Source organism: Orbicella franksi, chromosome 1, assembly GCF_964199315.1.
Source record: "Orbicella franksi chromosome 1, jaOrbFran1.1, whole genome shotgun sequence".
NCBI lineage: Eukaryota > Metazoa > Cnidaria > Anthozoa > Scleractinia > Merulinidae > Orbicella > Orbicella franksi.
In genome coordinates this window covers 10,073,832-10,134,779 of record NC_138145.1, presented here as the reverse complement: position 1 = coordinate 10,134,779, position 60,948 = coordinate 10,073,832, and the positions used below count along the sequence as shown (strand labels likewise).

Sequence of the window (60,948 nt, the reverse complement as noted above, 5' to 3'; positions counted from 1 at the left end):
TAGTTAATTGATTTCTCTTAATGTTTACCTAGATGCTTACTGTTTATTTATCCCCTGAAAATTTTTCTCGTTTCTATAAGGAACCAAAATTTTAGCGGAAATTGGCCTTACACACCTGTCAAGAATGCCGCCATCTTGGATTTACCCATGATACAATATGAATGACACTGTTGGTTGTTTTTTACTTTTTCGTGTAATCCTGACACAAATGTCTACTTCTTACAACTTCGAGGAGAAATACAAATGTTTTCCTTTTTTCCAATATCTAAAATACTGATAAAATGATCGTGACCATATCTTTAAAGGATCTTCTAAGCCTCTTTTCCATGCTGAAGCTATTTTTTGCGAAATTTTAAATTAAAAAACTCACACAAAGCTACTCATTCAGAAAGGTTATCATACAAATTTGAAAACAACTCATGCCGTAGTATCAGCTGATAACACTTAGGTCTTGTCCTTAGGTTTGGTACCGAAAAGTGGTCTGGCCCATGGACTATCTGTCTCAAATAAGCGCTCTCCCTTGAGGTACCAAAAGTAATAAGCGCCCCGGGCTCTAAATCGACTTGACTTAAACCCTTTCACCCCGTGGGGGTATAGGTCCTTCAGGAAGTCTCTCCATCTCTCTCTGTCGTGTGACTGGCTCTCCAAATGTTGCCTGCAGTTGAAGCCTGCCTCCCTCATCTCCCCATCCATTGACCGTCGCCAGTTGTTCCTTGACCTCTCTCTCTCCCGCTTTCCCCGTGGGTTCCATCTCAAGGCCTGCTTAGTAGTGTTGGTAGTCTCCTCTATCCAGTTTTCAATATTTCAGTGATTTTAAACTCCGAGAAATTAAACGAGGCCAAGAATTTGACGTAACACATTTTTATTATGTAAACCCGAGCGTTTTACTAGAAAATGCATGCACTACTCGTAAAATTCATCTGAAACTACGTCCGGGACCCGGGTGTGTTTGACCGTATATGAAAAATGAGTGCGTTGGGTGTCTCGAATTGAAAGTCATTATAAATGATTTTGATGATTATTTCTGCAATGAACTCCCGTTTAATTTAGATGCAATTTGTTGCTTATATAGGGACTGACCAAACCAGGATTGAAATACGCTGCAAAACGTTGGCAAAATGTTCAAGATCGCGCGTGATGGCTTTATCTTTGTCACCAGTGCTCTTATAATCTCTTTTTTATAATAACTGTCTAATTTCTCGCGCGTTGATTGGCTCATTTTTATCATCAATAAGAGTACAGACCGATAAAATTTTAATTTATGCGAGCTTTCAAGTTCAACTTTCAGCTATCAAACTGCCAACTTTTTAACCAATGAGATTTATGGACTTTTTTAAGTAGCCAATCAAAAAGTGAGAAAAGCTACTGATGTTCGCGTCATTTTGAATAAAATTCACTTATCCTTGTTTACGGCGTCTTTTCCCCTCATTCATTCCCGGCTTTTGCCGTCTTGGGGTCTTGTTATTGTAAAAAACAAATTGACGTCAGTTTTCTACGCGTCTGTCCTCTTATTGATGATAAATTTCGTCATAACATTGTCAGTTTACTACGAAACCACTCGCCTGCGGCTAGTGGTTCCACAGCCACTTTGACCATGTTATGACGCAATTTATCATCAACAAGATGACAGACGCATAAAAAACTGACGTCAATTTGTTTTTTACAATAACAAGACCCCAAGATGGCAAAAGCCGGGAATAAATGAGGGAAAAAGACATTAAAATTGACGAGAAAATTAGTCAAATTAGTATGTGAGAAATTTGACAGTGACAGATAGTAGCGTAGAATAGCGACATCATGATGGACAAGTGCATTGAAACTTTCCCGGCGAGGAAAATAGATTAGTCTTCCTATTAGTCGATTCGGCTCATTGAGGACCAGTTCCCCTTCCTTTAATTATATCCTAAAAAGCGGGGACAGTTTTAGTTGTACACTGTATTGTGGGGCCGGGCGACGTTCGAAGAGCTTTACGTCGTTGTTTCAAAGCTTATCATGCATCAAAGCAAAATCATTCAAAGCCTAGTGAATGATTCACTACGCTCTCAAAATTTAAGGAAATGAAAAACTACAACAAAATCACCCAAGAAAATGATACGCAAATCACGCGTGACAGTATACCACTGCTTGCACACGCTGATAATCCCCAAGATAAATTAACAAAAGGAAAAGAAATTAATTCCATAATTTCATGTACAGTTTGAAGTAACAAGCCTTTACAATCGAGACAAGGAATAAGTGACTACTCACATATTCATTTTATTTTGGACACTTTCATGTCTTGGGGTTCTTTGCATCACTGAACCCCATGGAAATTATTTACTCTCGCTTGAAAATTAGAAAGGCACCTTAAACAGTGACAGAAATAAAGTTACCAAAATGACCCAGACCTTCAAGGGTTAGACAAAGGAAAATAAACTACAACAAAGTACAGTAAGTAATTAAGCTTCTTTAGTACAAACTGACAATAAAGTTCCCGTAATAACAAGTCACACTTTCAAGGTTAGATAATGAAAAAAGAAGAAAAAAAAAAGAAAAAAAAGAGAAAAAGGTAGAGCCTCTTCGTTACGAACAAAAAAAAAAATTGAGTTCCTGGAAAGGGCCAGACTTTCAAGGTTAGATGATGGAAAAAAAAAACGAATAAGGGAAAAAAAGTACAGCCTGTTAGCACAAATTGACAAAAAAATAAGTTTCCGAAATGAGCCAGATTTTCAACGTTAGCTAGAGAGAAAATAAAAGAGAGAAAAAGACAGGAAGGAAAACAGCTGCAGGAAGTGCATTGCAATAGGTCAGATTTGAATAAAACCAGGAAAAGAATAAACCAAGTGATGATTTACAAATTTATAAAGACGTTGAAAATAAAGAAAGATCCCAACTCTGAAGAAAATAGCCAGTAGCATCCAAGATGACAACAGCCACATTAGGAGAACTAACAACTAAAGAAATCGTCCAATGTGGCAGAAAAAGGTGTGCAATTCAGTATCTTCACCAAAAAAAGAAGCCAAATTTACTGTGAGTGTCTGTTACGTGATAAAGCTCGACAGTCATACTGGGAGAACTAACAATAGACCAAGTCGTCCAGCATGACTGCCGAGAGACCACACACAACGAACCATCAAAACAAACTGGCTCCTCTTTAGCAAAGACGCTGTCGGTATGCTGAGGATCAGCCGCCATATTAGGAGAACTAACAACTAAAGAAATCGTCCAATGTGGCAGAAAAAGGTGTGCAATTCAGTCTCTTAGCCAAAAAAAGAAGCCAAATTTATTGTGAGTGTCTGTTACGTGATAAAGCTCGACAGTCATACTGGGAGAACTAACAATAAACCAAGCCGTCCAGCATGACTACTGAGAGACCACACACAACAAACCATCAAAACAAACTGGCTCCTCTTTAGCAAAGACCCTGTCGGTATACTTAGGATCAGCCGCCATATTGGGAGAACTGACAGTGGAGACATCATCCAACATGGCGGCAATTTCGTAAGATCAACACTGGCTTCTTCCTTCAGGACGGGGTTAAAAGAATTAAATAAAAGAAAAACGATGACTGAAGCAGCAATGAAAAGCAAATAAGTAATGGTTAACTATGAGCATAAATCGTGTAGTTGTTTCCCAGAAGACAACGTGGAAATAAGAGCAACGACAAAGAAACAAAACTGAACAAGTTTCGATTTGGAAATACTTTGGAAAGTTTGAATACTGAAAAAAATTGGCCTTCAAGAGATAAGAAACAAAAACTAAATAAAAAATTGATGAAAATCTGGCTCTTATTTAAAATGTCCTGAATGTTAAACTGCTAAAATCAATTTAGTACGTTTTAAACTCAAAATAAAATAGAGATTCCATTTGGAAACAGTTTGGAAGGTTTGAATACTGAGAAACTAGGTTAAAGAGATAACAAGGAAATAAGTAAAATTTTAGTGAAAGTCTGGCTCTTATTTGAAATGTCTTGAAAGTTAAACAGCTAAAATCAATTTAGTATGTTGTTGAGTCAAAATAAAAATAGAGATTCGATTTGGACACAGTTGGAAGGTTTGAGTATTGAAAACCCAGGTTAAAGAAATAACAAGGAAATAAGTAAAATTTTGGTGAAAGTCTGGAAGAATGGAAGAATGTCAAGTCAAATGATATCAGTGTGTTGTAAATTCAGAACAAATTAACCCTTGACAGTTTGCCTTAAAAAGACGAACGATAACTGACCTATACTTACATACACAGGAAAGAGCTGTGATTAAAATATTACGGAATTTATAAATACGGTGTTAAGACCCCCCATTTTTTCTAACTATTACAATTTTAAATTAAGTACCTTTTTTGTTCAAGCAATTTTACCTACGGCAATAGGAATTGGAGATTTTGAAATATTTGTCTGGTTGAAAAATAAATCAATTCACTTTTATGAAATGTGGACTATCTGTCAATTGTCCACTGCACATTCAAAAACAATCTTCACTGACGGATTAAAAATTTGGCATAGAGCCCTGGCAAGAAAATTCACGTGAAAATGAAAATAATGAGAGCGACACTTAAGAAATTTAAAAGATAAGACAGAGATAGGGAGAGAGAGAAGAATAGAAGGAGATAGAGCGATAGAAAAACAACATTTTTTTTTTTAAAAGCATAACATCATTTCAATATTAAATATTTTCAGACAAATATTTCAAAACCTCCAATTATTAATTAAAATATTTTCCTTAGAAGAATAAGTTTATTTCCGGATTCCCGGATAACGTGACTTTCTCGGAGAGGCCTGAGCACTAGGCTGGCTAAAAGCCATCGGATCAAAGAGCATTGGGGGTGGCGCAGCATTCATTTCCTGTGGGGGTGGGTCGGGATCCTGTGGACACGAAGAGAGAGTTGTTAGAACGACACTCGCATAAAAAAATGTGTAGGTTGGTAACTAATGAGGAAAAACAGGGACGATATCATAAAGAAGTGTTGTAGAAATGGGAATTTAACCAATTCAGAAGTACAGTCAAACCTCGCTAATACGAACATTGGAGGGACAGAACAAAGTGTCAGTATAATAGAGGTGGTCAAAGATATGATGTCACTGTAAAACGTCACTGTATGGTATAAAGTGTTCTTCAAGTACAAACTGACCCAAGCCTTATTTCTTTTTATTTCTTCTTGGCAGATGGCTCATGATTGTAGAAAGAATCATGCGTGCAAAGCAAGGGTTTTTTGTGTGTGTTTGACTGGCGTCTACACTTGCCACAAGTCGAACTTGCTCAACTTTCGCTTATTCATCTCCCTCGAGCGAGGCGAGAGGGTAATTTTGGAGCGATGAAGTCGCGAGCGCGAACGGCAAAACCAACAAGCCAGGAAATAGTTATTGGAAAATACTTTTAGACAGTCTAACTGGCGTAATGCAAGGATTTGTTTACGTTAAATCACATAAAGTCAAGCCAACATGATAAATAGCAATTATCAAACTGTTAGGTTATGTTAATTTTTAGAAAAAAGAGATGTAACCGGTTAGCAAGTAATACCACACATTAAAATGTATTATCTCATTCAAATGCAATGACAGACCCATTTACAGTAACTTTATCAGTTTATTTTAGACAACTTTAAGTTCTCAGTTATGACATCGAGCAGAGCTTTGCATACTGTAACGAAGTCTTAACTTCTAGTTTAGACCCTATTTTAAATGTATCATTTAACTTGGCAAAGGCATTGACAAACAAGCTGTTAAAAGTACACTTGCAAGTTCTTTTGAATCGGAAAGCAGTTACATTTCAGGCAGATGAAGAAGTTTACAAAAATATTCAAGCCTCAAGGGAAATTTAAGTAGGGGACCTTGGAATACACATGCTTTGAACACCTAATGTTCTTTGTTTGGGTTTTCTACACCCCTAAACGTACCCTTCATCGACCAAAACAATAAATAAATAAATAAATAAATAAATGAGAGCAATTGGGTAAACATGCAGTGAGGGTCACCCTCCCAAAGCTTCAGCTTTTTTATTTTTCTAGTCAATGTTTTGCTGCCTAATTATTGCCCCACTGACTCTGCCTGAACTAAGCTAACTAGTAGACTGTAAGTGGCAGAATCATGACAGTGAATATACCTGGGGCATCATATAGCTACGCACTTCAGCAGATGCGAGAGAAACAGAGCTTGAACGGGAATGCTGAAATAAAAAATGTGCTAGTTAAGCAAATACAATCAGAAATAGTGCACATGAAACAAAGCAAGTGAAATTTAAAGTGTTTCCCCATTTTTGCTTCGTTATCGATTGACAGCCTTCCGTCAATTCAGTAATCTTCGCATGTTCTCTTCCTTACAGCGACAGAAACAAAGATTAAGTTTAACTTTTTTTTATTTTAAATCAAATTTTTGTATTCTTGAATTGCCTAAGATAAATAACCTCCAAGGTGGCAATACACCATATCATACATGGTGGTCTTACTGTGTGGGTCTCCTTTAAGGATTTTTGTTCAAAGTGAAATGATTACTCTCATCAATGTGGATGGGTTGATGAACTTTTATTTTGTAAATTATCTAACTTTTATGACAAGCTGGTAATTTATATTAATGCAGTAAAGAAAAACACGAAATGCGATTGTGAGCATTTATCTTCTTTCACAGTTTACGTGATATCACTATTACTGAAATATTGATTTCAACTAGTTGAAACATTTACTTAACCTCTTATTAAATCATATCCTTTTTAAAAAAAATAAAGCATCTCTTTGATTTTAATTCGAAACAGCTTACATATTACATACATTTCAAAGAAATTTAATTCCAAAGGTGCTTTAATTTTCTAATTAGTTTAAACTGAAACTTGGTTACACGTAAGTCGTCATCAGATTTGAATGGGTTAAATGGCAAAAATGTGAGCATGTGTCCTTTCATGGAAGAAATCTCTCATGTTTGACAACTACACTGCGACTACTATAACCAAAGCAGCCCAACAAAATTCTGTACAAATGAAAGAATGAAATCCTGAGATGGTAAGTTTCTTCACATCAGATTTACCACAAGCAGCACACTTCAGCCTTGGTTGGAGCAGAACCACTGCCAGGGCTATCAAAATCAATTTTAAATTTTGTTTTTGTCTTAGAAAACACAGAAAGGAAAGTTTACCTGTGACTGTTTATCACCCCCATCCTCATCTTCATTTCTAAAAGAGTCAAAGAAAGGTTGGTTTTAAAACACAGCGACGACGACGACAACAACAACAACAACAACAACAACAGAATTTACGCAGCCAGGCCCTACATTTGAACATGTAGCACCCAACAATTCAATGTAGATGGTACTCACTTCCCAAAATCTCAAAACTCATTACTAGTGAGTGGGTTCTTTGCTATTTTACATCTATTGATAACTTGCCAACATACCTAGATGAGGGACGTGAAGAAGGATTGCCAATAGCTGGCGACTGATCAAGAGTTTGCTCATGTGTTCTTTCATCAGATGTGTCTGAAAACAAACAAAGGAATGTGAGCTATACATGCTAAAAATACTTTGTGCTCTGCCATTGAATACCAAACCTGTATTCAAACGGAAACAGAGAATGGCGAGGTGTGGTTGGTTAAATACAATGTTTATTGGACAATTTCTTTTACAAGTTTATTCGACCTATTCTGTCTGTGATTAAAGTTTTTTACATTCAATAGGAAGACTGTCTGATAAGAAACAAAGTTAGCATTCCATAAGCTTGGTGCTCTGTATATTTCTCCAGTTATGCCACTGTATAAATACCAGGGACACGACTTTGAAACTAATTGCAACTGTTCAGAGCTGCAGGCAACTATGTGCTGCGACTCACATCTACTAAACAAACTGATCTCCCAGCAAGTGACCCCAGGGATAACTTTGCAGTGGAGAAAGGACTACATATGCGGACAAGCAGGCCAGGAAAGCAAGTAGCATTCTATTACCTGTATTCACAGGAGAAGGCACAAAGAAATTGCCTTTGAATTCGGCGCCAGGCATTGGCATCATAGGAAGAAGGCTGCTTGGAAGCATAGCAGAATTAGAGCTTTTTCCACCTGGGTTCAGAACATCCACATATTTCTTAGCTGCAGGGAGAGAGAAAAAAACATGATTAAGTGATTCACAATTTCCTAAGCTCAAATTGATCAGTGATGTTGAAAAGGTTGCCCTTTACACCGGCAAGTATAAGGCTTAGCCTAAACAGAGACAAATGCATGAAATTTCACCAACTGCTCACCATGTCTGCTGCCACCATGTGCCTTTCTGGAAAATTTAGAAGCCACAGGAGGTGTGGCCATACCAGTAGGCATTCCCGGACTTGGCTGCAGGCTTCCTGGAAGAGTTGGCCTCCCAGGTACATTGGGCATGAGCATAGGGCTAAATGGAGGTGAACCAGCCCGTCCACCCACACCTTTAACTGCAGTACCTAGACAAAACAATCAGAGATTAACGCATGCACCTTCTGTTGCACACCAGATTCACAGAGATGGGGACATGCAGAAACAGCACAAAATCAGGAAAAAAAAACTACATCAGCAAATTGTTACCTCCATTGGGGGGTATGCCATGACCAAGAGGCATTGGAGGAGGCATTGGAGGAGGCATTCCACCACCAAGCTGCATGTCACTAGGAGGTGGAGGTGGAGGAGCCGTCTCCTGCAAAAGAAAAGAAGTCATGTTAGTTTACAGTACAATAGAATCGTCTTCCAATGACATTTGATCTAAAGCATCCCTGGTTACTTTGGCCGGTTTTGTATTTATTGAGATTCTCCATATGGGCGCATTTTATTTTTCACAAATTGCTTTATAAATTGTTCATTTGAGCAGACCCTATAGCACATATTCCAAAACAGCCAGTTACCATAACAAAATTGCTTGGGAGAAGTAACAACATAGTATACAGCTGTTGTTAAATACTATCATCTGGAAATTTTTCAAATCTTCATTTGAAAACAAGCTAAATTTGCTGTAATCTTCAGTTAGACAACACACTAGGATAAGTTTTTCTCACAAGGTTTGGCTCAGTTGATTCAAATTGAGATTGGACAATCTAAGGAACTAATAATATCTATGAAAATCATCATACACACACCTCCTCGTCTTCATCTGCGTTGACCCACTTTTTAAGATCCTCATCCCAGTAAATCTAATACAGGATTGTTAAGATAACAATGTTAAAAGTAGATCATGTTTGGACGCAAAGCCAAAAACAACTTTATTCTAGAAAAGGAGATCCTACAGAGATCCTTCACAACCTTAAGTTGGGTCATTAAACAATGATCCTCAGAGGCACGATGGCCTCATGATTAGGGCATTCATCTCTGGATCAAGCAGTCCAGGATTGAGCCCTGGCTGGGTACATTGTGTTGTGCTCTTGGGCAAGACACTTTACTCTCACAGTGACTCTCTCTACTCAGGTGTATAAATGGATGCCGACAAACTTGATGCTGGGGTAACCCTGCTATGGACTCTAACATCCCATCCAGGGGGGGAATAGAAATACTCCTAGTTGCTTCATGCTACAGAAACTGGGATAAGCTCCAGCCTTAAGGGCTGCTTGGCTCGTATGCAGACTTAACCTATACTGGGCAGTAAGACAGTGTGTCACATAAGACCTTACCGATTTTTTTGTGTCATCTGGAAGAATCATTTCATTAGGGCCACGAGGAATAACCTTCTGAATTATCCCCGAGAGGCCAGAGAACCAACCACCCTGAAAAGAATAGAAGACATACTATGAAATGCCAATAATTTAATACCACCTGGGGTTATGTTCCTTCAAAACATCTTTTTGGTTGATTGATTGGCACTCTGACTGTTAAATAGAAGTGATGAGAAAAATGAAAATCTTCAAGTAAGTAACATACCTGCCTAGCAGTCACGAGCAAATAATTTGGGCTGAAAGGACTGAGGTACGTGTGTATGGGGATCAAGTGTATAAAGGAGAATAACATCATTTAACCAACCTGACTGCCATTATTTGCCTTTTTCTTTGCCTTTGCAGATGGTTTAGGCTTTGGTTCTTCTTTTGCAAGTGGCTCAGGTTCTGCAAACAACATGAAATTTGCAATCTTCCAATAAAACATTAAGTCAAACCTCGCTAAAGCAGCCACCCCTTATTAAGCAGCCAGTTATCAAAGTCCTGAAATTGTTGTCACAAATACTGTAAATAAAACTCCTGCCAGTATTTACCGGCCACCTCTTTCAAGTGGCCACAGCCACCTTTTGGTCATCCAGTGAGGGTTGTCTATCTTCTTTAACCCTATTAAGTGGCCACCCAATATTTAAATTTTAATGCATGTAGTTTGGCTTTGTTTGTTCGAGTACAAACTACAAAGTGACTGTGATGATTGTCTTGACGCGATTGCAAGTTTCAAAGTACATTAAACTTTTGCGACAAGTGCATCAGGAAACAGTGATAGGTGTTATTATGTGCAACACTAGTTGCAAGCCTTCAAGCATTTTTGTGTTTATATAAATTGACATTTCTACTAGTTAAGCTTTGTGGCCAACCCCTATTGAGTGAAAACCTCCCATTTCCCCAGTGGCGGTTGCTCAATGGGGGTTTAACTGTAGAAATCTGTTTTTGTTTCACTGCGTACCTTTAGCTGGAGGGGGCTCAACTTTCTTTGACTCTTCATATCCAACCCCTTCTGACCATGAGGACTGTTGACTGTCATTCCATGTTGGCTGCTGACTGTCATTCCATGGCAGGTGTTGACTGTCATTCCATGGCAGGTGTTGACTGTTATTCCATGGTGGCTGCTGATTATAAAAAGGCTGCACCTCCGTTGGTGCTGGTTGCTCACTCTCCATCTGTCCAGGAAGCTCCTGTGAGACAGGTGGACCTGGAACAAAGAAGGTTGGCTGTGCAGGGGGATCAACAGCTGGGGGAGGCTCCTTCCTTGGCGATGATGGCTGTGGACCTGTGCTAGGGGGAAGCTGCTGAGCTGGAGGAAGATCAGGCTGGATTACTCGTGTATCCGTACTACCAGACCATGAATCCTGGTGAAGATCAGCCATGGAGTCTTGGCTTACTGCAGGTGCACTTGATGTGGGTTCAGCCCAAGAATCTTGATGCTGGACTTGCTCAGTTTTCTCAACCTGATGTTTAGGTGTGTTAACTGGGTCATATCCAGAGAAAAATGATGCTGAACTCTCTGCCAGAGGATCTTCCACCTCGCCTTCACTCTCAGTCACAGAGCTACTGATCTGGGATGACTGTAAAGGCAACCAAAAAATAATAACTTTGATGAGTTGAACCACAGTGTGAGTGCGCTGGGAAGAAGCATTGACTTGTTTCTAACACTCAAGAAGACTCTTACCAATGAATGCAAAAGATATTGATGTTTCTAATTAAAAAGCATTTTATGGTTCCAGTGTAAAGATGCATGGACTTACTTCACACCCTACCTAAGGCCTGAGAATGACAGTAAAATACCAAGAGAATTGTTATGCTTACATCTTTAGCTTGTAGAAGCCTGTCCAACATTTCTGTTGTTTCTGCAACAGCAGCATCTTGACCCTCAGGATTCAATCTATCTGTCAGCTGAGATGTAAAGAAAGGTATGGCTACATGAATTATTGCAACTTAACTGAACTACATCACATGACAACTGGTCCAAACGTAAAATTATTCGCTTGATGAATGCAGGATGTGTGGAATGGTCAAAAGCTTTGAACTTGACTAAAACTTTGACTTGGTGTATAGAATGATTTTCTTGAGTTACATTAAAAAGGAGTGTTTAATTCTTTCTCTGCATCAGAGGACCAACGTAAATTCAATAATTGCAGTTATGTGCTAACAAAATCTGAATCTGATCACTGTTAACTCACTTCTTAAAGAGTGGCTTGAAAATTATTACATTTACCATCAACAAACTGAGAAAACATTAAAATCAAAACTGCTGACAGAATGATAACTTGAAAAACCATATTGGGAAAGGAGAATGGAAAAATACTGAAAAATGTTGAATCATCTCAGTAAAGTAATGCTTTTGGTAGCATTTAACATGAAAGATATCCCACTTAATTACAAGCTAACTGAAAGGCACAAGTACTAACTCTTCTTGTTTCATACCACATGTATGACAAGTCTGTTCTTGGTATATCTCACCAAAAGTGATCAAGGAACATGACTTAAATTCATTTCAGAAATCAATGTCATCTTCACACTGCTTCCATTACTGAAGGTTTGCCTAAAGTAAAATAGCAACTCTTACCTCCTTCATGTTCTTAATTAAAGTTGAGTTGAAGTGGTGAGGATGTTTAATTAATATTTTTCCAGTGAGATCTGCATAGTGCAAAGCCTGTCATGGTAAAAGGCAACAATAAATTACTGCTTTGTCATTTCCTGATCCATTGTAAACTTTGGTACGTGTATGTGGTCAAGCATAAAACATAACTTTTAGACTCCTTATACTCCTTGGAAACGTACATGAATTACCAGTATAACTTACAATATATGTACCCTAATTGAGATCAAAATAGACAAAGTTTATTGCTTACTGTCTGAGGGAATGAAAGTAAATCAGCAGTCTACACCAAGGATGTCTTTTTATCTTACCTCATCAATGAAGCCTGCTTCAGCCAACTTATTAGCATGGAGATATTTGTATGTCTAAGGGAGGAAGAACAGTAATGTTAGAAAATTACATGACTGAGATCGTTTGCATTTACAAATTTGCAGTTTTCTGTTCATGTGCATTGTTTCTTTGGCCATGTAATTACAATCTTCCAGAGTCATTTAGCTACATTTATGAACTTGAAAATTAACTACTGTTAGTAGCAAGGTTTCGGGCATTCACTCTTCACAAAGCAAAGTGAGTCATCAACCTACCCTTGGCCTCTAGTCACCAGAGTACAAATACCTAAGGTTTTAACGCTGCATTTATCTATCAGTACAATTTTGAACTGGAAAGAGTTTACTGAGTATAACAAGACAATAACTCTGATTGCTGGGGGATTTCTTTAGCCTTCACAAGCTAGACTGGCCTCACCAGCCACAAAAAGGCCAAGCAAACCATCCTTAACTTGAGAGTCAATTTGAGCACAGACCATCATTTGGCAGAATCAAAGGCCACTGTGAGCGACATAAGTAGGGCTAGTAAGTCTTACTATAAATGTTGCTCTAAGAGCAAGCTATATTTTATTAGGTGACCTAGCTTTGGGTATGAGTATGAAATCCGGTACAAGTACGACTTTTCAATTCTAGTTTCAGGCTTCACATTATCACGTCATAAATCCATCTCATCTCACGAGCTACCCTCTCTATCCAAAACCAACATGAAGAGTAAGGGCTGTGGAAATGTCACTGGTTTCAAATTCGAAAATCATACTCAATCTTGTACTCGCAGTCCAATCTAAAGGTCCCCACTGTAGTTTAGTAGCCCCAGCTACATGTACTCCTTCCACACAACACCTGAGTTACAATTGTTACAAACCTGTAAGACAGGGATATAATGGTCCTCGCTATTTAAACTGACAGCATACTCTAGCACCTGCAAAAAAAAGAAAAATAATAATAATAATAACTTTTAGTAAACATATGTTGCTCCATTAATTCAGTTTCATGTCTTTCTACAAGTGCACAATGTTGTAAACCAAGATATTAAGTCGTTTATAGTCCATACCTCCATCATTTGCAGGTTTTCAAGAGGAATGTGCTGGTCTGTGATTGTTTTCTTTCTGTTAAGACAAAGAAATTTTATTAGGGTGAAAATTTTGCCAATTTCACCACAACCTCCATTATCGCTGATGTTCCATTTCAATATATTAACTTAACCTCATTAACCTGTATGTTACACAAAACTTTCTTCATCATAATTATAATAACACAGTGCCTGTAAAATAATAGCTACTTACTGAGTTTGTTATCTTATAATTTTAATTTATTATACCAGTGTCAAAGTGAACCCTATCATTACCTATGATCAATTCCTATCAGTGCCATCTTGGTCTTTTCATCATATGGAAAGCCAAATCGCTCACCAGCCAAAGTGTAGCACAAATGTGCTGCCCAGACTTGGTCATTAGCCACTGAAATAACAGAATTCAAAATAGTTACCAATAATTACATTATGAGGGTAAAGGTCGACTGAAAGGGAAAAGTAGCCCAGAGAACAACTTACAGCAATTCAAAATGTTTGCATATTAATAATTTGCTAGGAAATAACTGAATACTGTATACAGCACTTACTGAGAGTGTCTCCCAAACAGATCATGTTTCTTTTGTTAGACTGGGGATGCTGACGAGGTGGATTGGCCACCATTGCTGCAAGGTTCCGTTGCCAGTCATCAGGCGTCTAACAGAGGAGTAAGCAGAATCAGAAGTGGCAAAAAAAATGGAAATCTGATCCAGAATACTTCCAATGGATCATCTAGTCACAACTTCAACAGGCCTATATTAATATTAAATCAAGTCTGATCACCAGGGCCCAACTGGATAGGTAAGAGACTGGGTAGAATGAGCAGAGATGAGAAGTGTGCAGATTGCAGCTGGGATAGCCAGCATCCTGGAAGGGGTAGGTTGGATTCTGAAGAGGATTTTTTTGCCATCAACTCCATTCCAGGAAGGTACATGAAAAAAATGATCCTTTGAAATTTGGCAAGTTACAGGTGAGATAGGTTGCATCACAGGTAAAACTACAAACATTTCATCTGGTTACCACTGTATATGGTATGTGGATGAACCAGAAATAACATAATTCAAACAGCCAGACCTACACACGTGGACTACATCAGTGAGAGCAAAACAGTTTTTTGCCAATCAATAAACAGAACAAAACTTTAGCTTACCATTAATGCTACAGGCTGCCGTCCTGAAAGATGATCATAAACTGTGTGGATTGGGTCAAAGTCGGTCATGGTCTTCATGAACCTGACATCACGAGAAATGCACAAGACAAAAGAATTAAGCTAGACGGTACACTACTGTATAAAGTGAACCTGGCCAGCATGGGCGTCTACTGCTAACTGAACAAACTGACAGCTAGACATTCGCAGGGCAATTTCTAAGGCCTATGATGTATTGATCTAAGTAAAATGTAAAAAGTAAGTAAAAAGTCCTCAAGATAACCACTGTATCTGATCACATTTTGTGATCCGTCTGAGCGCTATAAATAAAAGATTAGATAGGCACATATTCTGTTGATTGCACATGCTTAGTTTAACCATTCAACATCATCCTCATTTCATGGCTTAACTGGCCCCAACTAGATGATAACTTAATAATAAATTAAGGATTATCATTTGTCTCACAATGTAGTCACTTCAAGAGATGTAGATAGCAACATTTAGTTTATCTTGAAACACTACAATCTACATCTCAAGTGGTACATATGTACATGTACAATATGCTTTATCATTATTGTATCCTACCACAATGAACAAAAATAACCTTCTACATGACATAGATAATGACTTTTCTTAATTCATTTTCTAATTCATAACCACTAAATTCTGTACCTTGACACACACAGTTTACACATTACACCTTGTAGTTAGTTCATTCACAACATACCTGTTTGTGACTTCATTTTGCACCTTCTTGTCCATTTTTGATGCTAGCACCATTGCATGTCCCCACAGACCATATCTCATTGTGTATTCAAGGGCATCCTGATACAAGAATGAATACAAACAAGCAGTCAAATAACATGAGATAGTCTACCCCAGTAATGGCTTCTTTCTGAACTCTTTGTTATTCCAGTGGGTTAAAAGAGCAGTCATGAAACTAATGAGCTTTAAACTACGAGTAATAGTAGGCATCTCAAGCCTCCAAGCCAGTAAGGCTGAGGGCCGGAAATGACTGAAATTTCAGGCTAGAGTAGGAAGGGGTTGGTTTTTTTCCCCATGAACCAGAGTTTAGTCAAATCCACTATATGAGCCAGGGAAAAAAACAGGGCCAAAAGCTAAATAAGAGTAATCTAACCGGCCCTTAAAGATTGTTTATACAAGAAAAGCCCATTTGTCTTACCTTGGTTGCTCCAGCTAAGAGCATCTCTCTAAAAACACTAAGATGTTTGCTCTTTTCATACTCTGATGATAGTGGCCCAGCCTCAGCAGAGAGGAATTCATTTTGGTCTGAAGAGTTACAGCTCCTCCAGTTCTCCATAATCAACTCAGCCAAATCTGAAGCCACAAATGCCTGCAAAGTACCATTCAAAATTCACCAACAGAAATCAGTGCACTCAACTTAGATCAATGTTCTACAAATGCTTGATCTTGAAATAGATGATAAATTTTACTAGATTAGCATTCTTTCGTAAATTCAAATTAATAGCTTTGTTCATGTGTTTTCAACAAGCACAGCAATTTGTCTTTAAGTCTGCAGCTTGGAAATAAAGATTTTCAAGTCAAAACTATTTAGATTCAGATTCTTGCTTTTTCATCAAGGGTTTACTGGAAATTCAAAGATATCCTATATTTACGGTTTCCATGATTTGAAGATGAGATGAAAAACAAACAAATGGGCACAGGCAGGCAGACTGACAGACACACAGGTAGCCGGCAGGTAGATGGACAGATGGATAGACGGATGTACACACAGACAGACAGACAGACAGACAGATAGGCATGTATGCAAGCTTGGAGGCAGTAATGTTAAGTTGTAACTACATGTACATACCCCATTGTGTTTGACCAAATTTGCTAAAATCTTCCATATGAGAGATTTCACCAAACCATCAGCAGACATGTCAGTTACAGTACTCCTCAGTTCACAGTAAGATATCACCTCTGTCCTACTTGAGTATATGCTATTATTGGGATGAAAAAGGTGACCACTCTTAACTTGCCACTTCATAAATCAGCTCTACACAATTAACCTAATACATGCACATTAAATTTACTCAAGAAAGTTAAACTCAAGAATTTTTTTCATGTGTTTTGGTAGCCTGCGAACAGGCTCCTAGTGAGGGTGGAAAAAAAATTCGGTGAGCGAAAGCGTGATTCCGTGAGCAAAGCGAGTGGGAGTCAGAGCATGAATCCGTGAGCGAAGCGAGTGGGAGGTGGGGGAGCCTGTAGAAATTGTTTTTGATACGCCGTTCCGCCCTTTGGTGATTAGCCTGTTACAAATCAGTCAAGTAGGTAATTAAACCTGTCAAAATTGATGGTTTTTCCCGCGCTGATATATCGGCTTTTTGTAGCATTCTACCGCACGCGGGTTTTGCAGTAAGGGGAAATGTAAGGTGAACGGGAACGTATTTGCCGTTTCTCCAAAAAGTTATTAAATCCGCTTGAAGGGAAAAGAGTGCCGGTGGTGTCAGTTTTTAACAGGGTAAAAAACAAAGAACTGACTGGGGCTTCTGGTCAAGAGAGTGTGGTTTTGGCTGCCAAAGTTGGAAAGCTAGGACATTGTTTACACTGTGGAATGAATTTCCCGGAATTGTCTTGCCTTTCTTGTGCCAGGCAAGTCATTCGCGTGGTTTATTCTTGCACAGTAATAACAAGCCGACATGCATATAACAGCGGAAACCATGCAGACCTATGACCTATAAAAATTTGCCATAGCACGATCTAACGGCTCCACTCCACTTAAAATTCCTCCTTATTACACAACATGAAGTGCCCTTCATGAACACGAGTGAAGCGACAAGAAAGGTCGAGTGACCGAACAGAGAACAGCAAATGTACAAATGTCACGAACCGTAGAAGTTGTGTAGGCTAGTCAACCCCATTTTACACAGAGATGTGATGAAAATGTGGCAAAGAATTGCTCAAAGCTGCCTCGAATTCCATGTCAGTGAACTGTACATTGCACACAGAAGCCATCTTTGTCGGTCGCGGCAAGAATTATGCAAATTTACAAGCAGTTGTCAAGATCTGTCAAATATTTATCTCAAAGCTTCTCAAAGCTGTCAACAGTCATCGATTCAACCAATCAGATCTTGATACCAGGAGCTGGTATCACGGAATGGCGGCATCAATGGAATGTCTACAGGCTCCCCCGTGCACTCCCTCGTCACCAGACCGCTCTCAGCTCGTCCCGCTTGCCCTGTTCTACACTCGGCTAGCTCGCTCTGAAACCAACCGGGAGCCTGTTCGCAGGCTAGTGTTTTGGTATCAAAATGTTTGAATCCAGTTTGCATTCATGCTTCCTTGCCCCACATCTGCTATTTTCCTTTTTTTTGATTTTTAAATACAATTAGCAAGATTAATAACATTTTTGTTTTAATAAATCAATTACTGGTCATTTTTGTTTGTTGGATATGAAATGATCATAACTATCAGTTGGCCCAGGGTGCCTATGGCCTTGATGCCTGGCTATCTACCATCTCACATCCATCACATGCTGGTGGTAACCCTGAAGTAATAGTACATCATTATGCATGACTCAAAGCATTTCAACAGACCTAGAGAGTGGACCAGGAAATGCTTTAATGATCTCCATCTCTGCAACACTAAACACCATCTGTGTAGAAAGGAAAACATGATGATTTATAAAATAAATCATAAAATAAGTCAAGTTTGGAATACATTTTGAAACTTTTCATCTTCCAAATTAGCATTTGAATTCTTGAATGAGAATTTCCATTCACACCGTAGACTATACTGACCTGCACTGATGCAATGACACATTTAGGTTGCTCCTCTTCATCTTCACTACTCATCAGTGAAATCAGCCGGCCACCACCAGTGAACTGTACCAAGGGGTGCTGCACCCTGTACAAGGGAGGGGTTAGTCTTGCAGGCTCAGATTCTTGGACTTCAGCCTCAGCAGCTAGAACCAAGAAGAGAAAAGACAAAATACACATTCACTCAACTCAAGTACCCTGTTCTGCCATTTCTGATGACAATCTTGTAATTCTTGAAGAGGTATGTAAACTTTAACTGATGAATTCTGGCTATTGGTCAGAAGATGTGATTGGTCATTTATGTACGTAGTATAATTTTGCTTTCAATGGAACTATTGTCCTTTTGCTAGCTTTACTCTCTTTTATTCTCTTTGTGGTAATTAGAAGCACATAAGTCCGTTCTGTTAACTTTGCATAGCAATGAATTATTTTTTGAGAAATTCATAGGTAAAATTTTCTTGATATGTTTCTGTCAAGTTAAGATTTAAACTTTTAAACAGTTTTGTGATATGAGGAAGGCTGTGGGAAAACAAGCAGTAGGTGATTGTTTTCACAGTCTTTTTTTTAATGTTCCCAAACTTTCACCCTCTTTGATCTGGTGATCAACAAGTGAACTGCATTGCATACACTGTAGGTTTAAAGAAGCACTTGCTTTTAGGGAGCAGTTTCTTACAGTGTGTTTTCTCACAAGTAACAACAAAGCAAATCCATTCATACCTTGCTCTGGCTGTGAACCTTCATACCCAGGAGGGTATGGTATACCACTGTAGAATTGCGCCAGCTGTTCTGGGGTATAACCCATGTTATAGTAGCCCTGTTGGGCGCAGTACTGTTCATAATGTTGTGGATAATAATAGTACAACATTGTTAAATATTGATACATGTCCATGGATTGAGAATCAGCGTATGATGGATAACCATACTGATGTGAAGCGTATGACGATGATGAATAATCATATGCAGGGGTGTTTCTTTCATAGTCCGATGATGGCGTACTACGTCCACTGTGGTATGAATGAGCATATCCAGGATCAGGCGCTCTATACAAGTCTTCCCTAGAAGAACGTCCTTCATTGTAACCCCTTCTGCCTTGTCTTGGTGACCCATACCCATAATAAGGATCCCTTCGATCATGATAGCTGTCCCTCCTTTCATAATCTCTTCTACCAAAATCCCTTCTATCATATTCCCTAGAATCATAATCTCTCCTGCTGTAATCACTTTCCCTTCTGTCAAATTCTCCTCGGTCTCTTCTGTCATAATCATGCCTGTCATAGTCACGCTTCTCATGTTCTCGCCTGTCATAGTCTCTTCTATCATAGTCCCTACGATCATTTTCCCTCCTGTCCTGGTCATAATAAGGCTCTCTCCTATTATGCTCATAGTAAGGATCATCTCGACTCTGTGAATTTTCACGTGAATAAGAATCGTGATATTCACTCTCATTAGGAGGCAAATACCGGTGATCTGTTCTATCACCTGAGCCAAGAGACTCAATGTTCAATTGTTGTTCAGAATTACGAGATGACTCATCTACAGAATTTAATGGAGGAACTGATGGTGAACCAGACTGAGATGCAAATGGATTTGGCGGCGAGGTTTCCTGAGATGGTACAGTAACATCCTGTGATGATCCTACATCCATTTTAGATGTTTCCGATGTTTTCTTCTTTGGACGACCCTTACCTCCCTGAAGTAAGGATGCCAGTGACATCTGCACAGGGGCCGCTACCGTTGAGGCATCAGGCAATTCTCTTTTTTTCTCTACTGCTGCAGATGTTCGTGTAGCTGGTGAGGGTGTATAGATTTCCTGACCTTGAGTGGGTTGAAATGGTACAGATTGCACTGGCTGAGATAATTCCTGTTGTGTGGCTGACATTGAGGCTGGTGTAGTTGAAGGACCAGGCAATTTTCTCAATATGCTCTCCTGTGTTGCAGATGATGATATGTATGGTGAGGGTGCAAAGATTTCCTGACCTTGTGTGGGTTGAAATGGTGGAGATTGCACTGTCTGAGGCAATTCTTGTCGAGTGGCTCGTATCGAGGCTTGTGCCATTGAAGCACCAGGCAATTCTCTCAATACATTCTCCTCTATTGCAGATGAAGTTGCATATGGTGAGGGTGTAAAGAGATCCTGACCTTTAGTGTGTTGAAATGGTGCAGACTGCACTGACTGAGGTAATTCTTGTCCAGTGACTTGCACTGAGGCTGGTGTAGTTGAAACACCAGGCAGTTCTCTCGATACTTTCTCCTGTGTTGCAGATGAACTTGCATATGGTGTGGGTGGAAACATATCCTGACCTTGAGTGGGTTGAAATGGTTTAGATAGCACTGGCCCAGGCACTTCTGCTTGAACTGGTGTAATTTGCTGGTGTGGTGCATCTGTAACTTGAAGCTGTATGCCCTGCTGGTGAAGAGCACATGCATCAGGGTACAGAGCAACAACCACCTTTAAGAAGTAAACTAAAAATGTAGTTTACATTATTTTGGAGGAGGGAAAATTAACTTTGACAGTACTCAGCTACCTGGAAAGAAGCCTAGTGGCCAACTCAGATATTATGTCAGTGAGACATTTAGATTCCATACCTTAGTCCTAGAAACACAAAAACCTACACACACATTTGCACTCACAAACACTATCACAGACAGGTTCACTTAGGTAGCTTTTTACTTAATTATTAAGCAAAAAGCTATCTAAGATAGTACACCAGTTACTAATATGTAAATGACAACTGAAAGCTAGTAAGTTAGAGTAAAAACATCATGTCTGGCAAGGTGCCATGATTGGGTGCCACAGAAAAAAGGCCTGTTAATTTTGTGCCAAAAACTACATTTACTTGCAAAATATTCTGGACGTCCTTTTTTCAGACTTCTAATTTTCTCACACTTTTTATTATCTTTTTATCCTATCAAGCCATCAAGCAGTGTCTCAACTAGAGTTTGCTCCATAAAGCCCAGCATAAAGGAAACTAAGAGCTTTGGATCTACTTCAAAGTTACTGTACTGTAAATATTTCAGATGCTTAAAATTTTGGATGCTTTATTTCCGGTTCCTTTTTTTGTCTAAAATTAAAATAGTCTAAACATTTTTGCAAGTAATATAAAACATACCTTTCTGTCAGCAGGAGATGTTCGATCATTGCCATGAAATTCAGAGGATTCAACTGCAGCAACAACTGCTGGAGCCAGTACACATGGCGCTGGTAGTGGAACACTATTCATCCACAGAGATGTGCGTGGGGAGGAAGCAGGCGCTTTCCCAGCCAGTTGCTTTTGGAGAAATGCGGCCTGAATGGCATCTCGAGGACTGTCTGGTTCTACAGACAAGATAAGTCAAGCATAATACAGTTGTAATACAGATTACATCACAGGGTTCACAAAAAATTTAATCTATTTAAAAAAAAAAAAGAGCTGAGACATGAGACTACCAGAATGCGACAAAGATCTTTTAAAAGTTTATGTACAGCCAAGTTTCAAAACACTACAAAAATAATCTGTCAAGAGGTTTCTACCCAGTTTGGTAGAAAATTCTTCAGTAGTGGAGGCATGTTGAGAAGTGGAAATACATTACTATGACAACTACATTAGGGTATAATTTACTGTATGCACAGTATATAAATGAAGGGATTTAATTTTGGGACTTGACTTCTATCCACAAAAGTGCCTGGTTCCTAGCTGGTGTCTGCTTGCTAAGGTTTCCACTAACAAACCCATGTCAACCTATGAGTGTGCAAGAGAGGCAGTATTGTGTGTCCATGTATAGTTGAGGTCCATCTGGCCCTTTAAAATGAACATTTGAGAAGTGAAAATATGTACTACATAATTATATAATGATCATCAATTTTTATGCACTTTCTTACCATCTACTACAGACTTCGGCTTCCCACTTGGCTGAAATTGTCCCTCCATCTTAGGAGGCATATGTAGTTGCATCTGCTCAACAGGAGCTGGTTTAAACAACTCAAGTGGAGTTCCCTCTGAAGGCGCTTTGCCCAGAGAGGGAGGTTGCACTGCTTCAACTACTGATGATGGCTTGAATGTCCCAGAGGGACTATCCATTGATGGCTTGTGGTCCAAGGAGTCTACTAAAGGTTTTTCATGAGATGGCAATTTGGTGTAGGCATCATGATCAGGATCAGCCCGTATATTTTCGGCCATGTTCTGCACTGGTTCAGGCTGTTGAACAGAAGCTTGTGGGATAGATGCTGGGACAACTGGTGGTACCATTTTGGGTGGAGGCTCCAAATCATTACGGTGCAACATGATATCACCCTCTGGGAGAGCCATGTCCTGTGGTGGTTCAGGCTGTTGGACAGAAGCTTGTGGAGTAGAAGGCAGATTACCTGGAGGTACCAAACTGGCCTGGACTGGCTCAGGCTTTTGAAAAGAAGCTTGTTGTGTAGCTGTTGGCACACCTGGAGGTACCATACTGAGTGGAGGCTCTAAATCACTACGATGCAACACAAGATCATTATTTGAGAGAGCCATGTCCTGCAGTGGTTCAGGATGTTGAACAGAAGCTTGTTGTATAGATGTTGGAACACCTGGAGTCACAGTTTGCAATGGTTCACCATTTTGAGCAGAAGCTTGTGGGATAGCAGGTGGTACACCCGCAAGCATCATACTGGGTGCAGGGTCCAAATCACTATCATGATGCAACTTAACGTCGCCCTTTGAAAAAGCCACGTTCTGCAGTGTTTCAGGCTGTTCAACAATGTTCTGCAGGATATTAGGCTGGACACCTGGAGGCACTGTACTGCGTGGAACTGCCTCAAATTGTTCTTGTGATGGAGGCTCCAAATCACTAGAATGTGACATGACGTCACCCTCTGCTGGTGAGGCTTGAAAAGCTCCAGGCTGAAGGTTTCCATGATGCTCTGACATGCCTTCCATGGGAGCTTGTGGTTGATGTTCATTCAAATTCAGATTTGACACTGGAGCTTCTTCAAGGAAGCTATCTTTCTGCGCAAGATAAGGGTCTGCTTGCACAGGTTCTTGTAGTGAGGGTTCTAGATCACTATGGTTCAACATAACATCACCCTCTGCTCTTGTGACTGGAAAAGCTCTGGGCTGGAGGTTTCCGTGAAGTTCTGACATGCCTTCCATGGGACCTTGTGGGTGAACATTGTCAAACAATTTGCGATGGGATGCTTGAGCCGCTACAGGATAGCTATCTCTCTGCCAACTCTGCACAGCAAAAGGGTCTGCTTGCACACGTTCTTTTAGTGAAGGCTTGAAATCACTGTTGTGCAACATGGCATCACCCGTTGCTGGAGAGGCCACAAAAGCTGCAGGATGCAGGTTTCCAAGCAGCTCCGACATGTCTTCTATCGGAATTTGTGGGTGAACATTATCAAAGAAATTTAAATGTGATGCTGACTCTTCTTCAGGGAAGATACCTTTCTTGGTACAATCCACAGCAAATGGGTCTGCTTGCACTGGACCAGCATCATCCATTGTCTCTTCTTTAACACAATCACCTTCATATTTATATTTAGAAGAACAATATATTATAGCAGTTAATAAAATGTTCTCTAAAAAGATATATACACCATATAATTAATGCATCTGTCGTTAGAATTTTAATATTTGATTAATGATGTGAGTCCAGGGTTACTAACAAGCCTGGAGGCTACAGGCAAATGACCTGTTGGGTTCACCACATCACCAACAGCCTTTATTTTGAGTATTGGTCATCACTGGCTTTCATACTCCTGATCAAATGGTTCCATTATCTTGTCCAGGTTGTAATTAAATACCAGAGACCCAATTAAGGTTCTGAATTCCACAAAATCTTGGGATATCTGATATAGAAACAACTAAGGAACACCAACTGTTTGCAACAAACAAGCAAACTACCCCTGGTAAAAATCCAGGTGGTGCTGTGCACGTAGTCCTCACAGGGAGCCACAAGCTCTCTATTATTACTAACTATTAATTATTACCTGGCTCAAATGATTCAGGCATATGTTGTTGATCACTGATCTCCTCGTGATTAAACACAGGAGACCAGCTGCCTAATTCAGGTTCTCGACTCCATGTCTCAGCACCCAGCTCATTATCCTGGGGGTTAAACAACTCAGGAGTGCCAACTGCTTGTGATGAGGGAGCCACATGTGACTGTTCTTGATTAAAATACAGGTTCTGTGCATGGTCCTGATAGGGAGCTGCAGGCACACCAGCCTGGCACACACTGGCATATGTGCGCCCATTAGATGTTGAACTCTGTTGACCAAATGCAGCATTGTTTTACTTGACAGAAAATTGGTCACAATTTATCTAATCTTTTAACTCCAAAGGATGCCAACATGTTTGATGCCTTTTGGAAAACAAAAAAATTCTTGACCTAGGTGCAAATACTGTTAGAGTTTCTCTCAGTTTCTGTAGCATTAAGTGGATAGAAGCCTCTGGTGCCCCCTCCTTCATTTAACTGCAACATGTGTATATGTAATCAAATAACTAACCTGTTCTCCCACATCACTTTGTTCTGTATTTGTTTGCCCATTGAAATAATGGTCAAAGAAGTCAGCTCCTGAACTTTGTAAGGTGGCAGTCTGTGGTGTCATGTTCTGACCTGATAATGCCATAGCAGGGGGATACTTGGAGAAAGAATAGGGTGTGGTTTCTTCCTCAACCCACGTATTGTTAAGTTCAGGGTCCATTCCACGAGGAGATGACTCTACTGACGAGGAGTTGCTACTCTCAGAGAGATCCTCTTGATAGTGACCGTGCTCAGGAACAACAAGCTGGGAATCGTTATAGCCAGTATTGTGGTTAGGAGTACTTCCCTGTAAAGATAAGTTTAAGAACATTGGAGAAATTGTTAAGCATGCTGTCTTAATAGAGATGAAAAACAACATTTTAATAAAGAGGAAATGCAGAAGGGAAACAATAGGGTACAAATCCAACTCTGGTAGGCGTGGAGAGGAATGAATTCTTCCGCTGGACTGTACGACTTTCTTCTCATAGATGAAAATTTTCAACTTACACATTTAGTGTTATTTTAAAAGGGTTTCATTAACATTACCAGTAAGAGACTGAACTGTACTATCTGAACTTTTTTATGAGAAAAACTTTCCTCTAGATGGTCAAACCGGGGCAGGGGGAGGAGGAGGAATCATCCTCACAACTGGCCAGTTTATAAGTCAGCTATTTAGTTAGTAAAGATTACAAAAAAAAAATTATTTTACTTTTTTTTTAAACAAACAAGAATCATAGAGCACAACCAATTTTTGTATCCTACCAGATCATATGGTCCTACATGATTCTGATGGAAAGAATCATTGCTATAAAAATCATCTTCTGCTGGCCATTCGTCCCAGCCATCAAACTCATTCTATGGAGAAATTAGTTAGCTTACATAAGTTTAGAATGTATAATCATGTGTATTTATCCACTAGTAATAAAGCCAAGCAATATTACTCACTCATTGCTATTTTAGATACAGAAATAAAAATTTGTACCTGCACACTGGTCATAAAAGGATCAGCAGCAGCTGTAGAATTTCCCTCAAAAGGATGCTGATACTGTGCTGATCCTGATGAATGGTTCACACTAAATCAAACAAGAACAATGCAAGTACTAAATTAGCTAGTTATTATAAGATCTATTCTGACCCCAGCTAAAAAGAGATTTGTGTCTGGCCAAAGTGTCTCCTAACATACCCCTGGGGTTGGTCCTGGTTTCAGTAGAGTAAAGCAGCTAGTAGTATATCTAGTACCCCTTCTTCCCAATAGATGGGAGGCTGTTATCCCCAGAATTAAATATGCCATGTACCCATTTATACACCTTTCTGGACAGAGGCACTACAGGCAACAGTAAAGTGCCTTGCCCAAGAATGCAACACTATGACACAGTCAGGACGTGAGCCTGGACTGTTCAATCTTATCAACCTCTCTGCACCAGCTAAAAATTCCAAACATTTCACAAATGACCTACAGGCATTGTATACTTTGAAGATGACTCAGAGATTTCTAAAATTTGTCAAGAGGAAACAAGGACTTTTGAAGACTGCCACATGTGGCTGAAGGAAGAAAGATGGTAATTGATGCTAAATGTTAAGAGCCACTAAATATTGCGAGGTCAGGAAAGATTTTCCAGTACTCTCCTAAATATCAAAGAAACACTATCACAGCTATTTTACTGCTTTTCGGTTAAAACAGTGCTAAGATTATACCAAAGTAACTTTGCCCATAGAGAAAATGCTTCTAGAACACCAAGAAGATATTATCTGAACTGTTGAATGGAGAACATGAGAACATCAGGGTAAGACAACAGCAACTTACATCCTATTGGTTGATAGACTATCCAAATTAGTGGTTTGGAAGTCTGAACATAAAAAAGAAAAGAATTCTTGGACATGTACCAGGCTTAAGGGTTATTCTCATTGCTCCTTTTCCCCTTGAACAGAATTGTCCAGGAAAAATGGCTATGTCTATGTCTACGAAGGAAATACTTTTATTACCTGTTAGATTGTTGATCCCAAAAAGAATCTTGCTGGCCTTTTTTCGGACTTGAATTACCTGAAATTCAAATGCCATAATATTTAACAGTTAGATTATGAGCTTGAGATTTCTATCGCAAGATTTCATAGTTGACGAGGGCCCAGCCCAAATCAACTACCATATATATATGTAGAAATCAACAGCGAATAATCTAATTGTTTCAGTGTAAATCTACCAGTCATTCATTGTGCTAGGCTACTCACCATCTACAACAGAACAGATAGTGAGTAGCATAGTTCATGGAAAACAGCATTCAGATAGAATGCTAGTGGGTCTATATTTATATTTAATAGCATTACCTACTTACATCTATTGCGAGTTTTAAAACTAGACCATCCTATTTTTCCTGGACAATCATTTTGTTCTATATTTGTTGTAGTTCAATTTAACCCTTTGTACAACTTGATATTTTCCTTCGTCCTGGTGTAATGTAATGTATTACAATTTATATCAAAAAAACAAAGGAAAATACCACCATGTACCAAGGTTAATATTGAACCACATGATATCTCTTGAATAACTGTGTAATAAACAAGGAACAAGTATTATTTAGTTTCACTAGTTTACAAATAAGTTCCACACACACACCAACTACTGTGCAAAGACCCTGCCAGACATTCCATGCCTAAATACTAAGAGAGAAATATTATATATATTTGCCCTTCTTTTTTTCAACAAAAGAATTTGAATCCTTTGTGTTAAAAGGATTAATAACACTATTTATAAATAAAACTTGGGTTGCTTCTGCAAGAATTTAAGAGAAATGAAAATTAAGATATCATGAGTAAAGCTATTCACCATTTATTTCATTAAACAAGCACGTTGAATTTTCTCTGTTCTTCAAGTTTCGAGAAAATAACCAACCGGAAGTAAAATATCTGTAAACGGTACACAAACGACACAGGATAAACTGTAAGCAGTTTTCTCTAAATATAAGATAACCTGCTGATAAAATTCGCCAAGAAAATTCTCAGTTAAAGAGAATCGCCCGACCTTTCAATATCTATTTCAGTCTGTGAACCGTGACTTCAGAAAAGTCGGCTTTTGCTGGTAGAACTTTATAACCGGTGTCTAAAACAGGTTTTCATCGCGACAGTAAGCCCTAAAGATTTTTAGCTTCAAGCAAAAAAACTTACCGAAGAATTGAGCTGCGTTAAAAATGCCTGGAATCTGTGCCATATTGTAGGCTGACCGCAGCAAATCTACCGATGAAGAAACTATACGCACGACAAAGCTGTAGAGCGAATTCACGATGCTTAGACCAGGATGTTTTGCACTTCAGAGGTCCCCCCTTCCATGGCGGAATCCTTTGACTTCCCCGCAACGGGACGAAGCCAAAGTTTACCAAAGAGCCGAGGAAAACATCGGTTAAACGTGCAGCAAAGTAAAACGAAGTTTGGTGAGTCTAACACAGTTTACGAAGAGCTAACTTTTTAACATATTATGCTAATGAACTTTCCGGCATTGAACTCACCATAGCAAATGATACCGCCACGTCACTTCACGCATTGTTTACGAAAGTTTGCCGCTGACGTCAAGAAACGGAAGTCTCGCGCAGTCGAACCGGAAATGTAAAGTAGCATGTGTCGAGTAACGCAATTTTTCTAAAACGCGTATTGAAAACTGTCGAAAATGGTATTGTTCATTTCCTTTTGGAACACGATAGAGTTAAAACTTAATCGCAGATTATTCTGATAGAGGTAAACGTATATAAAATTGGTTTAGTGTCGATCTTGTCTTGTTTGCTTGACAGAAGTCACTTGAATGCATTCTTGTGAATTCTTGGCGGTATCGAAGGAACAGCTTCCATTCTACAATGTAAATGACTTCGATCCATGGTGGAACAAAATATAATAGAGTTAAATACGTTCAGTTATTTTGAAATAAATGTTTTAACGTGGTATTATCGAGTTCAAAAAACTTTAGGATGTTGCATAAAAAATTTCCCCGCGACCGGGTAGTTGAAACGAAAAAAGTGACCTTTTCGATGAGGCATTCGGCTCAGGTTTCTATGATAGAAATCCCACTGAAGCTGCCACATCTAAAAGTCTGATTTCGAGTTTTAAATTTGGGCCGGCAAGCATAATAGTATTGTCATTTGACTTGTATGTTGTTGTACAGTTCTTACCTTTCTGAGGTAAATGATGGTTAGCAAGTCCGGGACGGTAATACTGGCCGCTTTACAGTCCAACACCAGCAAACATGAAAATTTGTTCTCTATTCGTCCCTACTCCGCAGAGACAGACAACACGTGACAATCTTTCAGTTGGGCCCAGGCTATGAGCTTATAAACACCGAAACGACACATGAATGACGATATGTACATTCTTGGATATGAGATCGCCAGCTGTCCCATCGTTGCCGGCAAAATCGTTTCTTTTTTTTTTTTTTCTTTTCAGCATTATATATGTGACTAGGTCGTCTAGGAGTAATCGAGGATCCAACAAAGTTTTGGCGGGCCGTTACCAGTCCTACCATTTTCACTCTCATCCCGCTTCACGTGGGATGCGGCATGAAATAAATTTTAATGGAGGGATGCGAGATAAAAATACTTCGGCTTGAGTGGGATTTGCTCATTTTGACAGGCGGGACGCGGGATAGTTTCAAAATTAACGGCGGGATGTGTGAGGAAAAACAGAAAATCACACGTTATAATTACGTGGAGAACTGAGACTCTAATCAAGCTAGGCGGGATTGGGATAAATCAGGATAAATTGATTCTGAAATTTAGTTATTCATTATTTACTATGTAAGTCCAAACTCATTGCTGAATATCTAGGACTGCGCTAGCTAATAAACTTATCGATCTAATAATATACATGAAAAATTTACTCGATTCTGATTGGCTGAGAGCAGTGCAGTTCAAGTGTAACACCAGTGCAAATTACACGTCGTAATTCTGGATTATGATTGGCTGAGAAACAGTAGGAAATTTTCTCAGCCAATGATATCACGTAAAATGATGACGAAAATTTTGTGCGGAAACTTCGAAAAAAGTTTCAAGAAAGATCTTCCGGCAAATCCTTCTACGCGAATTGTTTCGTGTTTATATTATCAATAAGTAATCATACGGTTTTTCTCGTTCAATTTGGAATCAATTTTCACTAGTGAGTTTTTCAAAAAGCTGAAATTGCACTCGCCGAAGCGGCTCGTACAATTTCAGCTTTTTGAAAAACTCACTCGTGCAAATTAATTCCAAATTGAAGTCGAAACCATATGAATACCTATACTAATAGATCTAATAAATCGCAAACATAAGTAATAAATCGTAAAAATAGCTTCTTTGAAAGACACAAACGATTCTGCCAATACTACATGACTGGGCAATCTGTTTTACTCCTGTAGATAGGAGGCTTAACGATGGGAATACTTTAAAAGCATGTCCAGATGAGCGTGTGGAAGAATAATAATTATTAACTGGGTGAAACTTGGCTTTATCTACATATTGCTGGGTTATTTCTGGTCTTGTAGAGCATAGACAAGGGTGCGAGTGCAATTAATTTTGAGTGGAGCAGGACATGGGCCAAAAGTAAAAGCGGCAGGATGCGGCCGTTCAAAACAAAGCCACTGTTGGAACTGTTGACACTGTTGAGCCTTCGAGCAGGTGTTGAATTCCTTTGTACATCACTGGACTTCGAATTTCTTTTTGACGGATTGGCGCGGCCCAAGAGTAATTTCCAAACTCCACTGAAAATAATTGATACTTAATGTAGTTAACAATACGACTCGGCAGACGGGATCGGGAATAAAAAGAAGGAAAAAGAAAAACATTAGCCGCCGCGACGGTTTACATAATTGAGTAAATGGACACCACAGTTATAGACTCTGCACTCTCTGCTGACAGTGACACTCATATGCGGATGGTCCTAGAGTGAACTGAGAAAGGATCTTAAAACTGCCAAGTTCTCGGCAGAGCAGTAAAAAAAAAAAAAGAAAGAAAAAAAAGAAAAATAGAACAATGATGATAGAAATTGCAATATTGTTGCCCGGAAACGTTTTGGAGCGTGTTTTTTCAGAGGAAAAGGATCGAGGACCGTTTTCCCTTCCTACTGCAAAATACCAAAATTAAACCAAATATAGGTCGTCCCGGAAGTCGTGCATGAATAGTGTTTTATTGACCAGTTGGGAAAAAAAGCCCAGAGAGACTAAACATCGTAGAGATCGGCCCAATTCACATTATTTGGATGAGAAACATAACAAGAAAATGGGACGGGGCAGGTTTTTGACGGAAAACTCGTCAAAATTTACCCGTTTACTTCATCTGCCGTGTCTAAGTCGACGAGTTTTGACATCCACTAGACGAAAACACCGTCGAATATCTGTTAAAAATTGACCCTTAGAGTCCTCATGATCAGACGGTTCTCTGGTCGAGTGTTGGGAGAAAATTCTGTCGAGAAAGAGCAACCTCGTTCCTATCGTCTTTCCAATTGATGGCGGACGAGGGGTCGACCGCCATCTTGAAAGAGGTTTGAGAAGAACTGGTACTAGGCACTGTGGGTTCACAAAATGGCGCCTAAGTGGCCACTAATTAACCCGTCCTACTTACTACCGTAAATTTTTTAAGGTATGTTTAGACGGACGCAGGCCTGTGGACGCGGAGTTTAAAGTAGACGGAATGCTCGTCAGACTGCTGTACCTATAGATTCAGTCCCGACAGCCGAGCATTGGTGGAAACGAGAAGTACAACTGAATCCATAAATTAGGCGAGCTTATCCTAAGAACATTAAAATCAACCACAGCACTGAGAAGTACTCCGCTTATTTAACAAATAAATAAATAGATATGATGCAAAATAGAAATTTTTAACAAAGGAAGATGGAAATGATGTATAAAATTGAGTCCGTCTTCGATAAAATATTTATATAACTGTACACTTAAAACTTGATTATTTCTGGGCCTTGCCTTCGATAGCACACCAGTTTCCTTTATTTCTTGTATTTATTTTTTGCATGTTCGTCAACGAGCCCAGCCTTATATAATAACGCTTCACACTCGCAGTAAAATGGTGAGAATTTTCATTTTCTTTACCTTGTCGACAATGGCCATAGAACCTGCACTTAATGGGGGATTGAATCGAAAACAAATACTGGCATGTACGTAACTTGCGAATTTTCTACGCTTTTTATGAACCATTGGCAAAGGGGAAAATAAAGGGCTCATGTGCGGAACGTGACGAGGGCAAAAAATTAGTGTGCAACGCGTGAAAAGCAACTAAAAAACATAAGTGACACGAGAATTTATGAAATATGAAAACGTCGTTAAAAGCAGCTAATATATAAAAGTATGTAAAACGAGTGAATTTTGCAAAATTTGTGCGTGAAACGAGATCACAATCTCTCCCCAACCCCCCCTAAACCCCCAGTTATTTGCTTCCCTCCCCGGGCTTCCCTCTTCGATGTTTAAAGCAAAATTATGTTGCTGAGAATAAAAACGCACGCAGAAAAATGTTAAACGCAACCTGTTCTCAATAAGTTACTGAACTATGCCAGAAACGTCGGATTTCTTCTCTGTAGTTTAGTTTTGTCTTTGCGGTTTATTTTGGCGCAATTTTGACAATAAAATGAGCCTAATTACCTTGTTGCAATTCCGCCCCTTCCGTCGGTCTAGCATTTTCTGGCAAATGATCACAGGAAAACCCGTGACTTTTTAAACACCCCCGTGGGCGCTGAGTGCGACATTAACATTTGCAGTTCAAGCGTTTTACAGCTCGAAACGAAACTAGACCTTGAACGATTCCGGCGCTCTGACGTTTGAGGACCTCTGAGGAGCAGTTAAAACTTCAAGAGAGCGAAGGAGGTAGCAATTTCATTACAGCACTTCGAGAAAATGGACGCGTCGTACGAAGAGTGTTTCGCCGATGACGAATCCGACATCAGTGAGAGTTCGTTGAGCCGCGACGACATTCACACTGGACAAATTCATCAAGACATTGTAGAAACCACGGCTGAGAACGAATGTGTTTTTGACACGGAGTGGGCTTTGAAGAGAAGGTACAGCTTGTCTTCGCTTCTTTATTCTCGATTGCTGCTACGGTTGGAGGGCAAAATGAAGACTGCTCTTTCGTAAAGTTGTTTGGCTTGATGACGGCCTTAGTCACACTGATCGGTGAATAAAAAACAATGTCGGTGACTGATATTTTCTCAATACGAGAAATTATGACATTGTTGCGCTCATCGAAGGACGCAAGAGTTGTTTGAGAAACATATTAACTCACGAGAATAATACCTGATCTTGGAATGACGAAATACGATGAGAATAGTTTGGCACGAGAAATATTGATCATCGAACTGTCAATTTACTCAACTGAGAGCCAAGATATAATACAGGCATGAAGACAGCGTCCGAATTAGAAACATGAACAATGGACGAAGCTAATATTATCACTTTTGGTTAGAAAGGCGGACGCTTAATTGTGGTTTTGGGAAAGAAGTCTATTTATACCTCTTTTCAAGGGAGTTGACATCTTGATTTTCTGCTCTCTCCGGAAGTGAAACTGTAGTTTTTTACATAAAACAATATATACATAGTTTAGAAAACAATGATCTCAAATGGCTAAGGAAAATGATAAGGAACAATGAGTTGAATCTTTCGTGGTCTATGCTATCAGTTATGAGGGAAGGAAGCGGTTGTACAAGGTTGATACACAGTTAAATTTCTTTGTTCATGGAATTTCCAAATTCATGATCAGTTTATTCGTTGAAGTGCTGTGAAATAAAGTTGACTTGACTTGCCTTGACTTGACTTGACTCTGGTTGGGAGAGACTAAGGGATATCAGTTGCAGAGACTGTGAGAATGAAAAAACAAAAACAAAAAAAAACAACGATCCTTTTTTTCTAAGCATAAAACTTAAAGGCGGCTTGCATTTGCATTTAGTTTACGTGTATGTAAATGACTGCTAGAATATTCGGTTTGAAAAAAGTTACCACAAATTAAAACTTTCTTACCCCCAAATATCCCGAGATGGCAAGTTTCAAACCCAAAAAGGGCTTCATACTAGGGTCTTCTTTTTCTCCTCGAGATACGGCAATGGTTGAATTGGACAATTGGCGAAAGTGCGAAAGTTGCGTGCGAAGTGCGGCTGAACCAAAGATCCCACGTGAAATTAATGCAAACTGAATGTTTTAGGGTATTTTTTATATCGCTGAACTGGTCCGCGATAGTGATGAAAAGGAGTTTCTGATCAGTTCCCTTAGCGGTCTGAATTTTAAAATACTGACAGCCAAGACGAATCCCTCACTAACTTTTTCATTGCATTGCCGACCGGCTCCGTCTGTAAACCATAAAGAAAAAAGAACTCGACCAATATTTCTCCAATACGGACCTAACGCAAGTTCAATAACCTATGATTATATCACTGACTCTTTTTTTTCTGTTTGGGTGTGAAGCTCCGTCCATTATAGTGAGACAGAGAAGGCGTAACATGTTCCAGGCTCTCGGTTAGTGGGGACGATCGAAAAAGCGGGCGGGCGACGAGCGGGATCAGCACCGAGCGGGATTCGGGAGACCCCTCTCGTCGCTTGTCGCCCGCCCGATTTCCGACCGTCCCCACTGACCGAGAGCCTGGAACAAGCTAAAGAAGGTGGGAATCCTCGAAAAATCGTGACTTGTAACTCCAAAATTTCAAGATGTAGAAAGCTCATGGCATGCATTTATCGAACTGAATACTTTCACATTAATTGTTTGAGATTAACAGGCGGTTATTCCGTCAGTGAAGATCTAGAATAAACACATAAAGAAGTGGTAGGTATTGAGTCTGTAAACCAAAGGTTGTTCATGAGCATTTTGTTTTTGCACGCGAAGTCCGCGCGAAGTTAGTACGAACTTTACGCTAATCAACTAAGGCCCCGTCCACGCTAAGCCGGAGGAATTTGAAAACGGAGGTTTCACTCTGAAAACGCCGCATCAAATGTTTTCCGTCCACACTGCGCCGGAGGAATTTAAAAAGCAGCAATCACCGGTCATTTTGGATTTGTGTTTGAGGAAAACTCGGTCAGGGAAATCACATGATATCGTGACACCATAGTTTTCGAAAAACTCCGTTTTCAACACGTTTTCTTTCCACACGAAAACGAAAAGCCGGTGTTTTCAAATTCCTCAGGTTTGAGGAGCGTTTTCGAAAAGCTTCGTTTTGGTGACGGATTAGTGTGGACGGGAGGCCTAACAGTAGAACTAGCTGCGTTTTCAAATTCCTCCGGCTTAGGTGTGGACGGGGCCCTTTGCATGACCGTGTCACTTGACCTTGTCAAACACTGATGAAAATGGTTGTGGTACGAAATAAATACCAGAAGTGGAAAGGGCGCGATGAACCTTTTTCGGTTTCCAATTTTGAGGCCACTGACGCTAAAGTTTGAGATGTTACGGCTATTTAGAGGCTTTAAAAAATTAACAAAACTTGTAAAGAAAAACGCTGCTGGACGCGGGACGACAAGTTTTGCAATCCAGCATCATACTGTCTTAAAATTTCGCACCAAAACGTCAATGGCATCAAAATTAGAAATCCTACTAAACATTTCAACACTCTCTTCGTACGACGACCATTTTCTATGATTGACAAAGTCACGTGACACGGTCATGCAAAGGGCCTAGACTCACTAAATGTAGGGCGTAGTAGAGCAACGCAGGAAATAACAAAAAGTAATCTTCCCTACCTCCTATCTCCTTGCCCTAGAAAACGTTAATTTACCTTGTCTACGGCGAAACAAAATTAGAGATCAGCTGGGCATTGTACCAGCTTCGGGTGAATCGAGTGATTTTATAAATGCATGCAGATGAAAGTTTGCGCCGCCTTTGCGCCGCCCTTTCCTATCTCTTGGCTGAAGCCTATAAATAATTCCTAACAATCAAAATAAATCGAAATGTGGATTTTTTTTTGTTCTTTTCCAGTCTCCCTTATTTTGAGAAATAATTCTTTAAAACCAGCTGGGCGATGTCTAATTCGTTTCTAGGAGTTTTTCGACGTTTTAAACTTCTAGAGAAATCCACATTTATCCTAAGGCTTCGCGGGATCGTGCTTGGAAGAACTTATTTTGGCGGGGAACGGTTTTCCTTTACAATTCTGGGAACGTACCGCTAAATATATAATGAATGTATGCGGTGATAGGTTGCTACAATTTGACGTTCTTTTACCTTCAGCCGTGAAGTGTATTGCCCCATATACCTTAAAATTTGTAAAAGTCCTCTGGTATATTTATATTTTCCCAATAGTTTGGTAAATAGTCCTTTTAGCTTAAAATTTAAATGTTTGGATTATTGTTCAGGCCGTATCAAATTATTTAAACTGTTTACTCTCTGGAGCGTTCTAGCTCTTTGTCAGCTAATAACAGCAAAAAAGAACGCTGTTGTTATGCTAATTCCCGGCTAATTCTAAAGACATCAACAGCGAATCTCGTTTAGATCACATCAGAAGGAAAACCTTTGTTTTTGTTGTTTTGTTTTGCACGAAAGTTTCGCTTTTCGGCGCGTTGTAGCGGCATTTGATTCCAGAACAAAATCATGAAAAACTTGGGTGTTAGCACCCACGTGAGCGACCAAGATTATCTTCCCGACGATGAAAGTTCGAGTGACGATTGCAGTGGGGCAACCGTAGCGAAAGATAACGAACTAAAAACTGGTAAATCGAAATCATCGGGCCGAGATCCGGATAATGAGTTTGTGTTTGACAAAGAGTGGGCGTTCAGGAGAAAGTGCTCCTTACAGTCATTACTCTCCGCAAGGCTTCTGACTTCGTCTTACGAACCGAAGATATGTAAGAAATTGGAGGTAGTTCGTCATCTTACTGGCCATCGGCGCGGTGAGTGGTGCACAAAGGAGACCCCTGCATCCTGTGACGCAGAGAAACCTTGCAACAGACCTGTTTGTTTCAGCCAAAGCATGAAAAAACAAAACGACACATCGGAATGTAAATCACATGCTAACGGATCTTTGAAATCACGACACAGGTCAAATACTGTAGTATAAAATTCCTTAAAATGCCAGCGGTGAAACCTTAAGCAGTTTAGTCTCCGTCTTCACGAAAGTAAGCGAGGGAAACCTTTGGAACAAGAGATAGCAGCAATTTGGTTAAGTTTTCCCCCATGTTGGCTGTCATATGTAAAAACTTCAGTGCTAGCAGAGACGGACACGGAATCAAACAAAAGCATATCCGGATGCTGGTAATGTTCCAGAACGGAGGAGAATAATGGCAGCTAGAGATCTCCGGATACCGAAGAGCACACGAGTATATGACTCTTGCATTTTTGGCGGACAGCAAGCACCCTCAGAGCGCTTATATCAAACGAAGCTCTTTATGGAAATTTCATCTCGATCGAAAGGCGGGGAATAAAGCTGAAGCCGGCTATCAGAACGGATGGTAGTTGAATTATTTATAATAATTGAATTATGACATCAAGAGTCCTCTTGACAAACTCGAGTACCTGGTTAACACGAGTAAACCGAAATATATTCAGTCATAAACTGGATTGTTCGTACACACACAAAAAAGAAACTTCAGGAAATAATCAACGATGAAGCTATCCTTTTCGTTGCTTGTTACTGGGTAACTGGCAGAACGTGATCGCCGCAGGTTACCCCAGAAACGGTACGCTTCTGGTGGAATTTTTTAGGTCTGGCAAAATTTCCGTTTAGTTGCTTCGACTTTCATTTGCGAGTTTCTTAATTAATACGTACGTGACTTTTCATAAAGTAAACAACACAATTTCATGAGTCCCAACGGTCCAAACATAATCCAGCTGTAGCTGTTGATTGTCTCCTTTGCAGGCGTTGTCGGGCAACGCGTCGCCCTCAAGAGGAGCGTTGTGTGATTACCTTCACGCAACGCGGGTTCCGTGACTTAAATCCCCGTTGTGAATACTCTTTGGGAGTCTAGATCAGCTAGCGAAAAAAATTGACCTCAGTGATGTAAAAAGCTGACAGAACAAAGAGATTGAACAGTTACTTGACAACCATCTTAATAAAAAACGTTCTCCCAGTCACAGTTACTTGCCTTTAAGTGTGACGGAAATATTTCATTCCTATTATTTCTTGTTTATTGTTAGTTTTTTGAATTCATTCTGCATGCATCGTACAATTTTTGTGAGATATCCTGTGGCAGTCTGTCCACAGACCCTCTATTGTGTCTTGAGTTCATCGTGATCACACGCAAAATATTAACCACAGGAGGCAAGAACAAGCCAAAAGGCAAGGGGTGTGGCTGTGGAAACACTAACACACAATATTATTTTTTTCCCATTTGGCATTCTCTTTCACTCCTTGTCTGCGAAAAAAAATAGAAAATAAAAAATAAAAAACATCTGTGGACAGACTATCCTGTCATGACAATTTGATATGTTTTGTTGTTTACAAAATAAAAATTATTTATATTTTTTTGTTCAATTCTTTACATGATTTTTTTCCTGGGGTCTACCCAAGCTCAACAAGGTGGAATGTTTCAAGGGCAAACCAATATTTATGAATTTTGAGTATTGGAATCTTAGTTATAAAGCAAAGGAACTAGGTTTACATTACTTTCCCTTTCAGAAATCCCCATTAATCCCTAGTTGTAACAGTCTCAGAGATTCTTTTCACCCTATCTTTTGACCTGCTAACATAGTCTTCAAATTAATTCTACCCAGGTAAATATTTGAATTTTCATGTAATATCCCTGTATTGCATTTTACAAATGAAAAGCTGGTTCAGGAAAAAAATTACCAGGCTCCAAGATAGAGTGGTAAATTAATTAAAATTAAACTTTTATTTTACCCTCGGCAATGCTTATAGCACAAGTGCTAGTGGGCCAAGCAAACAACTGAAACAAAATAATTCAAATTCAACATAACATTGTTAAGAATCCCAACTGGCAAACCAGTTGGCTATTTATAAGCGTGGCCAAAGATTTGAACTCGGGGCTACCGAGAAACAAATCCAAGTAGTAAATGAACCCCTCAAGCACTTTGTTGCGGTGTGATAGGCTCTTGTATAATGAAAAGATGAATGGCTGTCAAAAATAGTTATGAAAAAAAACCCTCACTTAATAATGCTGGGCTTGAGCAACTTACAAGAGTCTAATGAAATTAGTAAGAATATATGGTATTCTTAGACATGTTGCTTAGGTCAGCACCAGGGTTGATTTCAGGGGGAAGCTAGCGATTATTACATTTAACTGTGAAAAGGCCTTAAAAAACTGCAAAACCAATCCCAGCATCTTTCTTCATCCCACACACAGTGGTAAGAAAGGAGTAAGCTTATATATAGCTTTATACAAAGATACTTGGAGTGATTGGGCAGGTTTATTTTCTCACTCTCTCTCTGGCTAAGATAATTTCTGGCATTGGTCAATGTATTAGGCTGAATATCCCTCTGTCCTCTGTACAAATTAGCCAGTTCATTCCAACCTGCAATCAGGTCCCGGAATCGGGTTAACCTCCCTTGTCTCGTTTATAACTGCTTACACTGAGACTGTCTCTATTAGTCTCAGTTTATGATACCTTCGACAATCATTTACTCGCCATATCCATGTCCCAAACATCTCCCATCTCCCATCTCCCAAACATCTCCCAGATCTTCCGCCGGTCCCTTGTAGTTCCGTTCAGTAAAAAATTACCTTTGTACACACAATTTCGGCTACTGCATAAGCCTGGGATCGTCTGGTGAGATCTTTACTATGGTCACATTGGCAAACACAGAACTATAACTGTCGTTGGAATCAATAAGCTGTTTTGCTACTTGCTAAGAATGGAATGTCGTTGTTCCGTCGCTAGGTACAGTCTCAGGCTTGTATCCTATTCGCTCGTGAATTTTCGAAATCCTCTTTGGATCATTCAACGCCAGAAGAGAATCATCAAGCAAGCTCTGAGCTTTAACATCCTCATCGTCTTTCTTTGTATCCTTCGTCCACATCTTTTTTGCTTTCTCGTATTCTTCTACGTCCTCTCCTTTCAGTTCTATCCGAGTGGGCTTTCTTCGTAGCATAATTTTAAGGAAAATGTCAGATTTACGAGGTGCCTGATTAAAGACGAAGACCTGTCAAAATGGCGCCAAATGTCTTCTGAGAGCCCACGGTTTCAAATCTCAGCAGCATTTCCTGTAAGAAAAATTCAAAATGGCCGCCTTCGAGGAGCAAAAAGCGTCTTGTCTTTCGCAGGTGGATCTTAGTAAGAAAGGAAGCATTGATGACCAAATCGTGGACTTAGTACAATACATTAATGCTAAAGATGATTATTTTACCACAAGCTCCTGCTCTGGAAGGATTTCAGTTTTCTCCGAGGTTAGCTATGAGGGGATAGAATATACCAGTATGTATGTATTTTGTTTTGGGTGATGCATCTCAGAGACTCAGATTTAACTGAAAAATTACAATTTATCAGCTTGCAGATCAGAAAAAGAAGCATTGCGAGTGGCTTTATGTTACCCACAGTACAGCAACAGAAGAAGAAGTTGTAAGTATATACATAACCCTGGAACATAACCTGCATACCACGTGTGTCACATATTTGGTGATCAGTTGAAGCGATCAGTATGCAATGGAGCCCCAATCGATGGAAATCGATGATTGGAAAAGCAATCGATCAATCGATATCAATCCATAAAATTAGTTAATTGGCATCCACTGGTATCGGTCAATAGATGATCAATCAATGGTCACGTCACACAAAAGCCGTTCATCAATTAGCAAAATATGTCACACCCAGACTTCTCAACACAAAGCATATGCCATGTTGCACATCCTCATACCACTGTTAGTAACTGTTCTTCTTGAGTGTTCTTGTAAATGTTGACCAAATTAAAAAAATGTTGGTGAGCGATTCACTTAGCATACAAGAAAAAGAGACAGTGTGGAAACTCATTTAAAGTTACTAATAGACCATTTTACAGTTGTCTGCTCAGTGACCTGACCTTTGTATGGCAGCGAGGCTAGAGTTGACCTTGTTTTGATACAGACCTCACTGCTTTTGTAATGTAAATGCACCTAGTTAGCATCAGAACAACTTGTTTTACACAACAAAAGCACTGAGGTCTGTATCAAAACAAGGTCAACTCTAGCCTTGCTGTCATACAGAGGCCAGGTCACCGAGCAGACAACTGTAAAATGGTCTATTGATTGGTATCATTTGGTATCGATAGTCATCAATGGTTTATTTCATCAATTGGACACCCCAAGAGATGAGGTGCAGTCTCCTACCTGTCACCCCTTATGTGTGTTTTGCACTTGTTCGAAGCTTGCTTGCACTTTGTACCCAGCTCATCACACCCACACAACTGTAAAAGCCTGAGGAGGAGTAATATTTACAAATAAAATCCAGAGACACTTTAAATAAGTATTCTGCAGTTCTAAGTTGCTCTCAGTTAGTTAGGTTATGCTGTAGTTAGTCCTTAGTTAGGATCTCTTTCGACTGGGGTCTGATATATCTATCTTGAGATTAACACAAGAAATAAAAATTTAATGAGTCTATTTGTGATAATTGACATCTGTTTACTGATAGTCAGGCTATAATTTACATGAACTTGTAGACTCTTACTTGGTGTAGAAGATGCAGTGTTGTAAAACAATGGAGAGCAAAAGGAAAAAAAGAATGTGGAAAACAATGAAAACAATAGGTTTGTGGGGCAGTGTTCTATCATTGCGTGTTCTGTCTCTTGTAAGACAAGAAGGAGCCAACATGGAGTTCATATATGAATTATTTCATATAAACTTCACATGGACCAGACTACTGTCAATTTCCAGAAGTAATGACCCTTCCCATGACTTTTGGAATAAGCAGGTTTTGGGGCTTGCTACTTTTGAAGGGTCCTAACCTTCTGGAGCACATTACTTTTGGGGAGCCAAAAGGTTTGTTTAAAGCTGGCACAACTACCAGTAAGCTCTTTTTATTAAATAAAAGAAAGAAATGTGTAAATTAAAACAGTTCCGAAAATGTGTCAGTACTTTTGAAGGATTGTTGCTTTCAGGTTTCATTAGCAGGCATAATTTTTTAACATTACTTAGGGGGGTCGCTAGTTTTGGAGGCTGTTACTTTTGAAATTTTACCATAGTATATCTCTTAGAGTTACTGAAGTTCAAATCAACCTGCCTTTTTATTCACCACTAGGTTAAATCCTTGAAAGGCTGTGTTGGAAGTGCTGTGTTCAAGTTTGAACCATTTGTTTTGCATGTTCAGTGCAAAGACCTTGTCGCTGGACAACAAATGGTAAGAAATATTAGTAATGTTATGTACTTTTATCATAAATTGATTGTGTCGTAATTTAAATCATAGTAGAACTGAAAATTTAAATAAAATTAATATAAAAAGAATCAAAATTCTTTCTTATTTTCTTTTGTAGCTTAAAGTGGCCCTCACATCTGGTTTCAAAAATTCTGGAATTGTCATTGGCAAGAAGGCCAATGTGATAGTGGTGCGTAACTAGACACTCAAATAAAGTTTTTATTATTATACAGCTTATAACTGTGTGCTAATCTAATGAGATTGAAAGTTAAAAACAAAATATAGATCAAACTGTCAGTTAAGATCCTAGAGACCTATTACCGGTAAGTTTCTTTATTCTTCCAGCTCTGATGGATATCCTTACATAGTAATACTACAATGGGACTCTTACTCCTCCATTGTGTGGTGTACCACCATCAGAACACCAAAACTGATCATATTTTAAACAGGATTGTTGAATAAAAGAGGTTTTATAATTAAAGGAAATGACTGACCTAAGTTTTGTTTGGGCTTAAAAAGATAGATAAGTGTTAGTAATAAAAAAGGGGCCACACTAATTTACAAGGTGGTCACTGACAGGAGATTGACTAACATCCAACTTTACGTCAGCCAAATGCAAAATGAGCAAATTTGCTCATATGCATCAGGTTGAACTTTTGTGATGGTCCAAGGATTCTTCTACATCCTCCTGCCAGCTATAAGGGAAAATTCTGTTAAAATCTTGGATTTTTCTGTAGGTATTTCTGACTGAAGTGAGTGCTCAATGACAAAATCTTTTGATTTGAATTGATGAATACTATTTTTGCATAGTTTGTGAAGAGTATTATTTTTCTCTGTTTATTTCAGGCAGTAAGAAGTACGCAAAGTTTGGAAGTGCCACTTGCTCATAAGGGAGAACTTATGGTCTCTTACAAGGTAATCAAAGTGGAATTTTTTTGCAGCAAAATCTCCTATTTTATTTGTTACCTTCTTATAGCTGAAGTAGGTAAGCAGGGTGAACTGAGGGCTAGTAGCGCCTGGGGGGGGGGGGGGGGGGGTTACTCTGCAAAGTTTTATACGGGGAGGCTCCATCCCAAGGTCCAACCCCTTACCCTTTTGTATACCATTTTGACAGAAAAGTTACCCCTTTTGTTTGCTTTTATTGAAAACAGGTACTCTTTTTGCATACCTACTTTAGAACATTGAATCTCTTTTCTAAACCATTGAAATGAAATTAATGATGTAGAGCTTATTAATAAATTGAATGAATGATACAGCTGTAAGGTGCATCTGCTCAAAATATTTTAACTGAAGTCCCTTTTAAATACCTAAATGACAGATTTCCCTAGTACCCTTTCATATACCTCAAGTTGTAAAATCCCTGCCTTTTTAATTACCTGAAGCCTGAAAAAGGTACCTCTTTTGGGGAGAGCATCTCCTTGTATAGGAGTACCCCCCCCCCCCCGATAATTTCTACTTTCTTTGTTATATCACTTTGTACAACTGATCACATTTTAGCGCTTAAATAAATTTTAACTTGTGTGAAGAGAAATGTTATCACTGATTTTGTTTTTGCAAGACACAGTGAAACCTATTTTAAGCAGACCCCCAATTAAGCAGACATCCTTTAAGCAGACACTTAGCCTGGTCCGGAAATTAACGTGTTATATTTCCTTTTATAACAAACCCCTATTCAGCAGACACCTCTATTAAGTGGACACGGACACTAAAATAAATTGTATTTGGCTAATTTCTAGTGTTAAAAACCTCTATTAAGCGGACACCAGACTGAATTGACAATGTGGCATGATTACATCCTTGAAATGGTTGATTAAATGTACCCTTATTATCGTTGCTTTATCGAAAGGGCATTACTACAAACAAGTTAAAGTTGGTAATGAAAGCTGACGAACTTGAACTCTGGATAGCTTCGTTAACAACCTGGAACTTTATTACAGTACAGAGGGGTTGAATGTTAATTGTTAACAAACATTGCACAATTGTTATAAACCTTTATTAAGCGGACACCCTCTATTAAGCGGACACTTGGGAAGGTCCCAAGGGTGTCCGCTTAATAGAGGTTTCACTGTATAAACAAAGCAGGGTTCATACTCTTTGAAGCTTTTAAAATTCCATGACTTTCTGTGACCTTTTCCATGACTTTTCTGCATTTTCCATGACCAAAGGTAAGCAGTTATTCTCACAGCAGTATCAAAACAATCATTTAACATATTTTCCAGCATTATAATGCATAAAATGTGTGCTTGTGTCTAAATCTACTGAAATGAAAGCCTGTTTCTGACTCTTGTTATCTTTTCAATTTTTAAAATAACTTTTTGCCAAGCATATTGCTTTTCCATGACTTTCCATGACCTTCACTTAAATTCCATCACTTTCCAGGCCTGGAAATTCAAATAACAAATTCCATGACTTTCCAGGTTTTCCATGACCTGTATGAACCCTGCAAAGTAATGAGACCCCTTACTATGTTGTTTCTTACATTCAGTATATAGAGTTCCTGGTGAATGCTGCCAACAAGAAACTTGAGGAAAATCAAAGAAGGATAAACAGGTGCATTCTTTATCAATAGTCTCTTACCTTAACTAGTTTCCGTTTATTAAAAACTATCACTTTCTGGCTTGAACTTGCGTTCAAACCCTCTGAATGACGTATGTATACTTATTTTAATGGTAAAGAACGCCTGATCGCAGGCTAGTTAGTAACCCCTAAGAGTGACGAGCATCTTATTTCTCAAAATATTGAAGATCCGATACCAGGATTCATTATAAAAGACGTAAAAAACGTTCTCTGGTAAAATTGTTTAAAGTTGTGAGCTTTCAACAGCCAGTCTGCTGTCTTCGATGGACAAAAATGAAATGATAAAATAGGGGTGACCCAAAAACACTGACCCCCGGTCCGCGGACCCCCACAACGGACCGGGTCCGCGGACTACCCTACGGACCAGTCCATGGACTACCCCTATGGACCCCCTCTACGGACCATCCTAAAATAGTGTAAAAATAATAAATAAAGATTTCACTTATGGATTGTCTAATAGATTCAGACTTGTGTCGGTGATTTTTTGAGTGTTACACTGTGCAAATGCAACAGACTCGCGTTTTTAACACCTCAACCCCCCACCCCTCCCCCACCCCTCCCCCCCCCAAAAAATGCCTAAAAGCTGTTTTCAGCGTAAGGAAATGCCAATGGTAAGAAGGAAAGTTCTTACCTTCCATTCGTGGCTCAATCTGGCTATGGAAGACATAGTTTTAGGCCGTTAATTGTTGTTTGTATCTATTATTCCGCTGAGCAAATTGTGAAGCCTGGAATGAGTTCACGAACCCACGGGAAAATGGGCTGAACAAAATGGCAGAGGGGAAAGAGCACAAATTTCGAGGCTTCCCGGAGGCTTCACCGTACGCGTCTTTCGTATATTTTATGGCCACAGCAAAGGAAATAGCAATGTGCAATGATTTAAATTGCATCCGAGCCTGAATCCAGGGGGCCCGTTTCTCGAAAGCCCCGGAAACTTTTCGGGCCCGTAAAGCCATTATTAGTTCATCTGTATCTACAAACGGAGAAGTGTATACGCCTGAAACTTCTTGCATGAAGGGAACCTCTGTTCATATTAAGAATACGTAAATAAAACAGTTCTGTAATCGTAACGTTCGAGATTTTGCTATGGCTTTCCTGGCCCGAAAAGTTTCCGGGGCTTTCGAGAAACGGACCCCCGGTCCGTAGTGGGGGTCCGCGGACTGGGGGTCAGTGTTTTCGGGGTACCCGATAAAATAGACCTAAAAGTTTTTGAATATAACAAGCGAATGGCATATATTAAATAGAATACGTGTGAAAGAATGTGAGAATGCTAAAAGTGCAAAATTAGTGTTTGTTTAAAAGAATGTTACATTGTCCCGGCAGAGGGCACAAATTGTTGTCGGCCTCGACCGTTTTCGCTGTGTGCCAGGATTCCAGCGTCTTTCTAATGCGGCTGTTGCCTTTGTCAATTATCTCAGCATTGTTAAAGTCGATGGTATGATCGAACGTCCAGGCATGTTTCGCTACATTGGAGCCTTTAGCACATTGTTTAGTATTTCTGATATGTTCTTTTCGCCTTGTACTAAACGATCTTTTTGTCTCGCCGATATAACTCCAGGGACAAGACCCACAAGGGATTTTGTAAACAACATTGCACTGGTGGTCGATCCGAGGTCGAAACTTGGGAACAGGGAGACTATCGTTACTCGAATATCACGACTTTTGAGAATTCTAGAAAGAGGCTCGGTAATACCTTTGATGTAGGGAAGGACCGCGAAGCTCTGACTATTCGTTCGGTCAGCCCAACTGAAGAACATCCCAACTAGTTCTTCAGGTGAAGGTGTTGGAGGAGTCGAAGATTTCTTTCTTATGATATCAGCAGTGACTTTTTGTGGGTAGCCACGTGAAATTGATCGCATTAACACCGCGTTCCAATCTAATGGCACATTTTTTATCATTTCATTTTTGTCCGTCGAAGACAGCAGACTGGCTGTTGAAAGCTCACAACTTTAAACAATTTTACCAGAGAAAGTTTTTATCTCTTTTATCTTATTTCTCCTTAAAATAATTCACTTTAAGTTCATGAGAATAAAGGATATGATCTCAGAGTAAAATGGTGTCAATAGTATTGATTATGACAACTAGTCCTCACCAGTACCACAGTTTAGTAAACGTATGGAGAACGATGTGGAAAAAAGTGCATCCTGATAATTATTGTCTCAAGGGTTAATACTTTTGCGATTCTTCTAAATGTCAGATTTGTGTGGTGTTTTTAGTAATTCAATGCCTGTGGTTTTTTGTTTCAGATTTTTTGAAAATCTGAGGCAGTTGTTGAGTGAATGTGATGATAGTAACTGCACTCTTCAGAAAACAGGTACAATCATACTACTACTATAGGCTAGTGGCGTATAACATCCATGCTTATCTCTGGTTTAATTCACAGAAAGAGACGATTCTTCTACTGCACTGGGAATGCCACTGTAAGGTTACCCCCAAACATGTCCATTTCTACACCTGATAGGAAGGCATTGTAAAACTGAAATGTCTCGCCCAGGCAAGTTAAGTCTTCTTGCACTGTGTTCCTGGGCAAGACAACTTGCACTCAATGCCTCTCTACAGGTGTGAAGTGGTAATGTTTGGGGTAACCCTGCAACTGAAAAAGCCTCCTCCATGAACATGCAGTTTCTACCGTCAAGGAAGGATAGTGTGTTTAGCCATAATTGAGGTAATATCTGCATGGAGATGGCAACTGACATGGACAGATTACTTTCTTATTTGCAATAGGGGTCTAAATTGCTGCATCCACACTATAATAATATGTATGGTTACAACACTTTGCAGACTTAGTGTTGACATCTAACACTTGGAACTTTTATTTGTTCAGGTTAATTTAATTGATGTTTCTTTCTTTAGGGAGGACACCAAAAATAAAGGGTATTAAGCAGAATGAATTGGCACTGGTGCATGTAACCTCTCAGCAATCAAATTTAGATACTCCAAAGCGGTCCGACGATGATGATGCACTGGATTGCTTAGTGTCCTTTTATGGAGGAGTGTCCTGAACAGGCGCATGGGGTAACTTTATGAAGGTTGAAGTCGGAATGACAATGGGCAAAGCCTCTCGAGTTCTTTTACAGACATCTTCAAACAGATGAGCCAGGGTGTGCACATCAGACACTATCAAGACAACTGACACTGCCAGACATGCCAGCGACATGCCACAGTCACAAAATGCAAAGGACTGAAAACTATCACTTGCAACTTGCATGACCTTGTGCAAGAGTTGCTTGGCAAAACAGTTCTTCAGTAACTTCTTGGAGAAGTAAAAAATAAAGAAAAACCTTACCTAGGATACCATTTCATTTTGAATAAGTGTTTTGACAGTGGACAGACCCTGTCTAGCTGCCATAAAGATATCTATTTCCATGCAGAAAACAGTGTTCAGATCCAATAAAAACAGGTTTCTGGACATTTGAATTTGCTGTGTGTCATGTGCTTCCTACTGGTCCTGAACAGAAATCAGGAAAATGGACCTACTAAATAGGATAACATTGTGCCCCAGTCAGAGAGTGCATCAGACTAGTCCCAAATCAAATGTAAGCTAGACAGTTCAGTAACTTTTTGTACTGGAGGAAACACAAATAGAAAGTTTGGTTATCTTTCAAGTGCTGAAGGGTTTTGATCATCCTAATCCTTATTTATTAATTTATTTTTTACAAAACAATAGCCTGAAGAAATGGATGCCTTGTGCTGGGTGATGAAGTGGTACTGGCCCAGGTTGTTCAAAAGTTGTATAATCTACCGGATAAATCACTATCCAGCAGATAAGCGTTAACAAAACAAACCACGCTATTCACTGGATAATGATTTATCCAGCTGATAGCGTTATCCAGCCTCTGAACAACCAGGGCTTGATGAATTAGTGTAGCACATTATTTTGCTCAGACTATTCAAAAACTGGCATAGCATTACCTGGAATCACAGCAACTAAGGAATCATTATCAACTAAGGAACCTCATCAATGCAATTACAACTGTTATGCCTTGTTTATTTATTACTACAGTTTTTTTTATGTTACTAGTACAACCACATCTTATTCTATCAGTGGCACTTATCCATCTACCTTGGACAATGTTTTCTGTTTTTTTTTTTCGTTTTCTTTTTTGGCAGCGACATACATCCCTAAGATATCGATTTATATAAAATGGAAACTGTCCATATTCAAACTAATGAAACATGATATTTTCACCGCATATCACTACACTGGCTTGATTAAATTATCCACTTTAATTGATTGTGTTTTGGCACATGCCATTCTGAGAGAAATACTGCCATTACAAAAAACACTTTATAGCAGCAATGCCTGATTCTCAAAGCAATACTTGAAAAATAAAATTCACGAAAACTGAATGACGCCTTCAAAAATAGTGCTGTTAGCTTACCTATAAAACTCCCTCACCACAACTGAAATGATTAGTGTCGGGATAAGAACCAGACGAGTGCTTTCTGTTAACACTAAAATTAACCGATATGCATTTGGCTAATGATACAGCCTTGCATGAGAAGTCTGGCAAAACTTTTCATGACTTCTGCCTAAACAACTATTTTACTCTATTCTGCACAGTCTACATATACCCAAAATTATGACAATTTTCCAGTAGCATTCTGACCTGTAGCTGATTATGACCACAGGTTAATTAATTAACAGTCCAAGCTATCCTCTTCAAATTGACTTTCAACAGAACTACAAAACTGTACCAAGCCTTCCCAAAACCAAGGCAAGGTATTTTAGCATTGATAATCAATGCGGTAGATTTAAGAAACAAAGCCTTAAAATTAAAGCACATGACCTTCATATTTTTGTTCTTTTTGCTTCTTTTTAAAGTTTTTTAGGAGTAAGTTCGTTTTGTATTTTGTTTGTTTTGTTTTTTAGCTTTTTACAATTTTTTCTTTTTTTTTTCTTTTTTTGAACTTTTCAGTCTATTTTTTTGCTATAAATTCAAGTATAAATACAGTATATACTTCTCTGCATGCAAAAAAATGTCAAGTGAATGTTAATTTAAACTTAAAATACCCTGTCAAATGTGCCACTCTGAACATTAGCCTGATTTGCTGGACCCACACGAGCCTGCCCAGCAGCTTGTGGCTGTACCTGACCTCTCCCACGATGTGGTGGTGCCAGAAATTCAAACATAGACGTATTTACAGAACTCAATGTGCGCGTGAGGTCAGTGGGCATGGGATCGCTCCAAAAAAAATCATGATTCAGTGCTGTATCTGCATCAATTCTTTGCCCTGGATCAACAGTCAACATCTTGTCAATCAGGTCTAGAGCAAGGGGATCTTTAACATAGCTACGTAGTCTTTCCTTTACACGCCTTTTCTGATTTGGCGGGAGGGTCAACTTGGTAAACAGATCCAGTTTTTCCACCCCTGGCCACACATCAGGTGCAATGGAGCCACATAGATGACTTATCAGAGTCAACTGGTGTTGTTCAGTGTTTCCTTGCATGATGGGAGTTCGTGTCCACAGCTCTGCCATAATGCAGCCTGCCCCCCACAGATCTATGGGAGGGCCATAATTTCTTTCCCCTAGCAAAAGCTCTGGTGGCCTGTACCAAAGGGTCACTACCCGGTTGGTGTAACGCTGAGATTGCTCTTTGTTAAGATGAATAGCACGAGCTAGACCAAAGTCAGCCAGTTTCAGAACACCATTCTTAGTAATGAGAACGTTTGCAGCTTTCATATCTCTGTGGAGTATTTTATTGCTGTGAATGAAGTAGAGTGCATTCAGCAACATTTGCACCATTTTTTTCATCTCCGACAATGAGAACTTGATCTGGTGGTTGCTAAGAAGGCCAGCAAGGTCATGTTCACAGAACTCAAACACAAGGTAGATACTTCCTTTATTGCGATTATAAGGAGATGCTACAAGACAAAATAGAAAAACAAATAGCTTTAAGTATTTAATTAGAAGTGATCTAAATAAAGTTGTTCTACAATACTATGCAATGACCAAGTACACAAGTTTGTCTATCACTAGTCTGTGTCGGATTGTTCAGCATTTCACTTCATAAAAGGTAAGTCTGCATACAAGCCAAATCACCCATTGGGCCAGAGCTTATCCTGGTTTCTGTACATGAAGCAATTAGTATTTGTACTACCTCTGGGATGGGATGCTAGTCCATTGCAAAGTTACCCCCAGCATTAAATTTGCCGGTACCCATTTGTACACAGTAGAGAGAGGCACTGTGAGAGTAAAGTGTCTTGCCCAAGAACACAACACAATGTTCCCCGCCAGGGCTTGAACCTGGACCACTCATTCGGGAGTCAAGCACACTAACCATGAGGCCACCGCACAAAGTTCAGTTTAAGGACTCAAATCTTGTTCACTCCGTTTCATACAAATTAAACGACACAAAGAAATATGGAGGAACATAAAAAAATGTTAGAGAATTGGTCTGTTGGATGTTGTTCTGAATCATTTAAGCTATGCCTTTTTGTAATATACAGAGATGACCAAAAATGGGTCTTTTGGAGAATGACAATGTATACTAGTAAGAAAATAGTCCTGAATAATTTGAGTTTGAGTTTCTGCAGAACCTCATCAGGCAGCTTCAACCTGGAAACGTTATTTTAATTTAGTTCAGAAGGTTTATTTAATGGACTGTTTTGTGGCTGGAAGCTAAGAAGTCAGTGAAAAAAAATACCTGCATAGTCATACATTTGTAAACTTAGTGATTGAATTATTCACCACAAAAATCCCTTTTAACTGTGGCGATGATCATTATTTTTGCTTCAGAAGTCAGTTTGATATTTTTGAAGCCACTCATTTTCTTCTGAGGAATGCCTCAAGAGGAGGAAAAGAGGTCCACAAGGAGTGGACCTGTGAAGATTGCTGGACACTAGACTTTGCAAATCTTGTTTTTTTTTTTCTGTGTAATTTATTACAAAGCAATGTACATGTATAAGAATAGTAACCATTTTGATTATGCTGGTCCTCCATCATGGAGGTTTTTGTGACAAGATTGGCATCAACATTACAACAGGCAAAGAGTCTTTATCTGCTGATTTTGGAAAAACTGCCTCATACCTTTGGGGGTTTGGCAGCAAGATGATATCCACAAGAGGGTAGATGGGAAGAAAAAGTTTAAAATCCATGAGCATTGAGATTTTAGAGTGGTCCTCTAGATACCAGCTGGGCTATCAAGCTAACTGGGAGCTGGTCACGTTGTGAGCTCATAATGTACACAAAGATGGGAAAGCATGCAAGGGAACACATGAAACCTCATATATATTTTTGAACTGCAGGGGGGACTTAAAAAGATATATCATCACAGTTACATACATGATTTTAGGCAGTTGCAAATTAAGTGTGGCTTGATAACCCAGTTGGTAGAGTACTGCACCAGTACTGTAGAGTCACCATTATTACTAGAACTCTTTTACTAGAGAAGGTAGTCTCTACAATTCAGGTATTATATATTTGAGTTTCAAGTTGAGAATAAGCAAAGCACCAAAGTAAAGAACATGTATAACAGGCTCTCCACCCCACAGAAGTGTTCATCAGTATTTACAATATGTCATCAATGCCTTAACTGCATTGTCACTTCCTTGCATACAATTACATAACATTATAATGATCACGTAACTGAGATAGACCAGCGATTTTTACCTACCTTTAGTTCGACAAATCTCCAAGAGGTTCACCACATTCTCGTGTTTCAACAACTGAAGGATCTTAATCTCTCTAAGGGCGGTGATCGGGAACTGAACAATGGTGCAAAAAACACCAAAAGTTCAGTGACTACAAAACAAGCACGGAACACTACTAAATCAAGCAAATCATGTATCTACAAGAACATTAAATACCCCTTCTTTCTCGTTGTCCATGAGGACCTTCTTGAGGGCAACGATTTCTTTAAGATTCTTTCGGTTGCGTGCCTTGAACACCTCGCTGCAAAACAATTCTTACCATCAACACAAAGTCGAACTATCAAAATGGCGGACTGAACAGTCTACAAACCCGAAGGTTCCTTGGCCAATTTTAACCATCCTTTCGTATTTGTTGACATCATGGCAGAAAGGGTAGTCCAAGAGGTCTTTACTCATTACAATTATGCGATAACGAGTGTTTAAAAGTGTGTTTTGGCAAAGAAAAGACAATCGCGTACTAAACCACGTTGTCCTCCTTACGCCGGTAAAATGAAGGTCACAGGAAGCAAGTTTCCCGGATGAGAAGATGCGAAAAAAATCCTTCCCAGAAATCAACGCACTCACCTTCAAAATGGCGTCTTATGACGTCACTATTTGCATTTCTTGAGAAACGCGTGGAAATTTTCGAACAAAATCTCCCTCCTGGAACACTTATGCGTTTTATCCATGCTTCATCTTGCTAGGGCTTGGCGATCGGATCGCAAAATGACACTTTTTTGGATCGAAAATTGCTTCTCCTGGCGAAGCGTTGCTCTTTGCAGTACCGACCACGACAGTCCGTAATTGTCGAAAACAACTTCCAATTTTTCTCTCATATTTGCTGGAACGATATTCCCTAAGCCGATTAAAACCGACAAATTCGCAACTGGGGATAAAAATGATGTCGTAACTCGCGCCGACTTTCCCTGAAAACAACGCCTTTCTATGTTCGGAACTGAAATTTTCAGAGCAAGTACTGCTTATATGTTTACGAGGAGCGCGAGAGCTTCTGGGATTTCAACAAACCATTGCATCTTGGGATGTCTTTGAACATTCACGGGTCCTTCACGAGAATCACCGTCAAAACGTTATGTGGCAGTTGAAATTTGTTGTAATAGTGGTATCAGGGCTCCTAGGCCTTTTGATCGGATGCATTGCCCTGTACAGGAAGTCGAAAAGTTTCCGGTTCCGCACAAAGTATTTTAGCTTCAATTGTTTGATGATGTTCTTCGCAATGTGTTGCAGCTTTGTGGGAGCGTTTCATCCATTTGATGTAGGGAACTTTCATCGTTGTTCCGGTGTTGTGTACAGATCCCTGGTTAGACTGTTCAGAATACGTTCCGAAATTCAAGGAATGGAGATTTTTAACACTCTCAAAGGAAAGAATTTCATTATTGTAGCAAATCATCAGAGTTCTTTGGATATGTTTGTAATACTGCAGGCGACACCACATAGAACGACATTCTTGGCGAAAAAGGAATTGCTGTTCGCACCTGTATTTGGCTTTGCAGCGTGGCTTTTTGGAATCGTGTTTATCAATAGAGGGCATTCTAAGAGCGCCAGGAATGTAATGGATAAAACGGCGAAATGGATCTGCGATCAAAAGGTAAATCTGCGCACATGTAACAACGTGTATTCTGTCATAGGGGAGGGGAGGGCTTGGTGCAGGGTGGGAGTGTAATGCACAATTAGGAAAGGAAGAGAAGTAATGGAATGCAATTACCTAAGTGAATTTACTGAGTGGGGCAAAATAGGGAGTAATCCTACAATATGCGACAACTCTGAAAGCATAGGTTTTTTAATCCTGTGGTCTGCATCTCTACAGTCTACTGCAGCATGTCTTTGAGTTGCATCAATCTGAATCATTTAGAAGAGCATATGGCTGGTGCTCTTGAAATTTGAATTGGCCAATCAGGATCCAGTAGGCAGGGAAAACTGTACTGTGTCTAGTCAATAGGTAAGACATTGAAGTCGGCAACTTTTCCCACTGGAGATGCATTTTAATAAATATAATTTAATGAAAATAGGATTTACCCCTTGTAAAATGAGGACCGGGATCCTGGCCAGATTTTGGCTGCTGGAATTTTTATTCCCAGCAGGAATCCCGGCGGGATCAAAATTCCCTGCGGCCAAAATCTCGCTGGGATCCTGCCACAAATCTTGTCGAGATTCTTGCTGGGAAGCAAAAGTCCCGACAGCCAAAATCTTGCCGGGATCCTGCCGCGAATCTCGCCAAGATTCTTGCAGGGAAGCAATTTCCCGGCAGCCAAAATCACGCCGGAATCCTAATGTGAATCTCGACAAGATCTTCGCTGAGAAGCAAATTCCCAACAGTCAAAATCTAGCCGCAATCTTGCTGGGAATCTTGCCAATATTCGCTGCGGGAAGTGAAATTCTTGGCAAGATTCACTGTGGGAATCTCGGCAAAATTTTAGACATGCTGCCACAAATTTCTTTTGGAGCCATCATCTTTTAAATAAAGGTTAAATCTTCCCAGTGTTTACATGCTTGAGGGTATTTAAAATACAGACAAAACTAACTTAATTAAAAAACATACACATATAGCCATACAGCAGTTCGATTTATGCTACTTAAATTTGTTTTTAAAGATGTCAGTGACACAGAAAAGTGGGGTCAATGATTTATGGCAAAATTCATGGTACAAAGTTTAAAGTTTAAAAACAGCTGGATAGCGAGAAAAACAGACTGATAAAAAAACCCAAAACAACATGATTTAATTAATTAGCTAACAGAAAAATTTAGTCACAGTTGTTTGGTTTGCAAGAAGATAAAACACCAAAGTTCATGTACACAAATTGGCATGATACGCTTTACGTTGAAAGAAATGTAAATATTCTTGTGCTCAACACTTTGTGATATCTGCATTTTTAGTAAAAGAAAATCTTACTGAAATAACAACAAAAGGGAAACTGACTGTTTACTCAAGCAAAGAAGATGCGGGATCCCGGCGAGTGCTGGGAACCTTGGCGGGATCCCAGTACCTATTTTACAAGGGATAATTTCAAAAACCATATCTGAATGTAAAAAATTAAAAAATATGTTGTTCCTTGTCAAATTAAACCTAGAATTCTTGAGTAAAGGATGATTTCCACTCTGTACTGTGCAGTCTCGGTACCCCAATGTTTGTAAGTCTCACTGGATGGAATGTGCAGTATCAGAAAATATCCATACTCCCCCCACAGAAGGGATTGGAACTTCCTGGGGGGTGGGGGGTTCTCTAAGACCAAAACATTTAAAGAAATGTATCAAGTTTAATTGGAATTTTCAGAGGGGGGGGGGGGGTCTTGGAAAAAATCCCTTCTGTGGGGGAGGTATGGATATTTTCTGGAACTACACAATGTGAATTGATGTTACTGGTTATGAACCGCTTACCTTATGGGTTAGGGTTAGGGTTTTATTTTATATTCTTTTTCCAACAGTGACTTTGATTTTACAGCTACAAAGTGTTTTCATCTAGTTATATCACAAAGAACAAAGCATAAAGCTTTGCACCCATAATGGCAGTTGACATGAAACTTTGAATTTACTTCATGTGAATAGTTGCAAAATATTACATTCTGTGACGTCTCACATGAATCAAAACAAAAATGTAGACTTGCGCAGTACCAGGTGGAAATCATCTTAAAAGTGCCTTACTGTGTAAGTTTAATGTCCCTGTGTTCCCTGAGCCACCTTTCAACTGGTGCCAGGAAATCAGACATTAAAATCACACAAGGGGAGCATATTAATTAAGGTACATGTACTTTGCACATAAGTAAGGCACTAACTTTTATTTATTAATAATTATTTTCAACATGTAGCTTCTTGAACAATTTTTGTGATTATGCACATAGCCTGCCTTGGGTTTCCAGTGCAAAAACTGGTGACACAAGTCCTTTTAAACTGCTACAAGTAACTTGAGAGTATATGTCTGGGCATCACCTCTCTGTGAGTTAACTCACCCACCCCAAGGTCAAGGCAACCACTCCATTGTTTTAAAGATATATCCTGTCTTCTGTTATGCAATGTATGCTTGTAACAAATGAGGGCTATTAGAATGCCATCCATTCTATAATTTAGTGTAGGTAAATTCACTTCACCATGTCTAAGTTAACCAATGGGTAAAGCAATCAATCAGTTATCCAGTGTGCTGCTCGAGTTTGACAGCAAACTAAATACACTACAAAAAGAAAGCTACATTGAGCATTTTCCTTACTAGACATAATTTGAAGAACATGACTGTAAACATTTATGTAGTGTAAGTGTTTGGAAAGTGTATGGTTTTGCCCTCAGTAAATTACCTGTTTCTCCAGGATATACAGCTTAGTTCATTTGCTCATTTTCAGATAAATCTTTGGATTTTTCCTGAGGGAACCAGAAGCCAAACAGGAACACTTCTTCCCTTTAAGAGAGGAGCATTTCACTTAGCCCAGCAAGCTCAGGTACAAGACTACATGTTAAGTCTTATTTGACTTGTTATTTCCTCCAGCTCCAAGCATCAGTTTGAAAACTTGACAAAACACTTCATAGTGAGCTCTTATCTCAGTACACCTTGTTATTTTAGCCAATGTTTTTGGCTTGGAGAAAAGGCTAACTAGAAAAGATAGTCATTTTCATACTTTGATGACAATTTTATGACCCAAAGGTAGTCGTGTTAGCAAGGTTCGACTGTTCTTTTGTTTGCCATACACTCTTCAATGTAAAGGTCTCGTGCTAGAGTGGTAATCAAAAACAATAGGGGATATCATTACTCTTATCAACTCTACTTTGAGACAATAGTAAATTTTTGTGCTGATCATGTAAACCAAATGTTTGAGACTTAAAGTCTCAAAATTGCCTCCCTGTATCAATACACTGCGGTATTTATTAGAGAACAAAATTAAGCTACGCAGTGTAAATGAAAAAAATCAGGAAAATGCTTAACTTTGTATACCTTTGCACGTGTTTTGTTTAGCTCCCTATTGTGCCAATTGTTATCTATGATTATTCTTCAATTTTTAACAAGAAGAACAAGTTATTTGAATATGGTAAGTTTCTTTTTAGTTTTTCCTTAAATTATTGGTAGATAGGTAAAGTCCGCACACCCCTGCATCTTGACTTGTACCTTCTTATTCAATTCACTTCCTACTATTTTGCTCCTGCCTCTCCATGCTTCTTCTCTTGCTTTAACATTATGCAATGCTGTAAAATTTCCCAACTTCACCCTTCTATCCTCTTTTCTTCTTCCTTTTGACTCCTTTTATCCCCACCCTTACAGTGCGTCTCTTTACCCAGGTGTATTAAATCAGTATCACACACCTTAGAAAATGCCAGGCTGGTCAGGAGTAATCTGATTAAATGCTTGGACCAGGAAGTCGTGGAAAACAGTACAGAGTCCAGGAAGAGTAGTGACAGTATGGGTCTTGGGTTGAAATAGATATTTGGTAATCCAAAAGGATCAGTGGCTGTGGGGCACAGTAAACAGTTCAAACATTATCAATAGTAATTCAGTGCCAAAATAAACTCAATTGTATGGCAGACGTTTCGGGCCTAGGCGTAGCCCATCCTCAGTGCTAAGTTTGGTTTTGAATGGGACACATCAGTGAAGAAATAAACAGTTATACGCGTGATTCTAATGGGTAGGTAAAAGTGTGCATGCGTCAAGCTGGGTCTTGGGTTCCTTGTCAAGACATTATCCTTTGCTGACCTTTTATAACTTCCCATCTGGTAGGAACCATGAAAGCGAGAGTATTGTCCCCCATACCAACTGAGGGTGTCACAGCTGATGGTGTTCCAGAACTTACAGAAACTGTGCGCCAACAAATGATCAAAGTTTTCCAGGAAGGTGATCCTTCAAAAAGTCTCAAGGATACAGTTTCAACTGTGGAGAAAAAGATTAAGTGATACTGCCATCAAAGTAGACTTAACAAAATGTTAAAAAATGATACCTTGTTTTATCAGTTGAAAGTATTTAATTAATATTATTATTTTCCTGTAATTATTGAATTGCACAATTTGTACAGAAATAAGTTTGATCAAAAAGGGCAAAAATCAAGTTTACTTATTTCTTTTTAAGAATATATACATCTAAAGCTTTTATTATCTTATTAGCCAAGTGTGAGAGCCAACCTTGAAAAATATACAGTGAAAACCCCTTATTCCAGTCACCAACAAGCCCCAAAAATCTGCCATATGAAAGGGGTTTTTTAGATAAGAAAAAGAGTCTCTGAGCTTTGTTCAGCCCAGAATAAAGTGGCTGTAATAATGAGGTGGCCTTATTAACGGGTGGCTGTAAGGTGGGGTTCCACTGTATTCCCAAGGTCTTGGCAGAATTGTCAATACTGATGAAGCTGATATTCTCCCAGTGCAGTATTTGAATCAAAATTTTCAGAAATAATCCCATGATCCAAGACAGGAAACTAAGACACTGTGAACAGTAATGGTTTTTTTGTTTGCTTGTTTTTTGAAAGAAAACCTGCAAAAACAAAGTTTGGAGAGAAAGAAAAGGAAAGGGATTTTTTACATGACGGTTAATATTCAGAACAGTGCCAGGTCCAATAGTTGGACAATATAGGACCAACAGAGTAGAAGAGCAACCTGATTTGTTGATTTTTATCATTGGTTCTCTAAACTTAGTCGTGTAATTACTGTTGTTGTGGGAAGTTAATCCCTATTAAGCCCCAGGGTAAACGTGCAATTTTTCCTCACTGAATTCTAACATTTGTTTAAAATTTCTTTTAATGGAAGAAAAGTTTGATTCAGGTTTTGGGGGCTTTCTAAGTAGTGAATCTGGTAACATATAAAAATTATGTTTGGAAATCAATATTTTGATCAGAATGAGTTATAAAATGTATTATAAGGTTAATGAATTAACACTGGTTCTTATAAGCCTGGAAAACCTGTGACATAACAGCCGATCGCAGTTACTAGCATTCGGCAATCTGTTCCAGTCAAGCCTCCAGTGCACCTGTAATGGGTCACCAAGGTACTCAAATAGGTGTGCAAACGATTAATTAAGAATACAAGGAACTGTGGGAAAATCAAGCTGGTACGTCATAAATTTTATATCTCTCCACTGTTGATTCTGCTCTCATAAGACATTTTGATCATGGCCAACCCCGGGGGACAACCACCAGCATGCTGACGAAGTCAAACCCAACTTCACTTTGTAGGCATACCAGCTGTCAGTACCCGAGGTCTACAGATTGCGATGCCAGTGATAAAGTGATTTTCCATGGGCATTTCCAGGTCTTGCCAAAGACCATGTCCCAGGCTTGTCAGTGGCATACTACAACCAGAGATTAAGAGCCTTCAATTTAATAATAATCAGTTAAAATTTTATTTCTCTTGTTTTGCAACAACAAAACACTGGTATCCAGAGTTTGAAGTTGTTACCGCATACAAGAGCTATTACTTTGAACTATTTTTATATTTTAACGTTTTTAAATATGATGTTCCATTTTAATGTTATTTATTGATGAAAAAATTAGCAAGAGATATTGTATTTTATTTTATTCTTGTGTTTTTAGACTTTGCCTAATGTATCTCTACGGGCTTTCACTTTGCATTATTTTGTTTTCATCACCAGGATGACCATGTGACACAAAACATAAAACAAATTATAATTAGATAGTGTTGATGTGCTGTTTTTGGCAAATATTCGTGGACGTGCTTGAAGGGTTTTTTTTTTTAATCAAAAAGTTGCTATACCACTATGCATTACTTTTATGACATGTTAAACAACTGACTACCGGTTGCGACCACCTCTCGTAAGCGACCGCCTCTTACCAGCGAGCAGTTTTCCAAAAAACCAAGCGTTTCCAAGTCAATCACTATATTTGGAACCTCTTGTAAGCGACCACCTCTCGTAAGCAACCGCGACCACTTTTAGAGCTAAAAGTTTGAAATTTTCTTTTGTTTTAAACCTCCCATAAGCGACCGCTTGACAGATAATACAGCGAAAATTGGATAATAAGGTGCTGTAACATCGTATTCCTGGCTACTACAAGACAAGGAAGTTTCACAGTGGGAAGAACCAAGAGAAAAATCATTTTCTCTTGGAAGGACCGATTTTTTTCTCTCGAAATTGACTTTTACATCAACAAAACATTGCATCGGCATTGGTGCATTGGCTGAGACTCGGCAGTTACCATATTCTAATGAGGAACAATTTTCACCCAATATGATCTAAACTCTCGTAAGCGACCACCTAGGCTTGACATTTTGGGGCTGAAGCGCTCTTACCAGCTAATTGTAACAACGTTTTTTATTTAAACAAGATTTTTATAAGAATGTTCATAGAGAGTGCTTATGCCGTTTATGCTTTTAAAAACTTTAAGAACAAATCATGGTCAGAGAAAAAGGAAACGATAACTTATAATAACAAGCACAAAAAAGAAAGTTATGAAAAACAGTTTGATTGGGAGATAAAAGACTGAACAGAATAAAACAAGTTTCCATTAAATTGGAAGTCGATTCTACGAACTCCATTTAGAAGCCAGTCAATTTTTCCCATATGAGATGCGGAAAGCCACCTATCTCCCAACAAGTGT

The 60,948-nt window shown here is 39.2% G+C and overlaps 4 protein-coding genes across 7 annotated transcripts in view; 2 read left to right on the top strand and 2 right to left on the bottom strand.

Annotated features, from left to right (window-relative positions):
* Positions 1–1,622: 1,622 nt before the first annotated feature.
* On the bottom strand, positions 1,623–28,548 carry LOC145489050 (uncharacterized). Of its 3 annotated transcripts, none has more exons than XM_081467951.1 (33): positions 28,168–28,548; positions 26,992–27,049; positions 25,991–26,081; positions 25,771–25,863; positions 24,992–25,315; positions 24,473–24,752; positions 22,388–24,007; positions 21,639–21,844; positions 19,246–20,935; positions 18,511–18,674; positions 18,307–18,365; positions 16,581–16,710; positions 15,930–16,100; positions 15,474–15,571; positions 14,750–14,831; positions 14,151–14,256; positions 13,879–13,990; positions 13,585–13,639; positions 13,396–13,452; positions 12,519–12,572; positions 12,175–12,261; positions 11,415–11,501; positions 10,555–11,173; positions 9,919–9,998; positions 9,573–9,665; positions 9,045–9,098; positions 8,500–8,608; positions 8,190–8,378; positions 7,897–8,037; positions 7,354–7,435; positions 7,097–7,133; positions 6,075–6,137; positions 1,623–4,837 (listed from the first exon to the last, which is right to left on the bottom strand). In XM_081467951.1, exons 1-33 carry the CDS (start codon positions 28,208–28,210, stop codon positions 4,709–4,711), a joined length of 7,263 nt encoding a protein of 2,420 aa, XP_081324077.1. In that variant the 5' UTR covers positions 28,211–28,548; the 3' UTR covers positions 1,623–4,708. The 3 variants fall into 3 exon arrangements, with proteins under 3 accessions (XP_081324077.1, XP_081324085.1, XP_081324093.1); XM_081467959.1 differs by having other exon boundaries at positions 1,624–4,837; positions 19,246–20,932; positions 28,168–28,547; XM_081467967.1 differs by lacking the exon at positions 6,075–6,137 and having other exon boundaries at positions 1,624–4,837; positions 28,168–28,547.
* Positions 28,549–40,008: 11,460 nt separating this feature from the next.
* LOC145489032 (tRNA wybutosine-synthesizing protein 3 homolog) lies at positions 40,009–48,758 on the top strand. Its single transcript, XM_081467928.1, has 8 exons — positions 40,009–40,272; positions 40,373–40,444; positions 42,095–42,193; positions 42,327–42,398; positions 43,055–43,123; positions 44,694–44,758; positions 47,029–47,096; positions 47,636–48,758. Exons 1-8 carry the CDS (start codon positions 40,108–40,110, stop codon positions 47,782–47,784), a joined length of 759 nt encoding a protein of 252 aa, XP_081324054.1. The 5' UTR covers positions 40,009–40,107; the 3' UTR covers positions 47,785–48,758.
* A 98-nt stretch (positions 48,759–48,856) lies between these two features.
* LOC145489017 (cyclin-dependent kinase 9-like) lies at positions 48,857–53,139 on the bottom strand. 2 transcript variants are annotated; one of them, XM_081467908.1, is made up of 4 exons: positions 53,003–53,139; positions 52,595–52,679; positions 52,402–52,492; positions 48,857–50,650 (listed from the first exon to the last, which is right to left on the bottom strand). In XM_081467908.1, exons 2-4 carry the CDS (start codon positions 52,613–52,615, stop codon positions 49,788–49,790), a joined length of 975 nt encoding a protein of 324 aa, XP_081324034.1. In that variant the 5' UTR covers positions 52,616–52,679; positions 53,003–53,139; the 3' UTR covers positions 48,857–49,787. The 2 variants fall into 2 exon arrangements, with proteins under 2 accessions (XP_081324034.1, XP_081324042.1); XM_081467916.1 differs by lacking the exon at positions 53,003–53,139 and adding an exon at positions 52,749–52,979.
* A 358-nt stretch (positions 53,140–53,497) lies between these two features.
* Positions 53,498–60,948, top strand: part of LOC145489001 (uncharacterized) — a 19,586-nt gene continuing 12,135 nt past the window's right edge. Inside the window, exons 1-3 of the mRNA XM_081467888.1 lie at positions 53,498–54,023; positions 56,764–56,859; positions 57,372–57,444. Of these exons, the coding sequence (XP_081324014.1) occupies positions 53,508–54,023; positions 56,764–56,859; positions 57,372–57,444 (685 nt within the window). The 5' untranslated portion in view covers positions 53,498–53,507. The remainder of the gene's footprint in view (positions 54,024–56,763; positions 56,860–57,371; positions 57,445–60,948) is intronic.

What these genes read in the sequence shown, in the direction of transcription:
- LOC145489032 (XM_081467928.1), top strand. Translation starts at nt 40,108, where the DNA reads ATGGCCGCCTTCGAGGAGCAAAAAGCGTCTTGTCTTTCGCAGGTGGAT. An exon ending in AATCAAAGAAGGATAAACAG is followed by an intron (nt 44,759 to 47,028) that starts GTGCATTCTTTA and finishes TTTTTGTTTCAG; the next exon opens with ATTTTTTGAAAATCTGAGGC. An exon ending in CTGCACTCTTCAGAAAACAG is followed by an intron (nt 47,097 to 47,635) that starts GTACAATCATAC and finishes TTCTTTCTTTAG; the next exon opens with GGAGGACACCAAAAATAAAG.
- LOC145489017 (XM_081467916.1), bottom strand. Translation starts at nt 52,834, where the DNA reads ATGAGTAAAGACCTCTTGGACTACCCTTTCTGCCATGATGTCAACAAA. An exon ending in TGGACAACGAGAAAGAAGGG is followed by an intron (nt 52,493 to 52,594) that starts GTATTTAATGTT and finishes ACCATTGTTCAG; the next exon opens with TTCCCGATCACCGCCCTTAG. An exon ending in GGAGATTTGTCGAACTAAAG is followed by an intron (nt 50,651 to 52,401) that starts GTAGGTAAAAAT and finishes TTTGTCTTGTAG; the next exon opens with CATCTCCTTATAATCGCAAT.
- LOC145489050 (XM_081467951.1), bottom strand. Translation starts at nt 28,210, where the DNA reads ATGGCACAGATTCCAGGCATTTTTAACGCAGCTCAATTCTTCG. An exon ending in GGCAGCCTGTAGCATTAATG is followed by an intron (nt 14,257 to 14,749) that starts GTAAGCTAAAGT and finishes CTCCTCTGTTAG; the next exon opens with ACGCCTGATGACTGGCAACG. An exon ending in AAGCAGGCTTCATTGATGAG is followed by an intron (nt 12,262 to 12,518) that starts GTAAGATAAAAA and finishes TTACCATGACAG; the next exon opens with GCTTTGCACTATGCAGATCT.